Below are 50,650 nucleotides of genomic sequence, written 5' to 3'. Positions count from 1 at the left end.
TAACGCGACGATACGAAAAAAAAATTCTTGCTTTTTATATTGCCGATTTGACTTTTTTTAAGTTATCTTTTTCCTCTTTAAAACGAAGATGTACGCCTTTATGTTTAAAATGGATTTTTAAAACCTAAAGGATGACAAGAAAGTATAACTTTATCCAGGAGAGGATTGAAGTCATAATTTTTTTTGTAAAATAGTTTATAATTAGAAAGATATCATCTTTATTATAAACCTAAAACTGTCTTGTACGTAAGAGTATCACCCTTCAGAGTGACATGGAGATTCCAGATTTAGATCTTGATCCCGACAATACTTTGAATACTTAAAAAGAAAGTCGAAAAATAAAAAAATAGTTACTTTTCCTTAAACGACTTAAATTTTTATTTCTATGTATTTTTATATTTTTTTTAATCAACAAAGAAATTTCTGTGACAAACGTAAAATGTTTTATTGTCAAGATTTGTTCAACGCCGTAACAAAGAAATTGTGATATTTTGATATTTTTCACACCCAGAATAAGGATATAATTAATTGTTTGTTAAAGTTGAGTGGTTTGCATACTTTGCGTTCCCAGCGGTGTGAGGGAGTGGGGAGCTCTGTGATTGTGATGGAATTCATTAACTTCCTGGGGATGCACGGCTTGTAAACAATCCTCTGCGTCAAACAAATGAGGAAGAAAAAACATAGAATCAGGGCGACCACTTGATCCACCATTATTGCTTTTTGAGATTAAATGTGAGTTCCATTCCTCAACAATTAAATTTAAATCACTTCGAATCAATGGCATAAAACAATATCGAATACAGTTCAATATAACTGGATCGGAAGTCACAACCCAATACGATCCCGTTGTAACTTGACCCAAAACAATTCAATTCTCTGGTCCTGTGGCGATGTCCTGAAAGATTCTTTAGCGTCTGCGCCTGAGAGTGATCTCAAATGCACGTGAACAGGTTCAATGTGTGCATGTTCAGTTTCATCATCTGCTTTAATTGTCAAAGGAAGTCCTTTCAAATTTAAAACGGCATCTAAATAGTATTCAGCGATAACTTCAGGCAGTTCATTAGTGGTCTCTACTTTAAGCCAAATTATTTTGCGTGAGAAGCCTGTCTCTTTCTCCTGTTTACTCCCTCTGGATCAAAATACCTTATTGCTAGCCTAACATCATCTCGTGACGTTAAACATCTAGGAAAGCGACAATAGCCCAGCTCAGCTCCGCTACCATCCAGTTGCTCCTTCACAGCCTGCATCATATCTGGGTGTTGATTTCTAATACTTGCCAAGGGCCTTTTTCTCAATGTCGATAAACTAGTTTTATAGTTATGATGTATACGAAGGAATTCTAGAATCTCCAGGTATGTCAGTCCTAGATTGAAATAAACCTTAATAACATCCTTCACGCTTTCCATGACGATGACGTTAATAAGAAGATACTACACAACTGATTAACAACGCCAAAAGTGAGTTAGAAAATTTAAAAAAAAATGTAAAAGTGAAAAAAAAAATTGTAGAAGTTCGAAAAAAAATTGCAGAAGTGAGAAAAGAAAATTGCAGAAGTGAAAAGAAATTTTTAGAAGTGAAAAAAGAAAATTGCAGAAGTGAAAAAAAATTTTAGAAGTGAAAAAAGAAAATTGCAGAAGTGAAAAAAAATTTTTAGAAGTGAAAAAAGAAAATTGCAGAACTAAAAAAAAAATGCAGAAGTGAAAAGAAAATTACATTTCCTGTAATAGAATCAATACGTAACATGTTTACGTCACATGAACAGAAAATTTTCTTGTCTATTCTGTTCTGAGCAAAGTAAAATCGAGTTCAACTTCTTCTTTGCATTGTGTGCAAAAAAGACAGGTAGAGAATGGTTTAGCCAATCAGGTTATTTCATTTTGTAAGAGTTGCGCAAAGTGTGTTTACTTTCTGTATAAAAATGCGTAATATTATGAAATGGAAAATACGGGTGGAAAATTTTCTGTTGTGTCCATTTCGTTAAGGCCGGTTTCCATACAACTGCATTTTGCGCCCAGTCGTAAAAAGCGCCGTGACTTTTGATCTACGCATGTGCATTATCAGAATAATGCGTGTTGTTGTAGTTTGCTCTGGTTATCTACCAATATATAAGTGTTGATATTGGCAATTTGTGTTTCGTTCTTTTTAAAAAAACTAACTGAATAATAAGATCATCGGTTGTGTTGTGTGTGTGGAAATCAGTCTGTTATGTGTGAAAATCAGTGTGTGATTCCCTCTCGCTTTCCCCATCGTACATTGAACGATCAAATTGGTTTAGTTTCAGTTTGTTCGAGCGAACATGTTGTTGTAGTTTGCTCTGGTTATCTACCAATATATAAGTGTTGATATTGGCAATTTGTGTTTCGTTCTTTTTAAAAAACTAACTGAATAATGAGATCATCAGTTGATTTCTACCGTCATTGGAGTTTTCGTCCCCGTCCGTCTTAAAGTGGAAAATAGCTTTTGAGGTGCTCAGTGAAGTGGGCTATAAAAAATACTTCTTGTTTGAAACCATACTTTTTGCTAAAAATAAAATTAAAATAAAGACTTGACTCTTGCTATAAGATGTTTTTAGGTTGGTTTGATAAATTTGAGTCAAAAAATATTTCAACTATTATCATAGTTCCTGAGTTTCTGAACTGAGTCGTTTTCGGGGACACCGATAAACGATTTTTTACAGTAGATGGTTTTTTACAAAGATAACATGTGCGAAAAACATTATGACTAATTCTCATAATTGAACTTGTCAGATGAGTTCTAAATAAAAATTTGTGCCATGCTTGATTGGTCAGGGTTCCCACTCTTTCTTAATAAAATTGTTAACAAAATTGAGGAGATTCGAGGAGAAAAACTTGCACTTACAGACTTGCATCTTACAAAAGATAACTAAGAAACTTTGCTTCAAATACAAACACAACAAAAAAAGTAATATTTGCAGGCCATAGCAACCACAAATTGTGATGATTCAAAATAAATAATATAAACTATGAAGCATACATAAAATATAACCAAATGTCAAAAAAATTTTGAGGAGATTTCAGAAGAAAACCTAATTTTTTTTTTTAACAAAATTGAGGAGATTTGAGGAGTGATGAGCAGGCGTGGGAATCTTGTTGTAGCCCAGTCGTTAAAGTTTACCTCCCACTTCTAAAAAAGTTCATCTTATTCTGTTTATATTATGTTGAGAATTTGTAATTTAACATTTATTAAGTAAAATTTGAAATAATAAAGCTAATATAAAGCCACATTTTCTTGTGTTTACAGCATGCTTCCTTCTCGAAAGCCGCCATTTTTTGATAATTTTTTTTTGGATTAAACCCAGTTTGACGTCATCTCCCGGATGGCAAAAAAGGCCCCCTGAACATGTTGCCGCAAAACGATAACTCAGAGAAAAAGAAGAAGAGTAAATTATTGCAACTAAGATTAATTTTGTTAATAATTATAAAATGTGTTTTTGTGCTATGGCTTTTTGTAATAAGAATAATAGAAGTAGCGCTGGAAAGCATTCCTTTGCCAGTCTTCCAACAGGCAAGAAAAAACAAGCTGCGTGTACTCATTAACAGAGTCGGTACCCTTTCAAAGTCGAGTTTTGATCACTAGAATATTTTGATCAACGTTGACAAAAAAGGCTTTGGCAATTCTAAATCTCTGTCTACTTGTCTTTGCATTAGGCCATATGAAAATTCTGGTATAGGTGCTTGCTCTTCTACGTTGCGTCTAAGACTTTTCTATTATATTTTGGTACACTAGGCAGGGGATTTACGGGATTTTATTTTGTTCTGCGCGCGTTGTTGATTCTTCTTTCTTTTTTTCTTTTCTCCTTTCTTATATTAATCTATTTTAATTTATTTTTTGTGTCGCGTTTCATTCTCATATCAAAGAACGCTATAGGCCCTGGGATCGAGGTTACTTGAATTGTTACTATAATAAGCCGGGGGTTGTGTTTTTGCACCCGTTCTTTCTACGTTTACTTCCGCTTGGTCGTGATTATTAACGCTGCCAATAGTCTAGTCATAAATGAAGTTTCTGCAAATCTTCTAAATTAAAAACGCTTTCCGAGTCTAACTCTTCTAACCAACAAAAACTCTTAGGGATCACAGCGCGGCATGTTTCGAAAGAGTAAAATAAAATGTCGCCCGCCATCTAACAAATTAAAATAAGTACAAAAGAAATTTTTTTTCGCAGTTAGTACAATATTTTGAGTTGATTTTCGATTACTTTTTTTAAAGTGGGAGGTAAACTTTAAGTGTTTTGACCCGGAAAAAAATGATATGGAGCTGAAATTTGGCACACTTACTCCTTTTTTAGATTGCCAGAAAAAAAGCCCCATTGATAGCATTTGTAGAAAATTAAATATGTGCCATTTTTAAAAAAGGCGAACTTTCCATTTTTCAGAAAACAAAAGTTGGTAAAATTTAAAAACTAATTAAACTATTGAAAGGAACTTTCGATTTGAAACAAAAAATAAACCGGGGAGGTAATTTTCTGAAGGAAAAAAAAATGAAAAGCCCTTGCAGGCTAAAAGATTTAAGATTCTTGTTCGCGTGTAAGTTTGTTCCCCATACCTTTTGAGTTCGCCAGTAGCCCGTTTTGTACAGAACTTCTATAATGTTGTTTTGTCATTTCAAATAAATAGGTATTATCCCATGGTATTATATGAACTTGCAAAGTATTTCATGTAGTGCGTCAGATATAGGATAGAACAAACCAACGCGTTACTTTTAGGACTTTTAGGGCAAAGCGAGGGTTTAAGTAGCCCAAAGCGGTAAAAAAAAACAATAATAAAAAAGACTATCCAAAATTTGCGGGAAAAATAATACGCGCGAAGGTGCTCGTGAGCAAAGAGAACGGGTCAACACACTTATAAGCAGGTGGTCGTAATATCTAACCATGACAATGCACAAACGATAAAAAGCATTTATTGATTACAGTTGTTTTATTAACGATTAGAAAATAGAGTTTTCGTAAAGATTTCATTGTGGCGGTTTAGTTTATGCAGTTGTATGCATCAACAATGGCGTACAATCAATGTTCTTGAGAATGTGCGTTTTGTTCTTCGAAGTTGGTGAAATATGTTGCAAGTTGGGAGTCAATACTGTCCAGTTAGGCGGCAGAAAACTAATGTAGATTATTCCAGACTGTGAAACAATCATTCGTAATACATTTTAATAGGCTTCACGCTACACCGCTGTGGTGTTATCGGTCTTGGAGTAACGAGAAAGCACTGGATGTTTTTTTTATAATACGGTGGTCTTCAAATTATACCGGTCGAAGTTATATGCGGATTTAACAGTTGTAGAATACTAATGGTACGTAAAGCGAGCAGGGATATATGCTCCATGTTTTTTTTCTTCGAATGATGAACGGAATACAATATGGAAGAATTCTGCTTGTTTAGCATCGTGTTAAACTTAACAAGATGAATAAATAATTATGTCATGGTGCTTTTTGTTACCGTAAAGTTAGCGTACTTCTTCCCAAATGTGATCTAAAATACGAAGAAAATTGTTCAGTGAATGGTACTAATTTGATATTGTATTATGGAAATGAAACCGTAAACATGAAATCATTTTATTGTTTATCACATCTTGTGGTATGCACATTCCTTTTAGCCATCATATTAATCACCATCTCCGGTTAAGCATGCAGTTCCTCGCTGTTTTCAACAGAAGTCTTTTCACCACCCAACGTACATCTACAAATTTTACAACATTGCACTATATCACAAAATACAAAAAACTGTAAAGAAATAAATATAATATGTTCAATAAATTCAAAAAATGCATATATTTCCAAAATATTTACAATAACTAAGCATAGAGAACGAGAGACATTGTAGCTACGTGGAAGAATAACAAAAATAACTAAAAGTTGACATTATGACTCAGAAAACATCACACATCAGTCTTAGTCGAAAACCTTGCCGCATCAATTATATAAACACAAATTAAATGCGAAAGTACATGATTCAACTTTAAGATAGACTGGGTAGTTTTGAAAATGTGTGTGCATGTTAAATGAAGTAAAAATTATTCTCACATAAAAATGCGTAGAGTTGAGAAAACAACAAATATTCTCCGCAATAGCTGGTCCAGGTTTCTTTTGATATAGCACTTTGATTTCACAGAGGATATTTGTTGTTGAGGGGAGAAAATTATATATCCGGAACAAATAGTTTATGTACCCAATAGTGTCTGTACACGGTTCATTCATTATTAATAACATTGCACTTGCGCCACACAGCAGCATAGGGTTTGAAGGACCATATTACAAAATCAATTTCTCAGTTGATTCTTCATTCTGTTACATGGTATAACCTGCAATTCAACTCTACTTTCAATCCATGATCCATAACGACTGCTCTTAAAATAGACTTAAAATAAATGAAATAACAAGCAAAAAGTGCATTAAATTAATTTAGAAGGAAAGAAAAGAGTCGCAATAATACTGCCTCTTAGAGTTAAAAGATTTAGAAGTGCACAAAAAATGGAAGCTCATAAAATGCAAGATGTATTTGTACATCCAATAATTTATTTAAAAAAAATTGTAAAATCATATTAATGAAAAAATATTCCTTCTATATATTATATAAATATATACAAAAATAAAAAAGATACAGATAAAATACAAAAAAATAAATAATTCAAAATATTGAGCAAGTACATGTTTTGCATAAGAAATTCAAACTCTCTTTTGCTCTTTTGTAAACAATTAATAAACTTATTATAGATTTCCGCCAGCGAAGGCGGAATCTTTAAAATCGCCTGAGGAGATAGAGAGATAGGGAGATAGATAGAGACAGCGCAGCTAGGCTGGACGCCCGAAACTTATCCAGGCTAAAGATTTTTTTCTGAGAACGAGGCTAAAATGAGTTTTAAGCCAATAAGAATCCTAACAGTGCAACAGATTGTTTTATTATCCAATGAACAATACTTTATTTTAAGGTTTATATGCTATCAAAAGTTAAAGCTCGTGCAGTGTAGCATAAGGAAGATCGTCTTATAATGCGCCATCTTTGATGTTACGTCATTTCTTTCTTTCTGTACAATTTTAACATTGCAGGTTAGTTACAATAAGAGTTGAGAATACTCAATGATTTGTTTACCCCATATTTCTCCGTTTTCAAGATCAAACTTCAAATTTTAAAATCTTCAAGCCCCTGGGCTTCTTGTTTTATTTTATTACTGTAAACAACACACTCTGAGTCTGAAAGTTCCTATGAAAACATACACATGCAAACAAGAAAAGAACCCCCTCCCCCCTCCCGCTCTTACCATTGTGGCTATCCACAAACATATATATTGCAGTTACTTTTAAATTATTCCATTTTCTTCGCTAATTGCTAATTTCTTTCTTTGCTGATAAATACACATGGTCATTTTTATAATTTGCTTCTCTTTGTCATATTTATCAACAGGTCAGCCTGATCTTTACGGCCTGATCTTCACATTTTATTACAGTTTCAATTTCTGCATGGTCAAATACATTATTATTAATATAAAGATGATCAAGAAGAGAACCGTCAATATGAGTTGGCACTTGCACAACCATAGTATAGTTACTTAATACTTCTGCAAGTCGATATGAGCCTGGATTGAAATAATCAACATTAAAATCTCCTAACAAAATATGAAAATCCTGTGCATTCAAACGCTCACACAGGTCATCACAAAAAGATGATAAAGATGAAAAATTTGACCGGTAAAAAATCCTATAGAAATAAGTTCCTCTGCAAACGAACGTTTCCTAACTTGTACTAAAGAGAAACCAGGATTATCGGTAAATAAAAGGAAAACAATCTCTGTAGCACACTGCAATACTTTTAAATTTGTCTACATCAGAATTAGGAGTAACATCAAACATAGGAAGTTGACCTGATATTTCTGTCATGTCATGGTCAGGTAACAATTGGATTTCAGTTAGACATAATATGTCCGATTCTCTCAATTCCTCATCGTGCTGAATGTCAATAGCATGTCTCGATAAAGATCTGACATTCAACAGAGTGATTACCAAGGAGCTTTTTTCTAAAGGCTAAAATACTAATGGTGGTAATATACTTTTCAACCTCGACCTTTCATATTCATCAGATGCATGTTTATCTGCCTTGATTGTGCTGTGAAATCGGTGTCCACTATTTTATGTGTCTAAAAACTATAGACACGGGAATGTGTCTTATATGCATCCGTTGAGATGATATCTGGCATGCTTGAGTATGGTGTTTACAAGTATAAATTTTAAAGCCGTTAAGGTAATCATTATAAAGCATTATTCCGTAAAATAAATTTACATAATGCGTGCATATAATTTTTTTTATTTATATATATTTCTGCCATACGTCTCGGTCCATAGCCAATGTGCATGCCCTCTTTTCAAGAGAGGCCATGCTCTTCCCTGAGTTGTTTCTTCATCATGAAAAGCCATGTCGAAATAGGTCTTCCACGTGGTCTTTCATACTGTTCTTCAGCATAGTCAAGGACTATTTCGACAGGTGTGTTATCCGGTAGCCTTATAACATGTCCAAACTATCTCATTCTTCTGTTTTTAAATACTTAACTCTACTGTCTGTTTTATTCCTGTTTCTCGATACAATTTATCGTTTGTAATTGTTTCCGGACATTTTACATTCAACACATTCGTTCGTACAAGTTTGCGTTGAAATACATCAATCTCAAGCTCTTTTTTCTTATTGAGTGTCCATATTTCTGCATTGTAGAGGAATATTGGCGTGACGTAGGTATCAAATGTTTTCATTTTCATTTTTATCGTTACTTTCTTATTTGTTAGGATATCCTTAATTTTGTTTATTGAATAAATTGCTAGACCTTTACGTCTGGTTATATCTTCGTTCGTGTCTAAAAAACTGCCTAATAATTTGCATTTTTTCCAGTTATAGCTCGATCTACTGACGTAATATTCTTCTGTTTTTTCGGCATTCATAATTAGATTTCTGCTTTTAGGTTTAGCTGGTAGTTCTTGTTTCATCTTCTCAGTTTCGAGTGGATTAGATGTTATCATACTTATGTCCTCAGCATATTCAAGATTTATATAAATGTGACGTTTGTCTGGTCTTACGGTAGTGTAGTTCTTGAAGGTGGTATCGTACTGCATTACTTGATTTACAATAGTAATGATCTTCCTGTCTGTTTTCCAAGGTTTTGGCTAAGTAGAAAGTAAACTCATTCGTTGACATACAATCACCTTGAGGGGCTCCGGTGTCTGTTAAAGAATGTAGTGGTATGTTTTCCGATTTTTGCTGCTAATTCCACTTGGATAAGTTTATAGACAAGATGAAGTTCGTCTGGTTGAAGTATCATTTGTAAATCAGTGATCAAAGATTTTCTGTCGATTGAATCAAAAGCTTTGCTCATATCATGCATGACTATGTGCTCGCTTTCGGATTTCGATGTAATTGTTCGATCTACCACTAGTTTAGCTGCAAAGACATGTTCAGTTGTACTTCTGCCTTTACGGTATGCTGCTTGGCTAGGTAGGATGTATCATCTAGTTTCATACCAATTCTTTCGGTTAAACATATGGCAATTATTTTTCGTATAACTGAAAGAAGGATGATTGGTCTCAAATTTTGAGGTGGACCTTTCGGTTTACCAGGTTTTTGTAATGCACATAATATATTTTACTTGTAGCTTTCCTTATTTCTTCTGTTGTGAAAGGAATATCATTTTCGCTGGCCTAATAATTGGAAGCGGTTCTGCATTTTTATAGAACTGATTTTTGAAATACTTTGATATAATTTCTGCTTGTTGCTTTTCATTGGAAGTTAGCCCTTATTCAGTTTGTATGAGTAAGGATTGTTTTGGTGTTGGTCTTTTAAGTCCTTTAACTGCTTTATAATTTTTCTTGAGTCAATGGGTGTATTCTCTAGATCTTTCAGTGTGCTGGCTAACTTTTCCTTTTGTACATATTTTATGATGTTACGCTTTCTCGTCAGTATTACATTTCTTTCTTTTCGTAATGCCTTTCTTTTAGTTGTTATCGTTTGTGGAGTTTCGATCTATGTGCAATTTCTTTTGTCTAACTGATAATCTTTGCATTTCGGGATTGTATTATCTTTTTTATTTTTCTACTTCTCCTATCACCTCTGTTGCTGTTTCTTTGATCGTTTCTACAATGATACTCCATCTTTCCTGATTTGTGTTTTGTTCAGGTATGGCATTTATATGTTGTTTAAGTTTGTTTTCATATTGTGTTCTAAGTTCTTAGTTATTGATGTTTTTTATGTTGATTCTGCTTTTTGGTACAAATTTCTTGTTAAGTCTTAATTTTACTCTTATGTCGGTTATTACAATTTTGTGATCTGATTTCGTTTTCATTTCGTTGTAGGATCTGGAGTTATAAGTTGTAATGCTTAGATTTTCTTTCACTAATATAAAGTCAATTTGATTCCTGTATGGATTTGTCCTATCGTGTTGGTTTTCGCGTCGATGTGATCTTTTGTTCTTTCTGGACTTTCCCAGGTTGTAAGGTGAGAAGGTTTATGTTTATAAAAAGTCTTAGATAGTTTTTACCTGGTTCATTTTTGCGAATTCAAGGAGTAATTGACCGTTTTCATTTATCGATCCGATTGAGTATTTGCCAACTGTTTTGTTGTATACGTTTTGTAAATGATTGTCTGACAGTTTTGTTTTGGCATTAAAGTCACCTCCGATTATCACTATATCTTTGGGTTGTGGTAATTTTAATACAGATGCGAGACTGTTATAGAATTTATTTGTTTCTTCTGGGTTTTGTTTAGTTGTTTTCATTGTAGGAGCATAAGCGCTGATGATATGTAGCTTGTAGTCATTTTTGACGGCAATTGTTAGGAAACATACTCAATCTGATATTGGTTTAAAGTCGGCTTTATGTCCATCCTCCACGATTACAGCTACACTTCTGCTGGATTTATCTTTGCTACCAGAATAAAAAAGATGTAGTTTCTTTTTAACTGATTTAAGCGCTATCATACCGGATCCTTTTATATAAGTTTCTTGTACTGCGAGAGTGGTTAGTTTGTATCTGATAAAATCTTCACATGTCGTTTCTGTTTTTGTTAAATCAAGAAGACCTTGACAGTTAAAACTTTCAAAACGACTGGTTTTGTTGAATTTCATGTTTTGTTGTTTTATGCACTATGGAGCGAATGTAGAAACGCCAATTTCGTTAAAAATTCAATTAGCGCCACCACACTTGTCGACCGTTTTTCGGTTTCAGGAGTAGCCATTACTTAAGGTAAACAGTGGCAAATTCTCGAAGAAATCACAGCAACTTTTTTATCATTCAATCATTTATAAGGGTAAAGCCTAATTCTTATTGATAAATATGACTTCTTGATAATTTTTTATAACCTTTTAATAATTTTCTGTCCAGAAAGCTAAGCTAAAATTAATTTGTTCGAAGCATAGCTAAGGATATAAGCTTTTTTAACTGGGTTATATTATAGCTAGCTAGAAAAAAGGGCCAGGGTGAAGATAACGTGTCAGAGATATGAAAAATTTCGAAAGCCTACAAAACTTAGTTAGCTAGTTAGCTATAGATAGTGTTTTTCTGCCAAAGATTCCATATTCAAAATTGTTAGCGATATTATATACCTTAAGGAATTAATATTCGCGGGAACTAATTTTCGCGGACACGGCCCTTCCTTGAATTTCGCGGAAAAAAAGGGAATTAATTTTCGTGGATCTCTCAGCAAAGGAAATTTCGCGGGAATTAATTTTCGCGGTTGAAAGAGTTTGAAAAATTTCGCGGGAATTAATTTTCGCGGTTGAACCTTTAAAAGAATTTCGCGGATATGTAAAATCAGGAAATATGTGTTTTTCACTTTAAAACTTCTGTATAATCGAACACTGGGAATGCGAAGTTTAGGTATACATTTCTAAAGAAGGAATCGAAGAAAATTTATGAATTTTAAAAGGTTTTTTATCTTGGAAAAACGTTTTTAACAATTTCTTAATTACAATTATTCATCATTGTCGAAGTCATCTTGTAGAATGCTAAAAATATTTCCGTCATCATCTTCGTATTCCAACTCGCTATCTATATTAAAAAATTAGGAATTCGATTTTTTTTGAAAAATTTCGCAGGAATTTATTTTCGCGGTTGGAAGTTCTCTACGTAGTTCGCGGGAACTTATTTTCGCGGATCAGGCCTTCCCAGACTTTTCGCGGGATTTTATTTTCGCGGAAATGGTAAAAAATCCGCGAAAACCGCGAAAATTACTTCCCTTAAGGTAGCTAACTCTCTTCAAGAGTAACTACATAACAATGATTGAGTCTGTTATTAGCTTGTTGGTTGATTATTCCATGCTAGTTGTTGACTGTGTTGAAAATCACTATCTCTCCATCATCACTTGTTCTGTTTTCTGTTTGTGTTGACAGATTTCTTTGTTTAAAGTTTTGGTAGTAATTTCTTTCAGTTACTGGTATGCTGGCCAAAATCAGATATTATGTGACCTATCCTACATAGTGCTCCATTTACCATGCCATCTTTCACAGTGATCTCACATACGTATGTATATACAGCTGTCACATTTGGGGTTTTATCATCCTTGAAAAAAAAAACAGAATTCAATCTCTTTAAAACAAGGCATTAAGGATTATTCACTTCAAAAAATGTTGGGAATCTACTAGTCCATTTTACCTTGAGTCTAATATTCTACCACTGAGCTGATGAGACTGAAAAAATGTTTTTTAGCTTTTGACTATTATAAAAACAATATTCCATCTGTGTTTCAAAGTTTATGCTCTCCTGTTAAATATAGACATAAACACTGTACAAAATCATCGCATTTTAAATTATTATTCATTCCTCGTATCAACACCATAACTTTAGGATCATATAGTGCTAAAACTAGGATTGCCAAATCATTACCAGGGTTACATTACCTATTGTAAATTGTTCGAAAAAACACTAACAAAGCATGTTTCAAATTTACGTCTAGGATTAACGCTGCATCTGAAGAATCCATAAAATCAACATCACAAATTAAATTTTCATCAACAGTCGGGATAATCATATGTCAAGTAGTAAATCATCAAGGCTAGTCTTTGTGTTTGTGAAGTGTGTGTATTGTATATTGTTTATTGACATGTTTTTAGTGCTGTCTCTGTGCTTTATTTTCTCCCCTGTCCTCTTGATGCTTCCAGTACATTTCAGTATGTATTTGACAATGCTGACCTGACAACACTTTTCTCGAGTGACAGTGGTTTTCTTTACTAGCTTTTGTTATTTTTCCTATTGTCTTCCTTCTTGGTACCTAATGATAATAATATGAAACTTTTCATACTGTTACAATGCAAAATTTGATAGTGTATGGTAAAAGTACAATGATAGATGAATGTATTTATAACATGTTATCATTAGATATAAAATTACTTACTTACTTACTGGTAGGCTAGAGCTTGTTGAAGAGAGGTATCTTCAACTGAGTCATCAAACTAATTGAATGTTACCTAGATTGATTACCTGCTGATTAATAGGGTTGTTGCTGTTAGGTACTCAATAAAATAAAACTAAATTATACATATAATTTTCGATATCTAGCTACTAATCTTAGTAGCTAGCTAGCTTAACTCTGGGTAAACTCGATATTTTTTAAAACTATAATAATTCTAGCATTTCACTTCTACGAAACTTCTAGCTGGAATAACCTCAATTACATAGATCTGATTATTGTTAGCTGGTTTCTGGATATATATCTGTGCGGCCTGTTGATTTGATTATTGTTCATCTTTAGAAAATACATGGCCCGCTGGCAAGATAAATTTCACTGGATGTAATTAAGATTTAGACACGAAAAATTTTAGACACCAATTTCACGGTACACCTGTTAACTACAATCCAGCTAAAAATGTGACTCGACTCATAGCAACATACATTTGGCATGGATTGAATTGAGTTTGTCTGAATAAATCAAAACTAATGACAGCCTTGGGTAAACTTAAACCTTGAACTTTATGGACAGTGCAAGCCCAAGAAAGCCACAGTGGTAACTGAGTTCTTTTGATAACCAGTACACGTTTTTTTTTATAAGAAACCTGGCGAAGGGCCTAGTTTCTTATTTGTAGGCTGAAATTCTATATTTTTAGTTCAAAAAGTTTCTTATTTAGTTTCTTAATTTTCCTAGTAAAATAAGGGTTTCTTTATATCAAATAAATAGCTTGTTCTTAAAGTTTCTTTAATCTTTGAACTAGTTGGTTTTAAAACAAAAAATAAAGCATTTTTTTAAAAGTCTCTCCCTAGTGTTGATTGTAACATCTTCTTCAATTAATTGTAAGAATTAGTTAGAAACAAGTTTCTTATTTCAGAAATAGACATAGAATGTAGTAGTAAAAGTTTCTCAATTTTTGAAGATTCTACATATAGGTTTCTTAAAAACATGTTTCTTCTAAAAAATAAAAAAACGTGTAATGAGAGGTTTCTTTTTACCACATGAATATCAGTATCAGTCCTTCCAATTGGTACAACTTGGTGCAACGTTGCATAGTGTTCTTTTGATATTCTGAAAACACCAGTTTGAGCTATCAAATTTCACATACATTTCTTGAACATAATTATCATGATACAATATGTGAAAAACAGTCCCTAAACACACGTTGATTAATCCATTATCAATACCTATATTTGTAGTTAGCATGACCCGGGCACCAATTTTAAGAACCAACTGTCTCGCAAGACCACCAGTATCAGTTTGTTTCCTATTAAAGGCTTCATCAATAATATGAGATGGTACATCATTTGGTATTTCATCAATAGCGTTTATTTTACACAAAGTACCATTTACACGTTGTAGCATATCTTCATTATGTTTCAGAACAAGCGCATTTTTTGCAAATGAATAATGGGCATTAGCGGGATAATTGTGATCATTCTTACTGATAAACCTTGATTTCAAAAGGTTTTCATCCTCTAGTGTGAGATTTGCAGTTCTTATATTGTTTAACAGATCAATAAAAACATCATCGCCTTTCTGTCGCATGACTTTTGTAAGTTCAGCTAATTTGAAGTTATGCCATAACTTTAATATGCTTACAAGAAATCCATCATTTGAGTAAACAGGCTTTCCCATGACAGGGGGAAGTTGATAAAGAATACCACATACTATCATGCTTTTTCCAGCAAAAGGAATCCGACTTGGTCCTCCAAATATTTCTATTAGTCTTTGGTGGATATTGACAAGAAGTGTATTTGAACCATCGAAATTTTATCAATTATGATAATACACACCTCTGCTAATTTGTTTCATAAATTAGTTCGTATTTTTTCACTAAGGGGCACATAATTATTCCCATGAGTTCCAAAACTTGAATGTACTGTTGTACCTCCAATGTTTACAGCAGCTACACCTGTTGGAGCTACAAGACAGACTCTTTGCTGTTCTACATTTTTTCCTTTGTATATTATTAATTTTGTGACAGATTTGTAAATAGTTTTGATCAAATATGACTTTCCACATCCACCTTCACCAGTTAAAAATATAGACAGAGGTTTAACATCAGTAGGTGAAATGCAGTTACGATTTTTATAAATTTTCTTGCCCAAGTGAACACTGTTTCAAATACTTCACGTTGCTTAGCATTAAGAGATCTAATATCTATATTAATCTCCTGGTCTGATGTCACAACAGTACTGTTTCTAGGTAGAGACGATAAGTTGGAACAAGTTAGTTCAGTTTCATTTTCTGTTTCATCTTGCTTCCTTGATACTAAGAAGTCAACTTCTTTATTTTCCTGTTGTGCAAATGAACCTTGATTAGTGTCCATGTCAGCTCTAGGTTGCAAAAGCTTCGTTAACAATTTCACAATATATATATGGCTCTAATTTTTGTTTGTTCGCATTGACAATACTTAAACACCTGGATGGTTAAGCTTCTCCATGTAAGTACTATCAAGTAAATCAGATTCAAAACAAAAAGGGTAGTATAAAAACAACAAGTGATGAGCATACTTTTCTGGCTGAGTTTGTCGGTTGGGTGTATATGAGAGGTAACGGTGATGGATACGTAGAAGGAATGTGATTAATTTCCATGGACTCATCATTCAAAATTATAGGTTGGTTATCGTCGTCACCTATTTCTGATTTTGTGGTGTCTAAATAGCTAAAAATTCTGCATAGCACATTTTATACAAAGCAGCATATTTACCACTTTTGAAAGTAGCATCAGGTCTGATTAAATAACGATCAAGCGTGTTTGTTTTAAATATGTGTCCTTATCTTAGTCCTTCAACTATGGTTTTACCTTGATTTAACATCATTTGGAGCTTAAAACATATTGATTGCATCAATTATCAGGGACGGATTTAGCTATAGTGTACTTGTGTAAGTACCCAGCAAAAATTCAGCTCAAAGAATTGAGGTGTATCTCTGTGAGCCTTTGCTCTTTGATTTTTACGCCTATTATTAAAATGAACTAGAATAACGGCCGCCCAGCGTCATCGCGTATAGAACTGATTTTTGGGGCCCCGCCTACCGCCGTTTGGGTTTTGTGGTCCTGTTCTTGTGTCAATCATCCGAATGCGGTTGTTTCATCCTGCGAAATTTTTGATATCCTAATCGGCACCAGGTTCACCAGGCGCAGCTTACACCAGTTCAACTGGTGTAAGCTGCGCATTCTTCTGGGCAATAAATATCCTGGTGTATTTCTCTGGTGTAGCCAACTGGTGTAAAATGAAAATTATACGGCATGACGATCCAGGACACATATTCAGGTGAGTTATCTGCAAACCTTCTCCATTACGGCTGCTGTGAAACATGTCAGTGTTTTTTTACTTGATTTATGTCTTGAAGAGTGTTGAAGTGGCGGATTCAATATCAGATAAACAACTGAAGTTAATTGAAGATTTGGGGACGAGATGTAAAGCACCATATTTCGACATGTATTGGGGAAGTATCAGATTTGGATGCAAGAGTTCGGAAGAATAAGTTAGACTGAATCTCACGAACACTAGTTACTGAATGCTCACTTGGCAAAATTTCCTAATACTAAAAAGGGCAGCAACCTAGAACAAGCTAGAACAACCTAAGAACAACCTGGAACAAGCTAGAACAACCTAAGAACAACCTGGAACAAACTGGAATAAACTAAGGACAAGCGAGACCTATCTGAAAACATGCTAAAAGATCATGCTGATAAAGTTAATTTCGGGTAATCCCCTTTGCGTGTTTAGTGAGCGATTGAGGTTATAAGCGTGTACAAAAAAACATTCAATCCTAAGAAGCGCCGTGGTTGTAACATCTGCTGAATGAATTCAAAAAGATACGTCAGTTGGATCGTCGAGGTAGACAACAAAGTTAATTACCTACCTTTAAAGTTTGGCTCCTGTACATTATTATTATTATTATTATTATTAACATTTATTTGGGTTCAATTTTGTACAAAATTGTTCTTCTCCCTAAAATGAAATATAAAAATGAAAAAAATTATAGATTAAGAATAAATAAGTGTTCAAAAAATAATTTTTTTTTATATACATTAAATAAAAAAGAAAACCGCGATCAGAAAAACTGAAAAGGCTTGAAAGAAATTGAAACGCTCGAATCGAGGAGAAATTAAGAAACGATATATGGAATCAACCTAAATTGTAACTAGACAAAAAGCAGAGAAAACGATAAATGGCCTTGAAAGTAAGGAAAATATAAATAAACTATAAATAAAGAATAAATAATTGTTCAAAAAAATATTATCTTTTTATATATATACATTATAAAAACCGCGATGAAAAGCAAAATTAAAAATAAACTATAGCTCTTCGACAAAAAATTTAAACGGTCTCCTAAGTTTCGAGGAGCCAGAACGCAGCGATTAATAGCCTGAAATGACAGGGTCACTAATGACGAGGAATAGTCGCAATAGCAACGTGGCCAGAGATTTGCTTTTGGTTGATGATACGTGCCAACAATTGCACCTACTGTATTGATGTAGTCCTTATTAATGGATGTGCATAGACACGTCTCCACCCACCCCGTTTGTTTAATGCTACAAAAATGCGATTTTTCGAAGAACTATTTTAAGGCAGGTGAGGCTATGTGGCACCAGATGTAAAAGACAACGACTGAAGTTTTTTAGGTAAAGCCTGAAAAATTAATACAGTGACATTCATCATTCTCGACTTAACGTCCGTTTTCCATGCTAGCATGGGTTGGACGGGGTATATTAATGACCCTCTTCCAATCTGATCTAGACTGTGTTAGATCTAAACTCAACTTCCTCTGTATCAAGTCTGTCCTTATAACCTCCTGCCAAGTCTTTCTCGGTCTGCCTCTGAGCTTTGCCCCAGGAACTATCAAGTCTCTACACTTTCTTACCCAATTATCCTCCTCCATTCTTTCCAAGTGCCCCAGCCAAATTCAATCTTCTTATCCGGATAACATCTTTAATTCTACGGATACTTAGCCTGGTTCTTAGCTCATCTGAACTCTTTCTGTCTCTCAGACTGGCGTTACACATCCACCTAACCATTCTCATATCATTCCTTTCTAAACGGTCAAGATCTTCCTGCTTCACTGCCCATGTCTCACTACCGTACAACATAACACTTCTTACACAGGCCTCATACAACCAACCTTTTACCTCAATTGACAAGACTCTGCTAGTCAACAAAGGAGGTAACTCTCTGAACTATAGTTTATAAGAACGTCGAGGCTGCGATTCTGCAAAAAGTTACAATCATATTAAGAACGTACTCAACCTGAATTTCCTTTAAAATTATAAGAACAATTTTATAAGAACAATGAGACTGAGAATTGCTGAAAAATAAGATTATAGCAAGGCTGAATAACTGAAAAAAATAAAAACACTTCAGGCTGAAGCCAAATTTCCTGGTTCTTATAAAAAAAGAAAGTGTAATGCGAGTATAGAATTTCTATAACTACTACTATTTTTGGAACAGTTATTTTTTCTTTTTAGCTACTACACTTTTTTGAGTAGTAAAAGTTTCGCATAGTCACAATAATAAATTTTGTGAAAATTTCTGCTTTTTGACAGATTTACCCATGTTTTCTGATTTTCAGGGAAAAATAGAATATCAGTATAATTTCAGCCTTGTCATTGTTCTTATTTTGTTCTTATTTTTCAGCAAATCTCGGCCTCATTGTTCTTATAAAAAAAGTGTACCAGACATAATTTTTTACAATTAAATAACTTCGACATACTTCTGCCAATCCTGTATTCATCATTATCCATAAATCTGACCATAAATTCGCCTTTTTTGTGGAAAAAACAAATTAGAACATTTGAGGTTGAAAAAAATTCTGCCGAAAGTTTTTCCGAGTTAAAGTCACGAATGAAAGAATAAGACAGAAAGAAAATGAAACTTTGATAAAAGAAGCGGTAAAAATTAAAACAAACCTTTGAAATGGCCTCAAATCTTCATCATCAGAAGACGCCATTTAACTAAAACTGTTTTAAAAAACCTTCTTGGATGCTTGTTAATGAAATGGGTATCGAATGTGTGTTTCCGACATCTCGCTACAAAATGGGTGACCTGGTTTCCATTCATTGTTGTTATTTTTAAACCACAGGCTTTTTTACTCAGTAAACGAAGAGAACAACCGGCTAACCGGCAGCGAATGAAATGGGAATTCTGTGCTGAATAGCGTAGACGCTCTGTGTTTTGAAAACTGATTTGAATGAAGACAAAAATATAATATTTTTCCTTCTTTCAATTCATTTCAAACATTTCGAATGTGGCGAAACAGAAAGAAGTCGATTTCCTTGACGGAGCGAACTGTATCGTCGTAAGACCGGGGGTTCACACTAAATGGTGAAATTTAATACAATAAAGAAATGCAATAACTAGCTATTGTTCTAGCTAAATGTTGATATTGGACTTTAGGGGTAGAAATACCGGGACGGTTAATAGAGAGCTTACGATACAAAGACGGGAACGCAAACGGCGACGTAAACACCAGAAAATTTCGTAGTGCGCATGCTTATGTCAAGGGGTATGACCAAACTTTTTCAAAGAAGTTCGGCGAAGACGTGAAAAGGTAAGATTTCACGTTCTCTGGAAACGTAAGATTGTGTACACTCAATTAGTTCCAGTTTTGTTTATTTTTGTGTTGAATTTCCAAGAATTCTATTTGAAAATGATTTCTTTACATACTCATAAAGTTTTTTCCCAGAATTTACTGTTTTATTCTATGTTTTAGCTTAAAAAAAATTCTTCGACATACTGTACAACAAAAAACAAAAATGGCTAAATATCTGGAGTAAGTACTGATTATTTTCCTGTCTCTTTTTGCACAGTGTTTTTTGTACGTGCTCTAAACAATTATGGTGTTCATTCTCAAAGTTTAGAGCAGAGTTTCAGTTTATTTTTGTCATGATGGTATATCTGTTTGCTAGCTAGCTAGCTGGGGCTGCAGGGGCGTAGCAAGAAAAAAATATATCTTACTCAAACCATTGACCCGCAGGGTCAACATCACACCGGAGGTGCGATATTAACCAACTGGGGGTTTGGGGGGCGTTGTGAGCCCCCAACAGGTCCAGGGTGGAGCCCTGCTGGAAGCCAACGCCTTTTTACGCCCTTTAAGCATTGAAACGCCATAAAACCGACTCTGTGACATACAGGATAGACGTTAAGTATTGATCGCATTGATCGAAAAAGGGGAATAAATGACAACATAAAATACATTAAAATCTTTATCATCAAGGGTGTAATCAAACCAGCAATAAGACAACACAACACCATCATAATGTTTTTTATAGATTGAAACTTATTAAAGCAATAATTAGAATGTTCATTATTCTTTCTTCATATTTAGCACCAAAATAAAGTTTTTGCAGAATGGAGGTCATTAAAAATAACCAAATCAAAATCTTCTTTCTTCATAAATATAATAAAAAATTCAAAAATGTAATGAAATACCATGGACAAAATGCCTTCATACAAATCATTGAAAACCCTTGTGTTAATAATACATTCCACACATCGTGTTCCAAATATTAAAATTATGGGCATAGTTTGGATTATTAGTTAAGTAAGGAACATTCTTGCATAAAAATTTACTTTTGGAAAATTTGTAAAAATATGTTACGTTTGATTCAATTTATCATGTTTCAGAAATAATGTACAAAGCATGAATTACAGACAACTAAATTTAAGCAATAAGAAGAACAAGGATATGTATAAAGCTAATCTGTTTTGCTTTAAAATGTTAGCATGACAATATTAATTTTAACAGATACATTGCCAGCATCGTCATAACTTATCATAATTGACCTTATCAATTCTGTATATATATCAAGAGAAAGTTCATAAGGTTTTTAAAATGACCTTTGAAAAAGACAAACATGAGAGCCTTCACTACAATGAATAAACCTTAAGACGTTCTCTCGCAAGTTACAATGGGAAGGATAATCATGATCACCGAGGTGTGGAGCTTGTCGTAGTGAGTGCCTACATTATATTTCCCAATACTGTTAATAAAACCTGAAGGGAATGAATCTACCAAGGCTCTGCAGATAAAACTTGTTTAAGTTTAATAGGTTTCGATTTGGAAATCCCTTTGAAGAAAAAGATTTGAAGTTAAAAGTTTACTTTTTACAAATGGAAGAAGTCTCGTCATTAGTGCTAGAAGTACCACATTAATTAACTAACAGTTGGGTTAATGCAAAAGGAACAACTTCGAGATGATACACACGTTTCCTTTTTCTTTTCTTTTGCTTTATTGTCATAACATATGACAACCTAGCTTAAAATATTGACCAGAACGCTTTAACGTAGCTTTACTCAAACTTAAAGAAACTGAAAGGATTAGGTTTAAATTGCCCAGAATGTTTGTCATTATCGCAAAATAAAATAGATACTGGTTGTAAATTTTTATTTGAAGGCAGATGAGGAAAAATCTTCTGATTTAAAACGGTCTTGAATCACAGCTGACCTAAAAAGTTAAAATGTTTCTCTTAAATAAACTGTTATAAAGGCTTATAAGAATAGCTTTATTCTGTATACCTACAAGATCTGCTGTCTACACAGAGTTACAGAAGAGGATGAATAGCTAGCTAACTGAAAACTTGAAAGTGCTTTCTACACAGGAAAACAAATCTGAAGATTTACATACAGATACAAAAATTGGATGGTTCGAGTATAGAGAATTTTCATGAAGCTCTATACAAGTTATAAAGATCCAAGTTTGACAGGAACATCATGCTTTCTTCACCTTCACAACTTCGCTAGCCTTGTTTTTTTTTTGGTTTTGTTTTTTACTTTCTTGCGTATGTTCTATAACCATATATGGAGCGAATTTTTAACCTCACTGCGAAATTTACTAGCCAATAGAATGCGTCGAGAATGACCATAAATGGAAGACACAAGACCATGCATAGGCATAATTTTCGCAGGTAATCCTGCGAAAAAGACTATCTGCGAAACAAAGTAGAGATTCAACACCTCAGCCTGCAAAACAAAGTGGATACTGTTATATCCTGCGAGAACGATGTGCGAAGCCGCCTGGGAAAAGACTTGTGCCGGATGCACAATTGGTGCGCCCATTCATGTGTTGGCGGTGGCGGTGGAAAAAACGACGTGTTGAAATGAAAAAAATAGGTCAGTCGATTGCAGAGCCTGCCTGACGCTGGCTACACCCCTGGGCTGTACAGAACAGCTAGCTAATTTTTTTCTAGTTGGTAAAAAAACAAGCTTGACATTCAAGGAGACTGACCTTAGTTTTATTTTATTTTTAGAGCAAGATCTTTACGAGACAGACTTTAACTTCTTATTGAAAAAAACGTGAACAAGAGGAGGAACGAGCAAGTGGGATATCTCCTGAAGAAACAGAGATAGATGCAGCTCTCCGTGAAATTGTTGAACATTTTGATCAAGCTGAAGAAACACATAAAAAAGAATCACAGGAGAAAAAACTCAAAATTCAAAATGATATGAACAAGGCTACAGAAATTCGAAAACGTTCCATGGAAACACTCGCAGAGAGCAGTGATAGAATTGATGAAACACGAAAAAAAAGGAGAACTAGTGGAAATGAAACACTACAGTATCTGGAGGAAAAATCAAAAATGGACTTGGAGATTCAAAACAAGAGTTAAACGTTAAAAAGGAGCAGAATTCTTTAACACAACAACTGATTACTCAATAGCAACAAATGATGAATGAGTTTATTCAAAATCAGCAACAACAGCAACAACAAATGTCAGCTTTGTTAGGAAAAATTGCTTGATAAACAGTAACACAATCGTAATACTTTAAATGTAGACTTTCATAAGTTTTCAAGACAGTTCAAATGTTTACATTACAAAAAATTTTGTTTGTCAGCTTATAACATGTACAAGACTGTATAATACAGCCATAGATATGATGTTAATGTAATGTTTGTTTTTTCTTTCATACAAAATAATCTTCTATTAAGGGAGGACTGCAGTCAAAGTAATTTGATGTTTCTGTGTCATACAAACAACCCCGTGCATTATGTGAAAGCCCACATATTAAATACATTTTTCCAACTGGACTGAGTCCTATCTTCAGGTCTTTTTTGAAGTCAATAAATTTGTAATATGTGACCAGCTCTCCAAAAATCCACTCAATAGCAACTCGAACTTGGCTCATTCTGCTATTCCATATTTGTTGTTGTGCATTTATGTGAGCCCCTCTGAAACCACATTGGGTCCCCATAAATGCACAATGGATTTCTAAAACGGTCAAAGGAAAATAGATTCAATTGTGTTAAAAGCCCAGAGTCTGTAAGCTTCCCACTGTTATGGCGCCTTCCCTCGACTGGGCCAAAAAGATTTGCAATCATGCCACTTGGTGTTACCACAGACTGGAACTTTAAGGAGTGGACTCTTTTATGTCCATTATACACAATACGTTGATGTTGACTTGGTCTGGAAATAGGTCGAACTGTTCCATCCACAAATCTCCAGCAATTATTGAGAGGTGCTCCATTTCTATGGATTGCATCACAAAATTTCTCTAGCTCTATAGGAGACAACCAATTCTGCTGTAAATTTTGTAATAAGTGTTCCCATTGATCATACATAAATCCCAATACATGATTATTTATTATACTGGGCTGTGGAACAGGTCTGCCAAATAAGTGAATCATGTCTGAATATCGACAAGGATAAGCCAAGCGTTTTAGAAAAATACACAGTGCTTCAACAGAATTATATACAGTGCCATTATAACAAGTAAAGTCTTCAGGAAACTGAAATACGTCCACTAGTTTGTAAACATCTCCCCTTTGAAATCGAAATTCTGCCTTACATTCATCTTCTTCCAATGTGTCCAGGTTAAATCTTCCATAGCAGGTATATGGAAATTCTGGATTTTTAGATTTGTTTAAATCATATAAGAGACAGAATTCTTCAGCATTAATCATATTTGATGCGTGAGCAAGTAAAATAGTATTTCTGACATCTTTTAGCTTTGGCATGATTTCACTTTCGCTTTCTTGTTGTTGTTCCATTTCTTTTTTTTCGCTTTCGCGCCAACTTTCGTAAAAGGGGATTTTCACGAAGCGAAATGAACGGCGAATTCGACAGCGAATTTGCTTTTTAATTTTCACGACAAAATAAATAAGGCGCCAAATTCATTGTTTACATTAGTTAACCGCGTTCTGATTGGTCAAAAACTAGCAGCGAAACCTTTAGCCGCTAAAAAGTAGGAACTGTTTCTACTTTTCAGCGAAGCGAATATTTCGATGCAAAATCAAAACAAACAAAACTGCACATGCTCAGATACAATTCACCGTCGAATTCGCTTCGTTAAAATCCCCCTTAAGTCAACTTCCACGGAGAACGAGAACGAAGACGCGAATGGCAAAAAATGACGTCATTACGTTCCCGTTCCCGTCTTAGCTCTCTATTGCTGTTGTTGTACTAAACTAAGGGAACCCCCCATAACTTGGCCAGCGGAAACATGGCGGAAATATTCTTGTAAGAAACCCGGATTTATTTACAGAATCGATACACAGATAGTCTTATATTTTCGGTTGGTATATTTCTTAGATTGTTCTAGGTTGTTCTAGCTTGTTCTCGGGTTCTTCTAGCTTGTTCTAGATCGTTCCAGGTTGTTCTAGCTTGTTCTAGGGTGTTACCCTTTTTAGTATGTACGCTATTCGTTGATGTTTAAGCAGGTAAGAAATTTTATTTGTTTACTTGTGTATTTTTTAATTTAAATTTTAAATACAGAAATAGTTACTAGCTGCCTAGCTACCCACATGATAAGTTCAAATACCAGCAAGTAAAATTTTCAGCAGAATTTTTATAAACAATGTGTTTTTTGTTTATATTTAAACTTTTATCTTCAATAAGTACATCTAATCAATAATATATATAAACTTAGTTATTGAATTTCCGCGCCCGAAGGCGTAGGAAATTCTTTAAAACAGTCGTTTTTTCTTTCGGAGCATTTTTTGAGAAAAAATCGACCCTGGGATTTCACGTTGGTCCGTCACAGATGTAAACTTTGTACCCAAGCTCCTTAACTACTGGGAAGTCTAGTATTGACGCTTCAGGCCAAAATTGGTATTTGTTTTCGACAAAATTTGGCACAGTTAACAAAAAAAGTATGCTGAACATAATGGTGACATAGTAATTTTGATTTTTTTCACCTAAATGTCATTTTAGGCCAAAATTGGTCCAAAAATTAGAACTACTTTATTTTCAACAAAATTTGGAACAGTTAACAAATAAAGTATGCTGAACATGATAGTGACATCAAAATTTTGATTTCTTTTTACCTAAATGTCATTTCAGGCCAAAATTTATCCAAAAATTAAAACTGCTTTATTTTCGACAAAAATTGACACAGTTAATAAAAAAAGTATGCTGAAAATGATGGTCACATCAAAATTTTGATTTTTTGTCAACTAATGCCGTTTAAGACCATAAACATTTCAATCGCAAGACTTTCAACCATGAATGATAGGCTGTATTTTTTGTTAGCAATTTCTTTTAAAATGTGAGTTTATTATGACACGTTTCGTTTTGTTTGCGTTTGTTGTAAGATATAATGTCACTGATGGGCTCTATCTTCAGAGGTTCATGCACCAAACCCCTTCGAATGTTTGGTACAATAACACAACGAATTAGCAGGTTTTCATCAAATATTTTGGTAGCGCGCGGAAATTCTTAGAGCCCCCGGAAATTCTTAGAGCCCCCAGGGCTTCTTGTTATAGTTTATTTGTTTGCTTTATATTTTTATTTTAACATTTTGTTTTTGCAGAAACTTTGTAGCTAACTATAGACCATTTTGGAGATTATGCGCCATTATGGATTTTCGAAGCCCGGTGGTGCAAGTTGATCTTTGAACCTGTATATGCCGTAGTAGAAAACTCTCTTAAAACACACAAAAAGAAACGAGTTTTGTATACACTCTTAGCGTGTTTAGGTCTTCGCAATGTTTTTACCTAAGTAACAGGGGATAACACCGGACAACATTTATTTAAGCGTATTACTTTGATCTATTAATGAATTATAAATAGCAATTAAATACACATGTAGGACGTAGGGATACTGAGTGTGTTTTATTATTTTTGATATAATACATTTAAAATTAAACGCTGAAGTGGATATTTAATCAACTTTAAACATACTTTTATGATCGAATTATGCCTCTTACAACGTATGAGGATTTTTTAGAACTTCGTGTCAGGCAGATGACTGACTTCTTGTCAGCTCTTGCAACGTATGAGGATTAAAACTTATTGTGAGGCAGCTGACTCACTTATTGTGGACTGAGTAATAGTTGAGTTAATCACCAGAGCTTTCTTCTGCAATGGAAATTATGCCAATAATTTAAACAAGCTTCACAGAGTAATTTATTTATCACAAATATTTACACTTTAGTAATAAATTACTGCCATAATTGCATGTCGTGATAAAGAAACCGATAAAGACATACGTATATATAACAAAACACCATGTAAAATATACATTGTGACTGAAACAAATAACATAGAAAAACAAAAAATGGAATACCACTTTAGTATAGTAAACTAAACTCATCATTTTTCCCTTTTTGATATTTTTCAATAAGGGAAGCGTACAAAAAAATTATAGGGCAATAGCGAAAGCAGGGAAGAAAGACAGGTATTCTTTCTAATACCACTCTTGAAAGACTCAAAGATAGGAGTGTTTAGGTAGACGGATCAAGGGTCAAACATACACCGAGAAACAAAATTATAAAAATATCAAAATAATAAAAATTATTTGCAATTAAAATGACTCATGACTCTATTCCTAAAATCTGCGACTGAACCTGTCACCATATCTCTGTGGGCAGTGTATTGAAAATTTTTACATCCATTTTAGAGAAGAAGCCAGATTATTTTGCGAGCTTAAGTTTCACTTTAGGAATAAATAACATTATAGAGTTTTGACAAGTACTTTGACAATGGATTATAACTCTCTAGATCTTTACAAATATTACAACCTAAACATTTCTTTACAAATCCAAAAACAAAGTTCAAGTCCAAATCCAGTAAGTTATTTCCAATATCAAAAATTTCTCTGTAAAGTGAAGTATAATCCAAGTTTAAAATCCAATGCCAATATCTTTATAATGCACAAAGTAGCTACACAATTTTAAATATCTAAATATAAAATGAAAGTACCTTTAACCAAGCATAAATTACTAATTACAGCCTTATAGCTAGCTACAGTACAGTGTCCTAAAAGCATTTTTGGGAGACCTCTAGCTAGCTAGCTAGCTAGTTTAAAGGCTTTTAGGATATATTAAGTTGCCTTTATTGTACAAAAAGAAATTAAAAGTACAAATAAGTGCCTAATAAGAGTTTTTTTCAAAATATATATCATAAAATTAGTATCACAAAGATAAAAACAGATATCAAAAATCAAAACTGTCCTGCCGCCAGCAGTTTCGCAAGGCAAAAGACTGAATAAACGTGAATTCCAAAGTTCAACTTGCACCACCTTGTTCCACAAATTCATAATGGCGCATAATCTCCGGGGAATGGTCTATTGTCTATAAATAATATTTTTTTTTATTATTTAGATCTACCGGAAACGGCAATTGTTTATAAAATTCTGTCTCCATATTAATTGTTGGAAATGAGAGCCTTTGCTATATACTTCAAGCTGCTGTTCTGATTGAGCTGCGTTTACATTTAAACTTCTATGCTTCACAAAATGTTAACAAAAAGATTATGGAGAACTTTCCTTGTAATGAAAGAGAACTTTTTGCGTCAATATTTCCTCATAATGTTGCTGATGAATTTACAGGAAATAAAAACGTAGATAGGAAGTCATGTGTCATCAAGGAAGCCATTTATAATCCTAAAAATACAAGATTCTGATCTTTAATGAATATGCTTGCTCTTGCAACAGTTATTGGGAAAAATATGAAAACCGGATATATACCCTCATGATGTAGGTGACATCCATGGAAGTTTTAATAATGGGTTAATTACCTCAAGAACAAGTACAGAATATACGAGCGAATGTATAACCATTATGGGTGAGGTGAGAAAAATGTCATTTGGCTTATTTGAGCCAAATCACTTTGCATATACCTCCAACCACCATGAAAAAATACAAAACGTTTAGAGGTAATAAGTAATTTATTGTTTGTGTTTTTAAAAGAGAAAGTTCTATACATTGCAAGTAAACATTCAGCTTTATTTCTTGGAAATAATTAATAATGCATTAGCTGCATATATTTTTATGTTGTACCCAAATATCTTCAAGATTTTACATATTCTTGCCTTGCCGTAGTGCCAGTAACGACCAGTTTCCTGTGAGAGATCTATATCAACGCTATGACGAGTAAAGACATATTCAAGAAACTCGATGACCCAGGTATGTTTCTACAATATTACGTTGCGTATTAAGGAGAATGTGACATTTTTAATCTTGCCAATGTATATATCTTGCCAATGTATATATCTTGCCAATAAATTTATTAGGTTATCTGTTTTGATTGTGAAACACCACATTAAGTACATTTAATTATAATTTTGAAACTTTTCTTCAGAGTCAATTTAATGGCTTGGTGTTGCTAAATATCCACAACGAGATGAAAATAAATTTAGATGACATAATCGATATGCTGGCAAAAAAATATCCAAAAAGACCTAAAATGTTAAATATCCTGAACGACGATTAAAAGTGTGGCAGTCTTATAAAAAAGGAATAAATCTTGTATATTATTATCTGTTGTTTAAATATCCCCATATATAAAAGTCTTGACATCAATCAAATATAATTGTAAACACAAGGTTTCACTTTATTATAGACAACAACATCATTGCTTACATCACAAATTTATCGCCAATGAAGTCCAGAATTTTGCATTTGTTATGTTGTTGAGATTTTTCAAATAGAAGAGAAATAAGCTGCGTAGGAGCTTTTATATTATTTAGTATGTATATGTAGAACCTAGCGTATCTCACATTGGAAAAAAACACATCACAGAATTAAGACGTAAATCACGAAATTAGGGTGCCGATAAGCCGCATACACCGTGAAAAGTGCGGGCGTTTTCTTGCGAATGGTTGCCTAATATATTTTATGTATATATATTAATTATTTACATAATATTGTTATAGAGATTTATGAGAATAACTGTCAGCTCCATTTTCTCAGTTTTAACGTTTATTGTTGTATTAAATAACACAATTTTTGAAGATTGAAGTCCCAAATACCTGTACTTTTTTTTCCTGATGTTACTTCTATTCCGATATGTTTGTGAAGATTTTTGAGAATCACATCCAAGCTGCTACTTTTTTTAAATTCCTTGTCTTTCATAAGTGATATTTTTTTCTCATTTGCAAATTTGTTACTTAAAATTGCAGTAATATTATGTGCTGATAGTACAAACAGGACTTGTCTATTGGATTTTACAGGAATCAATTTTTGCATACCCAGTGTTGTATCTTTGTTTTTATTATATATATACTTATATATAGTTAATTGTGTATTCTTTTGTTATTCATGGTTTTTGAAAACAATTTATTAATAAAAAACTAGCCGAATTCCCGTGGAAGAATCCACCGAATGTCTCTATGAAATGCATGTAAGTGATACCAAACAAAAACATACATACAGCATAGTAATTTGGTAATTTTATATTTATACCCGTTGAAACCAAAACGTTGAAATATAAGCAGGTGCAACAACAACAACAACAAAAAAAATGCAAAATGCATTATGTCTAACAAAATCAAAAGGCGTCTAACAACCCTTACTTAAGAAGCGAAATCTGCTAAAATTTATACTTGCTTTGCCATGCCAGAAGTACAACAGGGAAAAAAGTATATCAGACATTTAAAAAATCCAACATATTTTACCCAGTTATACAAATAAAGTTATTACAAAATTTCCACACTGTAGAGTTTGTAACACGTCAAACCAAAATTAGATAATCAGTCTATTGCATACAAAGTTTTACACAAAATATAAGAAATTAACAGTTATCTGAATTCTCGTGGAAGAATCTATTGAATCTCTCATTCCACCGATGAAAGGGATACCAAACAAAAACATACAACACAGCTATTTGAATTTCCAAAACTCACATTTCAACCTCGACCCAGGGCTCTTTGTCTCTTTTATAACGGGATGGCAGAAAGATAAAAAAATGCATATGGATCGAGGTTGCTCACAAACTACATTATTCTATGTGTATAACCGCTGAATCAAAACGTCCAAAATATACACATGTGCAACAAAAAAATAAGTAAATATATAAAATTGTAAAATAAAAATGGAAAATATCCAGCAAAATCAAAGGTGTCTAACAACAGATTATAAAAAACGAAAAACGCTAAAACTATATACTTGCTTTGCCATTCCAGAACTCAAAATATAAGAAATTAATAGTTAAAACACAAAAAAGAGAAGTATAAAAACTTGAATCATTTGGCATATTGTATATCTACCGAAAAATTCAAAGAACAGACCCAAACTTATAATCTAGAAAATCACGCATAAAATCAAAGAAAATAACAATGCAGCGTTTTCGAATTTAAGAATCGAATATATTTCAAACGATTGTAACGTAACAAATGTAAACATTGATTTAAGTTTAGGTTTTAGGTTTAGGTTTATTACAACGAAATCAACACTGAATCACACAGTCTGCAGTGTTAAAAACAGTAACAACGGAAAAAATACATTTACAGTTTATGTAAATTCTTCTCTAAGATATGCATCGTGTATTTTATAAGAATTATTCCGTTTCAGCCTTAATGTTTTTAACTTTTTGACAAATACTATCCTCATTATTCTGAATATATTCTTAGCATGTCCATGTCCTGAAAATATAATGCCCTAATAAAATAAAGCATGCTATAGCCATTGGAATATTGTTTTTATATTTATAACAAACAATCGAGGTAGGACATATTCTTAAGATATTCTTAACTGACCCTGGGTATATTCTTACAAAAAAGAATATGTTCAGGCGCAAGACATATTTTACTTCATATTTAAGGGAAAGTTTAGCTTTGAAAATATTAGCGGCTTAAATATCGTTATTCAACTAAATTCATTTCTCTACCAGATAATCTAAACAACACACCTGGTTTCTTTCGCTTTCTCAGTAGGCTGCTAGCTGGCGTTCTCTGGATAAAAGTCCAATACGTTTTTTACTTCGATTACTAAGCTTCGCTTCATCCCAAAAGAAAACAAATTGAAAATGTATAGCCACCTACAATTTTCTGATACATTTCCAATCAGTTCTCTTTTTGACGGTATATCATCGTACGTTTTTCTTCTTTATAACAAATATTTCTGACCACATGACCACAACATAAACTTTTTTTATTCTCGCTCGACAACAACAAATTGAAAATATAGAAGAAACAAATAACCTTTAACCTAACCTCATGATGAGTAAACATTGTTTGAAATAACTTTTTTCAGGATTACTTTGAAAAAGAGACAACCTTCTTCGCTTCGGTTTTCTTTCTTCAGTTGATAAACTTTGTCTCCGTGAGATACGGCGCGCACATGGTAAGCCGGGGGTAAAATTAAATTATTCTATCTATAACGACTAACGGGGCTTTTAAAACAAAGAAACAAATAAAAACATTTGAGAATAAAATAAAAATTAGCCTTAATAAAATAAAGAAAAAGAGTTTTATTTTTTAAGGTAATAAGAAAAGAGAATTAAACATTTAAAGAGTAACACCCTGATTTGCGTTTCTTTTTACTTGGTAAATTTTAGCGTAACGCCGCGTCATAAAAAAGTGAACCGTACATTGCGTGTCGTGGACTCACATGGTTACTCACACAAGCGTATTATTATATAGACTAGTCGAAAAAGCCCGTGGAAAAATCCACTGAGACTGGATAAAAATGAAAAAGAAGCGTTATTTGAATTTTAATGACGCCAGCAACCCATCCAGAAAAAAAATAATTCAGAAGGTTGTTTTCACGTTACCTCCATAGTGTAGAGGTTAAATCGCTGATCAAGAAAATGTATATGATCATGTGCTTTTGATGAGCGGCTAATGAGATATAAGGGTTTAAAAATTTTGTTGACGTTAGCAATGGCCCGTCAGAACATAAAAATTTTTTTTTTGAAATTCGTATACATGTTGCCTTCATCGCATAGATCTTGAAACGCTGATCAAGAAAATGTATAGGAATATACTTTTGATAAATGGTTGCAGAGATTAGGGTTAAAAGGTTTTTTTGATGACGTCATCAACCCGTCCATTCCGAAACAGATTCGAGACCCAGGTTTGGGAAACTTACCCAGATTGGTATCAAGTGGTCCCTATGTACCCACACGGTGAAAAATCATTGACGTCACTACCTCGTTTCCAAGTTGTTTGGCCTCAAAGTTTTAGGTGCACTATATGGTTTCATTAATTTAGTATAAGATATTGACTTTAAAGTAGTGTTATTGACGTCGCGCCGTAACGTCAGAAATTTTAACATTTGAGACATAACTTTTTCGGCTACATTAAAGGAAAATAAGCATATCCACTTTGCCTGTTACAAACAGACACAGTCTAGCTAGAGTAGTACACCCTTATAACCAGGTTTTTGGTTTTCGACGGTCAAACCCCTATTAAAAAATGCTGCTTTTTAGACCCCGTAAAATCTATGACGTCACAGATTTTATCATGCCTCAAGTGAGTAAACACGTGACATCACGGCACTCGACAAAACTGCTGAAAAACGCGCATGCGCAAATCTATTTGAATAGAAAGGGAAATTCCCTACTCAAATTTTGTCCACTTCAAAAAAAACTCTGAAAGTCAAAAATCTGTATATAATAAAGAGAAATGAATTACTTCAGAAATGCAATCAGTAAATTATATAGTGCTGTCTCAGCGCCAGTAGCAGCAACACGTGATGCTCTTGCAGAGAGACTGCAGAGTGTGCGAGACACTGTTACTTTTTATTATAACAGGGCGAGGGAGCAAATTGCTGGAAGGACGACGCTGCACGATGAAATCGAGATTGTTAAGCTGTGCAAAGAATCTGGTACGACAGATAATACAGCTAAAAATGACTTTGAGAAAGACATTTTTAAGCTAATGAATAATAGCTTCTTTGGCAAGACCATGGAAAACGTTCGCAAGCACCGTGACATCAAACTGGTGACAACGGAATTTAATTTACCTCTACGAAATGCAGCTAAAAATGGTCACATAGAGATGGTTAAGATTTTTAAAGAGTGGGGTGCGACAGAATTTGATTGGCCGATGGCACTTGCAGCTAAATATGGTCACATAGAGATTGTTAAAATGTGCAAAGAGTGGGGTGCGACAGACTTTAAATGGGCCATGAAACGTGCAGCTGAAAATGGTCACATCGAGATTGTTAAACTGTGCAAAGAGTGGGGTGCGACATACTTTAATGGGGCCATGAGACTTGCAGCTGAAAATGGTCACATCAAGATTGTTAAACTGTGCAAAGAGTGGGGTGCGACATACTTTAATGAGGCCATGAGACTTGCAGCTGTCAATGGTCACATTGAGATTGTTAAACTGTGCAAAGAGTGGGGTGTGACAGACCTTAATTGGGCCATTCTTAATGCAGCTGAAAATGGTCACATCGAGATTGTTAAACTGTGCAAAGAGTGGGGTGCGACAGACTTTAATTGGGCCATGGCACTTGCAGCTGAATATGGTCACATCGAGATTGTTAAACTGTGTAAAGAATGGGGTGCGACAGAGTTTAATTGGGCCATGAGATTTGCAGCTGAATATGGTCACATCGAGATTGTTAAACTGTTCAAAGAGTGGGGTGTGACGAACTTTGATGGGGTCATGAAATTTGCAGCTCTCAATGGTAACATAGAGATTGTTAAACTGTGCAAAGAATGGGGTGTGACGAACTTTGATGGGGTCATGAAAATTGCAGCTGAAAATGGTCACATCGAGATTGTTGTATTGCTGCGTGGTTTTGATGTCATTCATGATGAATTGCTGCGACATAATCACAAGCGTAATTTTTATGCAAAACTATGGAATGAGATAATGCCAGTGGCGTGTCATCCGGATCGATATTGGAATTGGTGTGTAGATGAGGAAGAAAAGCGCGAGATATCTAAATTATGGAAGTAATGTCCAGTATTTTGATCCTGGTTGAGGTTTAAAAAATCTATAATAAAGAGATGCCTTTCCTATCTGCAGAACAATTTGATGCCTTGAAATCAAAACACGAGAGCATTATGAAGTGGCGTGATGTTCCCACTGGAATCATATTCAAAATTGAGTATGTTGAAGAGATCAAGACCAAAAAGGTGATGCAACTGTCATCACATTGATCGATTGTGATGGTGAACGATTTCGAGCATGGGCAACGAGTGTACTGAGAGAAGCTTTGATAGGTCGAACGGGTCAGATGTTCATCAAATCACTGGGAAAGAAACAATCTACGAAGAATCCTGGTCAATTTTACTATGATTACGACCTTGTGGAAGTGGAAGACTAAAAAGACAAAAAAGTAATCTTTTGTGACTGGAGACAGTCACAAAAACAACGAAAGCCTGGTTGTGCTCAGCTACATAAACAAATGGACAAACTGCGACAAGAAGCTAAAGCCTTAGGTCTCAAAGGGTACTCTACGTTGAAGCGAATAGACCTTGTTGAAGCCATATGCAAAGTCAAGTATAAGGATGCGTCGACACAAACGGACGGACCGTACTGCGAGCCTTGTGCTAAAATTGTATGGGAGAAAAATCTAGCTCAATATTTGAGGGATCTCGCTAAAAAACAGCGACGTGTCGTACATGATGGCGACTTGCTCATAGATCAAGATACGGGAGAAGTAATCGTCTAGTATGTTGACCAACATATTAGACTTTGTAAGCAGGTGGAGACTCTAAGTAGCGCTGACATACTGCGCAGATTGCAGTTTTTTAAAAATTTCATCTTTAGCTTCTTGCCTGCCTTGTGCTAGCAACTCTGCGCGTTCATTATCGTTGATGGATTTCACAGCTTTTTTTCGTTCGTTGTCGGATCTGCTCCTTGAGTACCATGTAGCGCTGTTTTTCCTGCATGATCCATGTAAACTCATCGTCTGAAATTATACCATCTTGGATCGCTCTGGAAATCTTATCGTATACAGTGTCTAGTTTTGATTCAGCTAGGAGTTTGATGGATTCGTGCTTGTGCACCTTATACTGTATCCTTTTGGAAGAATTCTTCAAACCTACTTGGCCTATGCCAACTGCAAGAGCCGCGGCTTCAAGACCAATTGCTATAGGGGTATTGCTATAGAGGTAAATTAAATTTGATTTCTTCCCATCCAGTAGGCATTCATCCTCATCCAGCTGGGGGCAAACGAGTCTTAATCTTTGGTATACGTCAGTTTTGTAGTAGCTGTCATAGTCGCCTTTGGTAAAATACTTTTTTGCAGGGTCGTAGGGTAGCCCCATAAGCTCCTGCAGTTTTCGATGAATTACCACAGTATACCCGTCACTAACCCTAAGCCTACAGAGTCCATTTTTCAGGACAAACAGCTTAATCTTGTCCTGTGCTCGACTGTTGACGATGGCCGCGATATCCTCAATCTTGTACAGGCCGTTCATTATTTCAATTCGGGTAACAGTCTGATCAGGTCCTACTTTGCGTATTGTAAAATCGTTGTTACTATAAAGGTTCAGCCATACGGGCCTGATACTTATTGATTTCAGGGCAATTCTCGTGTCCTTCCCTAGGTAATCGTCAAAAATCGTAGGCTTCTCTATATCCGTGACATACAGCTGTCTCATGTTTCTTTAAAGAAACATGAACATTTATAGCTATAACCACAAGGCAAAATACAAGTCCAATAGAGGCGAATGGCCTCTCGATGTAATTAATCTAGAACATCAAGACCTCTACGTTTCTACAGAATCGCACATTCCCGTGACCTTCTCGATGTTCACGAAATACCCAATAAAAGTCCCCACTAACCTGTTGAACGACCCCGTAAGTGTAAATTGAACCGGTCAAGCCCTTGGCTACTGGAATATACAAGTTAATTTCGCTTGTCATTGCGCTAGCACCGCCCTGGGTATATCCACCAAACACTTGAATGGCTCCGTGCCTCTCATCAACAGTATCTTTAAATTCCACGTCTATTACCACATGCGGCGTATCCTAGCAAGAATGAAGGTACTCATGCCATACGATGACGGCTTTTCTCAATACGAGAACCCCTACTCTACATCTGGATATGCCCATATTTGTCGTGAATATGGTGCCGACCCCAATGCCCAATACAAGTTTAAGGCTCTCATGTCCTCGCTCACAAATGGTAGATGGTGGCCGCAAGTAGATGGTGATTGGGCCAAGTTTATAATGCCTACGAGCCAAGGCCTGACATCGGAAGGTCTGTCAAAGCTTAGCGAGAGTATTCGTGTTTACGTGATTATACTACTAGGGTCCCAAGCTGATGCCAAGGCATCCCTTATAGGTTCGGATGCTGACAATTTTACAGCGAGACAGATACTACTACAGAAATTCGAAGCCATGGTACAACGTGAGGAGAACGTAGGCCACGATATCACCGAGTTTCAAAAGGTGCTTCAATATGCCAGGACCCCAGTGAATTTTGCCGTGATGCACCACGTGTACATGCTACCATCCGATATGAACCTGCGTATTGGTAAAATTGTGGGGTATAACAACAACATCTTGATCGCGCCGGCGAGTGCGATGATTGGCATAAGGCTAGACCTAAACAACAAGCCCACACAGCCTCGGGGTTTAAAACGAGGTGCTACGTGGCAAGTATTATCGATCCTAATGTACATTTGGTTGAAGAAATATTAATGCTCCGCGGGAGCACTAATATTTACGATAGTTTGCCTCTCTTCCCAACGTAGGCCACAACAAAAGCGACGACAGCAGCGATCGCCATGTAGAGGTGTTTGGCTACTGAAAAAGAACGAGACAACCGTACCAATAATCCCTGGTAGCGCCGCACCTGCCTTACCTGCCAAGTATTTCAAAAATTTTCCAAACCTTTCCAGCTGTTTTTGTATGAAAACCTTTCCTGCGGCACTTCCTCCTGCGCCTGTTGCGGAACCTCCACCTGTAACTGCGAGTACGATGGTGGAAATCAGTAGACCAACAGCCGAGACGATGCTCGCTATAGTAATCCCTTGCTCCTTGAACAAGATTCTAAGCTTTTCAGTCAGAGATTTATCGTCTTCTGTGATTTTCATCAGCGTCTCTTTAATAGCTTTCAGTTGGCTCTGAGTGTCAGATGTTAGTAAACCGTGTGCTTCTCGTACTGCTTCCTTTTGATCCTGGAGCCGTTCTAGCTCTTCCCTAGCCTTTCCAAGGTCTTCGTTCCATATAGCTAGCTGCTCCTCGGATGCCTCAGGTGTAGCCTTCTTTGTCTCAAGCCTTTTCACCTTGGCTTCTGCTTTAGCGATCTCGCTGTCGTAGAAGATCATCTTGCTTTTCAAGTGCTTCAGGTTACCCTTTAGCGTTTGAAGCTCGAGGTTGAGCCCTCTTCTTTCACGCTCTGTGAAGCTGGCGCCAAAAGGAGTCTCTTGCTCCTGCGGAGCCGGAAGGCGATCTATCAGGCTCTCCGTTTCATCAAGGACGTTCTCGAGCAGCGGCATCATTTCAATATCATCGGCCTTCTCTTGCTGAGCCGCTAGGCGATCAACGTGAACAATCTCGTTAAGGAGTTTCTGAGCCATTGCTTTACTGCCTTTGTTTGGTGTAGTATAGTCGGTAAACCCCAATTCTCGCAAGCGATTTGTACCTAACCTCCTCTTTATCTCGGCAACGCTCCTCAATTCACCATTCCTTTTAGTGATCTCTATACCATCTAAAAGAAGCTGGTTTCCTTGTGCCTCAAACTCGTTATAAAATCTCGCGATTGGCTGCCCCAGCTCCTCACCAAGGTGTTCGTAAAGATCGTCGACCTTTGATTTTAGTAGCTCTTCCCTCTGTCTTGTCGTGGTGTCTCGTGCTGAGCCGGATTGACCCTGATGCTCTTGCAGAGCCGCCAGGCGATCTGGCGTTAAATTGGCATCAGGCCTACTGAAATCCTCGTCTGAAATTTTTTACTCTGGCGTAAAGTCGTCTCCTTCGTATATTGGATTAATCGGCATTTATTTGAAACGAAAATCAGCTAATAATAAAGCATGAGTAACATATTCGGAACTAAGCTCGATCCCTACGCGGAGATTAAAACAATGATGGCTATAAAGGGTAAGAAGCAGCGTGTAAAAGTAAGTCATGTGCCTAGTACGATTAATCAGAACGAGGACTTGTATGTTGACATCCCCAACATGGGGCAGAACGATGTAATTTTTCCAGGCAGTATCAAACTACTTTTCGATCTGGAACTTACGGGAACAAACACGAAGCGCACTATCGTCAGCAATATCGGCAAAGCCCTGGTGCAAAATCTTCGTATCACTTTGAATGGCAACGAGGTGCAAAATATTAGCGACTACAGCACCCTGGCGGTCTACCGGGATCTTTGGCTACCAAAAGTTGATCGGGAAAACAACTTGATCCTAGAGGGGATCAATCCGAACGACGGTACAATACGCGCCCTACAGGTAAAAGCGACTGATCATGTAGGCACAGATGAGGAAAGAGCGATCGTCGCAGCTTATGGCAGCACGTTTTGTATTCCTCTAGGAAAAATGTTTGAATTGACACGAGACTTGCCGTTCTACCAGCCAGGGCTACACGATAGGCTGCAATTCGTTATACATTTTGCATCATATGGTGACGTTATAAAGGATGCCGGTACCCCAGCTGTTGGAAGCACGGCAGCTAAACCCGCAGACAGTGCGTATAAGATCACTAATATCGCACTAGAGTTTGACAAGGTTAATAACGAGGGTCTCGCGAGCGCTATGATATCACGGTATAGTCGTCTTGCGCTACCCTATGAAAGGGTTCTCCGTAGCAAGGTTGTCACGATAAAAAAGGCTGATACCAGCTACAATTTGCAAATTGATACTCCATCAAAAAGTTTAAAAGGCGTCTTATTATTGTTCGTAGATCCGGGGAAAGTGAAGGCTTACTCGGGTGCTAACGAGGTCTTCTACAACCCAAAGATCGAAAAAATCTCGATCACTGTCGAGGGTGAGCCTAATGAGCTCTACACGCACGCGATGCTCCCGAAAGATCACCTCGAGCAGATCGTAAACTTATTCGGTAGCCACGATTCAAAGGTGACAATTGGGCAGTTCATGACTGAGCGTTATGCCCTGTTTGTTGATTTCCGAGCATCACCTGATCATAGTCTCCATGGTTCCGGAAGACCGTTACAGCAATTGTCAGACGGTGTAACCTTGCATATGACAAAGAAAGCAGACGGAACAACGGGGGATATTAAATGCTACGTTTTCCTACTTCAAGATGCTCAGCTGAATATCTTAGATGGGCGTTTTCACAGTGTCGAATATTAAAATAAAGATGGCAAGCATATTAGTACTCACGGGTGGGGCTATAATCAATGCCCTCGCGTTTAGCGGATCGAATTACTTAATCAGTAAGCTGTCAGGCCATGGCGAGGCCGAGCGTAAAAGGCGTGATAAAGCAATTGAACAACTTCAAGCTGCTCAAGCACAGTGGGTAAGAAGAGATCGGCAGGTAAAAGATTGGTATAACCATCAACGAGAGCTGAAAAGGCAAGCTGGAGAGAGCTTGAAGGAGCTCGATGAAGGTATGAGAGACTATTACATCGCAACGATCGAAAAAGCTCCAAAAGTATCCGACTTTTACACGCCCAGCAAGCAGCAACAAGACGGCGAACTGACGTTCATAGTTGGATCCTTAGCCCTCCTTGGTTTTGCAGCGTACAAATGGGCGTAAAATGTTTTCGACATGTAATAAACATGTCGAAACATATCATTACTCCAGAAGAAGCGAAAAAATTAAGCAGTATTTACTATACCCCTGAAAATCTCTGGACTGGTCGGAAGGCCGTTAAATTGCTCGCTGAGCACAGTGGACTATCTAAAAAGAAAGTCGTACACTGGCTATCTCGTCAGTTGCTCTGGCTTAGACATATTTGAGGACCTAAAAGGATTGATTACCCACATTTTACAATCACAAGGCCTATTGAAATGCACCAATTTGACTTACTCTACATGCATCATGATCGCCTGTATGGCTCGAAATACAAATATAACCTCACAGGGATCGATGTAGCCTCGCGCTACAAGGTAGCTAGACCATTGAGAACGAAGAAAGCCAGCAAAGTCGCCGATATGATCAAGGACATTTACGCGAAGCCCGGAGGCAAAGCAGGACCTTTACGCTATCCGAAGATCTTCCAGTGCGACAACGGTAGTGAGTTCAAGTCAGATGTGACAAAACTGCTAGAGGGCAAGGGCGTCGAGATTAAGCGCGCAACCACCAAATATCATCATACGTTCACAGCCTTTGTCGAGTCCTATAACAAGGTGCTTGCGGAGAGACTGTTCAAGTCCCAGGATGCGCAAGAGTTGGTCACTGATGAGACTAGTACCACATGGGTGAAACATCTGTACACCATCGTGAAAAGCATGAACAATACCAAGACTGCCATGATCGGTATGAAACCTTCAAAAGCGATCAAGATGGATGAGGTATCGCTTGCGAAAGGCGAAGAATATCCCGATCGCCTGGAGCAGGACCGAAAGGAAACAAAGCCGTTACCTGAGGACGGTCTTTACTTGTACCTGCTACAACCCGGTGAAGAGCATGGAGATCAGAGAAGACGTGCAACGGACGCTTTTTGGAGCAAAAAGACGTATAGACTCGATCGTATTGTGACTGGTACACGTCTCCTGTACTATTTAAAAGAGGGGCCTGATCGAAGCTTTGTCTCTGAAGAACTCATGCTAATACCAGAGGATGTTGAAGTACCTCCGGAGTATGTAAAGGAATGGTAAATTGCACGAGCCATTAGTCCTCCACTGCGGGGGACTTGCTCAGTTGCCACTTGTGGGTGTAATTTTTTGTGGCAGTTAACGTGAACCACTGGTTCACGTTAATACCTACCCGAGCCCTTTAATCATCGTCGGAGTCATCGCTGGAGTCAATCGGATGAAGGCGGGTATAATCATCAGGATGTAGGGTATAGAATGGATAGCCATAGACGATTCCCTTGATAACATTTGGCTCGCTATCAAGATCTTTGATATCAACTAGGCGCCTATCCTCGATTTTAATGTTGAGTATGTCGCCAATTTTCTTTAGGTCTGCTAGATCCGAGAGCCTTAAGTCCTTATCCCTGATAATCTCGTAGCAGAGCATGCCCCACTTGTTCACCTCAGTGGAAACAATATGCAAATCCCGATCCTCAATATCAACCTGGAGATCCTCATCTATATATTCCGTCGGGATTGTCGCCCATGGTTTTTCGCCCGAGGCTACTCTGTCTAACAGCTCGTCATCATCCGGATATACAAACCCCTCGTAGTATGGTCCATTTCTAAATCTAAAATTCTCCAAACACTGTGAACAATAACCGGTAGTGGAACCTGCATTGATACAGCATCGCAGAACCGGTACCGTCACATCGTAAGACTTTGTAAATTGCTGACTCTGTACGTACTTTTGCATTTTTCTTTGACATTTATCTTTTAACATACAGCCGAAGTGGTCAAGCAGCGTCTATCAGGTTTTTTGTGGTTTTTGTAATCTATCGCCTGGCGGCTCCGCAGGAGCATCAAGGTTACAAAAAAGTTGAGTCTCGCTAGTCTTCGAGCGCAGGCACTCCCAGGTCATACAAATCGTCGCGAGTAAGATCGATGAGTCGAAAGTGGCATTGATACAGTTCTACGTGTCCTTCCTCTTCGAATCGATTGAACGCGTGCATCCCGTTGGGATTATCGATGACCACAATCTCTTCACAGTTTGGATAGTTGTCCCTAAGCCATCTCCTTTTGGTGGAGATTTTCCGTCTTTGAACACGTGCACAGTAGTAGGGAAGACGATGGCACTGATCATCGTCTGGTGCAGTATGCTTGCGGTAAATCATGATCGCGTTGTCTTTTCGAGGATCTTGCGCACGTGGAACATGTCGCTGTCGTAGCCCCGTGATTTCTTGCGCTTGTACCATAAGTTGTCTATCTTTTTCTTCAAGATCATCCTCTAGCACCATAAGTTGTCTATCCCTGTCTTCGAGGTCATCTTCAAGCAACGCCAGGGCTTGACGCTGCTCTTCGAAGGTCTTGAGCTGTAGTTGCTCACGGATTTTTGGGAACATTGTGTTGCAGCAATATTTCCTGAACCTTCTCGCTTTGGGCTGCTGGCTTCCAAACACCAGCTCATACATACCCTCCTCATTGATGTAAAGGTCGTATTTTTGAGAGTCGGATGGCCATTTCACAGGTTCACCCGTACCGGGTGAACCGCTTAGTTGCCACTTGTGAGTGTAATTTTCCTGACTACAGTGGTTGCGAATGGTATTAGATGTGTCTTTTTTGTACTCCAGTGCGCCTTCTACTACTTCTTTAGCACGAGTCCAAGGGCGACCGTTGATGGTTACGGTATGTAACTTGGTATTGTTAAATTCAACTGCTACAAGACAAGACATCTTTCTTATACACGCCAAGGCTCAACCACAGTTTTTTTTGTGATTCGAAAAAAGTCACATAATTACGAGGTCCAATAACCAACACCAAGCTGAGGAAGCCATGGATATTTTTTGCATAACTCTTCAATATCCCAAATAGTGTTTACCAGTTTGCTGTCATCGTCATCATGCACTGCATCTATCAGTCTGTCGTGGGCTCTCAAAAGAGCTTGATACACAGCTTTTATTACGCTCTCATTATCCATCTTTTCTTATATGTAAAACTGTATCTTGCTGGGGGTGGAAAGATCTGTCCACCCTCTGGAACTCAACAACAGCGTCACCTTTTCCGTATTTTGTACCTGCTCCTGCGAAGCCCGTCTAGGCGATATCGTGGGGATTGCCGTTGTTATTTCTGAGCTGCTTGCGGGCTGGAAGGGATCTGAAAAGACGATTTATCTTGGTCTCCATATTTTTCATCTTGTAGTTTTGGGACAGAACTCGTCACGAGGACCAATAACGAAAAAAACAGAGGAAGCCATGGATATTTTTCGCATAACTCTTCAATATCCCGAGTCGTGTTGGCTCTCAAAATAGCTTGATACACAGCTTTAATTACGCTCTCATTATCCATCTTTTCTTATATGTCAAGAGTCTAACCAACAATCTTGTAACTTCTAGGATGCTCCAGTCTTATGTACAAGCAAGCATGCTTGGACTTCTTGAGCTGTGCCTTAATAATGGAAATTTCTTCCCTACTTGAAATTACATCATTCTCTTCATGAATGAGCTCAAACTCCTTCCGATTCTTCGGATACCAGACAAAAAGCTGTTTGATTTGATCCCTTATTGTTATTGGGATCTTTTTATATCTTTGTGTTAGTAGCTAGAAGCTATGTGTTCTGTGTCTACCCGAAACAGCTAGTTCTAGCAACGCACCACGAGTTTTGTCGAGACTCTCGTCGGCTATCATATCGTCAACGATGAACAGCGTCTCTTCTTTCGCCAGCTTCGACGACAGTTCTTTGATCCACTCGAACAGCTGCTCCTTGGGGTCTATCAGAGCCACGTAGTCATCCCTCCATAGCGAGGATCTCTCGAGATAGGTCTTGTTCCAGCGGATTGTAGGGCAGAGAATGACAATATTGTCAAAATGCTGCCTATACTCGTTCTCAAGCAAATCCAGGACACGCTGCGTCTTGCCACAACTTGTCGGTCCAGTAAAGATTGCCGTATGCGGGTCTTTGACAATGTCCATTTTATTCTATATCGCTTTGTGTCTGCCTAGCGGCAGACACAAACCTTAAAAAACTATTTCGGAGGCATCATGGAACGCTTATACCACCCTTGTTTTATCGCGTAATCGTCGAATAATATCGCTCCTGTCATATAGCCAGCGAGCTTCAAGCCGTCCTCCATGTCCATCTTTGCCCCCGGTCTAAAAACTCCCAGAGCCTTTTTCGCGCCTAGCGCCAAGACAATAGTATAGGATACTAGTCTGACAGATTCCCGCAAGGAATCGACTATTTCTTTCTGATACTCTTTGCTGCTCATTTATTATAGGTTTATCGCATCTTAAAAATGTCAATATGACGCTCGGGCTCTTGCTTTCGCGTGGGTTGAGACGGCGCTGGCGCTGACACGGGCGCACGTACTCCTGTGGAGACACCAGGCTTCTTACGTATGTAATAGACTGCCACGCAAACGGCAAGTACGGCAGCTAGACCTCCAGCGCCATAGAGATATGCACTGTCTGGGAACCTGTGAGGACTTGCGATAGGTTCCTGACCCTCTTGCGAAGTACTTTTGCCCAAGTTCTTCTGTAAGTCAACCTTGTTCTTGCGATTCCATTCAGCAAGTTTTTTTCCAGCAGCAAAACGACCCTCATTCTTCTTGGTTATGACTTGGTTAGATTCACTCATTTATTTGTAAGGTGAGACCTTGGAAAAAGATGAAGACAAAAAGCCTTTATCTGAGGTTCTTCGATTGGGGGTAGAGGTGACTGTCGATTCAACAGGGACCTAGGAAAAGCCGTCTACTGTTTTAAACGACCAAAGGCACGCTTGGGTTTAAAATTTTGTAAAGAGCTTTACAAAATTTCCTTGTAGTGACGAATCAGTGAATTTTCGACTTTTCTAGTAGAGCCAAGTTTTGCTCAAAATTATCCCATACCTTCACCAAAGACCCACAGACCATCGTGTAAAATAACGATGGTCTCTCTTCAAACCTTATAACAGCCTGAAGGTAATGGCGCCTGCCGCGTTTGTGGAACGAGCTAAGCAAAACTGGAAAGAGACTCATTCCACTCTCCACAAGTACGTGTGAGATAACGAGCCTACACAACCTCCCGTTCCCGTCTTCGAATGGGTGTATATTAATCAAGTCCATAAACAACCTCACCGCGTTCCATATTGGATTGTCAGTCTCTGTAGAGTAGTATTGATCCAGGGCGTCTATCACTAACCTTGGGATTGCAGAAACAGGGGCAAATTCGTGAAAACCAGCGAATGCCTTAGTCGTCCTGTATTTCCCTGTCAGCACGGGTTTGCCGCCCTTGTGTTTTTCCCCGCGCATCATGATTTCATGGATATGTTGGATTTTGTCAGGCGTGAGACGTCCGCAACCCTGCATCCATTTTAGCGCGCGCATAAAGTTTATCATCTGCCTTTTGAAACTTTTCGTCTTTTCGTCAAGGTGTGCGTCTTCAGGATCCTGCATCAGCTTCCAGCCATCAGATGCTGAAAAGTTGGAGTCTACCTCCCCTTCGAATGTGTAGGCTCCGTACGCGAACAGGGCTTCCCACCCTTTTAGAAATTCCTCTACGTATGCGTGGTTTTTTCGCTTTCGCGAGAGTTCGGCTAGCTTTGCAGTTTTATTTAGAATATTTCGGTACTCGTCTTTGTCTACCATGCTGCATTTTCAATTTTTCCATTTTGTTAAATATCTGACTGGTCCCCATTTTCTTCTTGCTGTTCGTCATCTCGCTCTTTATCTGTCTTAGACTTCACGGAGAGCTGAGTGTGATTATTAGTATGAGCAGCAACCAAGAGTGGCGCTAGAAATTTTCCAAAGGCAGAGTACACAAGGATCCCCAAATCTGCCATGGAGTCCTTGATAATAGGATCTTCCTCGATGTCTTTTTTCAGACCCTCCGCACCATCGAGTTGAACAACATTACCTACAGCCTTCGCGTACATGCTAATCGCGTGGAAAGATAGTGCCTTGGCGGTCTTTTCTCCCTTCTCGTGAATTTCACGTTGAACGAATTCCGCATACGCTTTTTTGATCGCCTCATCTGATGCCTTGTCAGCAAAGCTTTCAGTACATTTCTTCGGCAAGAGATGCTGTTTGCCTTTGTGTATAGCTTCTTTCAAAGCTTGACGTTTGTCGATAGGTCTTTCACGATGTTCAAAAGCTTCTGCTGGTGTGTCTACAACATCAAATATAGCTGTAATCTCGCTCATCTTTATTAGAAGTCTTCTATAACGCAAAAAGCAGAGCACGATCAAGACGTACGGAAGAATTATTGCTATAGTGAGGCCTATGTCGTTCATCATTTTTATTTTTCAAAACAAAACCCTCGCAAGGGAACCCTTTTTTTGTTGCTTTTGTGAAGTGGTACTTCACAAAACTCTAAACGGGGAAACCTCACTATTCACAACATAAGAGGGGAGGTATGTACGCCGTCAGCGTGCACCTTTCGCTTATCATAAAACGCCGAGAGGCCCAGCTTGTTTTGTTCGTACGTAACCATCCCCTGGTTGCGCACCCGGAAACCTACGTTTTTCGCAGTGTCAATATAGCCATTCAACGCGTTCTTATACCTCTCCCATGTCATAGCGTTATGCTTCTTCGACATCCCCTTACATGAGAACTTTGTGCCCTCTTTCCCTTTGACGAAATAGCACTTGGTTGTGTCAGCGATCATTCTAAAACCGATAAATTCCGGTTTGAATATCCCTCCTGTTCGACTCGAGTACTTATCGGTGACGAGCCAGTTTTTCACGTCTTTGTCGTACTCGTCAAGCAGTTCAGGGCGAACGACATCACGTAACTCTTCTCCAGAGATGGCAAAATACGCGCTGTCCGTATCCATGTAAATATATTCAAAGTCTCGACGATCCACGTACTTGTCGATGAAGTCATAATAGAACTCAAGCATGCGCAATTTGGCCAGCTGGTACACTGCAATGCCGCACTGGTATGCTCTGTCGATATGCACCTTTTTCTTTCCTTCTTTGATCTCGTAAGCATCACCTATCTCTTCAAGATCTTCAAGGTATGGCGATCTCATCGCTGCATCCACCTTCTTTTCATCTCTCGTAAAGATGGTGTTCGCGTGCCTCGTTTGATCTTCGATCATTTTCCCGTAGAACGAGTTCCCTTTCAGCTTGGCTGTATCTCCAGCAATACGCTTGTCAGGGTCTTTATCGGCTTGTCGTCGTGCATCCGCAATTTCTTCCGGAAACCACGCAAACGGTTTACCTCGTTTGTACTTGATGAACTGGTGAAACGCTGTCACCTTCAGGCCATGGTCGAGGTACCACTCGAGCAAGGTTGTGAACAGCAAGATCTTTTTAGCTTTCATCAACCCTAGAAGCTTACGTGTACCTGGAACACGTTTGCGCCCTGTTGCTTTTAGGTACTCGTGCATGTGCTTGGGGATTTGATCGTCGGGTATCTCCTTGACAACAAATAGCGGAGCCATCTCGCTGAATTTGTCATGCAGCTCCAGAGGGACCTCGATGTCGACCTGCGCATAACCAAAGAGGGATCCATTTTGCATACCTTCTATCAACAGTCTGATGTTGTGCTCAGCCGTGGGTGGGTTGATCTTGATCAGCTTCTCCTTTCCACAAGGAAAGTAGTTCAACAACGTACTCGGGTACAGCATGTTCGCGTCGTACCCTAGAATGGTCTTGCACATTTTACTGTTTCGACCATAGATATGGGATCTGATACCCGTCACGTCTCTCTCGTGGTACCTACAGAACACGATGGCAGGCCCTCCCACCATGCCCGTCTGCAAGAGCTCGTAGGTCTCATTCTTCGTGCACTCAGTGCAAGCCTTTTGCACCTTTTTGCACGCCTCGCAACTCATTCCTTTGCATCCCCCTGCACATTTTCCCTTGCATGTCTTGTACTTTTTCCCCTTGCATGTCTTGCACTTTTTCCCCTTGCACGTCTCGCATTTCTCACCTTTCTTTCTCTTTCCACTACAAACCTCGCATGGCCTGCCGTTACACACCTCGCAAACGTTACCCTCACACTTTTTCCCCTTGCATGTCTTGCACTTTTTCCCCTTGCACGTCTCGCATTTCTCACCTTTCTTTCTCTTTCCACTACAAACCTCGCACGGTCTGCCGTTACACACCTCGCAAACGTTACCCTTACACTCTTTACACTGTTCTCTAGCTTTCTTGCACGCCTCGCAGCCCTCCCCTTCGCACGGTTTGTTTTCACACTTGTGTTTTCATGGTTCTCCTGGCGCGTATAGCTCTAGCTTTGGATTCAGTCGTAGAGACTTGTTCAAGACGTAGCGCATCGACACGCCTGGAATGCTTACCGCGTCTTTCAAAATGTCTATCTCGTCGTCGTAGTACTGCAGCCTCGTCTTGTCCACGGCTTCGATGAAAGGTTCCACGTCGGCTAAATTGTACTCACGCAACCAGTCCATCATGGTGACGCAGCCTCGCTTGTAAAACTCTGCACGGAATGTTTCGTACTCTTCAGTAGAGAGGGTGTTTTTCCCACTAAGACTTAGCTTGTCATAGCTCGTCAGCCACTCTTATGGGAACACCAGCTTTTCGAGCTTGCAATCCAGAGACTTGCACCATAGGTCGTAGCTCATGCCAGAAGCTATAAATTTTTGATATCGAGAAATTTGAACCTCGAGGTCGTAAAGAACATGTAGTTGTTGTCTTTCTTCCAAAACTCATGATCTCCTAGATCTAATCGCTGCATTTCGCATTTTTCGATAAAGGCTTCGATGTCAGCTAGGCTCGTAAGCGACCCTTCGCTTCCCTTGCTCTTGTGATACGGAGCCGTACCACCTCCTGCTTCGTAGATGGTGCAAGCAAAACTGTAGACTACCTTGACTCTCATGTCTATGTAGGGCGTAATTTTTCGCATGATGGCCTCCACCAGTGGGTGATTAAGGTTCTTGTTGAACCGCCATGTCTTGACACGATTTCCGTCTTCCAACATCTCTGTGTCATTTTCATCAAAAATATGCTGAATGTCTTCGACGCCTTCGGATCGGTTTTTCTCTTGTGGGAACATGTGCTTGATGTCTTCGACTCCTCTGTATTCGTCTTGTATGTCTCCAGCATCGTAAAAGTCCTCTCGCGCTTCTCTCTCGATTTCATCGTGCAGCGTCGTCCTTCCAGTAATTTGCTCCCTCGCCCTGTTATAATAAAAAGTAACAGTGTCTCGCACACTCTGCAGTCTCTCTGCAAGAGCATCACGTGTTGCTGCTACTGGCGCTGAGACAGCACTATATAATTTACTGATTGCATTTCTGAAGTAATTCATTTCTCTTTATTATATACAGATTTTTGACTTTCAGAGTTTTTTTTGAAGTGGACAAAATTTGAGTAGGGAATTTCCCTTTCTATTCAAATAGATTTGCGCATGCGCGTTTTTCAGCAGTTTTGTCGAGTGCCGTGATGTCACGTGTTTACTCACTTGAGGCATGATAAAATCTGTGACGTCATAGATTTTACGGGGTCTAAAAAGCAGCATTTTTTATTAGGGGTTTGACCGTCGAAAACCAAAAACCTGGTTATAAGGGTGTACTACTCTAGCTAGTCTCTGTATTATTATAAGAGATACTAGTCGATAAAACCCGTGGAAAAATCCACTAAGGCAGAAAAACAATGGAAAAGTAGATTGCTTTAGATTTTTTGCTGACGTCAGCAGTGCATGCACAAAAAGAAAATTGGTGATATTTAGTCATTCGTTGTCTGTAATATGTAGAGGTCTAAACGCTGATCAACATAATGTATTCTATCGTATGTTTTTGACAAACGCCTAAGGAGATATAAGGGCTTAAAAATATTGCATACGTCAGCAAAGTCCCTACCAAAAGTTCCAAAAAATTGTTTTCACTAATTCGTACACCCGTTGCATTCATCGTATAGATCTTAAAATGCTGATCAAGAAAATGTATAGAAACATGAACTTATGACAAACGGTTGCAGAGATATTGGGGTTTAAAGTTTTTGTGATGACGTCATCAACCCGTCCATTCCGAAACGAATTCGGGACCCAAGTTTGAGAAACTTACTCAAATTGGTCCCATGTGGTCCCTAGTTACCCACACGGTGAAAAATCATTGACGTCACCACCTCGTTTCCAAGTTATTTGGCCTCAAAGTTTTAAGTGCACTGTAACGGCTTCATTAATTTAATATAGGATATTGACGTTAAAGTAGTGTTCTTGACGTTGCGCCGTAACGTCAGAAAAATTAACATATTAGACATAAGTTTTTCGGCAACATCAAAGGAAAATGAAAACATCCACTTTGCCTGTTACAAACAGACACAGTCTCTGTATTATAAGAGACTAGTCGATAAGGCCCGTGGAAAAATCCACTCAGGCAGAAGGACAATGGAAAAGTAGGTTGTTTTAGATTTTTTGCTGACGTCAGCAGTGCAATTACAAAAATATTTGGCGAAATTTAGTTTATTCGTTGCCTGTACTATGCAGATGTTAAAATGCTGACCAAGAAAGTGTATA

At 37.3% G+C, this 50,650-nt stretch overlaps 2 protein-coding genes and 2 long non-coding RNA genes across 4 annotated transcripts; 2 read left to right on the top strand and 2 right to left on the bottom strand.

Moving 5' to 3' along the window:
* Positions 1-4,914: 4,914 nt before the first annotated feature.
* On the bottom strand, positions 4,915-22,377 carry LOC130636169 (uncharacterized). Its single transcript, XR_008982234.1, has 3 exons — positions 21,955-22,377; positions 17,299-21,879; positions 4,915-13,448 (listed from the first exon to the last, which is right to left on the bottom strand). It is a non-coding gene; the product is annotated as an uncharacterized LOC130636169 (long non-coding RNA).
* On the top strand, positions 19,894-29,055 carry LOC130636168 (uncharacterized). Its single transcript, XR_008982233.1, has 5 exons — positions 19,894-19,983; positions 20,146-20,205; positions 27,972-28,524; positions 28,691-28,774; positions 28,950-29,055. It is a non-coding gene; the product is annotated as an uncharacterized LOC130636168 (long non-coding RNA).
* LOC130636166 (uncharacterized) lies at positions 23,205-24,504 on the bottom strand. Its single transcript, XM_057445794.1, has one exon. It carries the CDS (start codon positions 24,418-24,420, stop codon positions 23,563-23,565), a length of 858 nt encoding a protein of 285 aa, XP_057301777.1. The 5' UTR covers positions 24,421-24,504; the 3' UTR covers positions 23,205-23,562.
* An 11,417-nt stretch (positions 29,056-40,472) lies between the features above and the next one.
* LOC130636926 (uncharacterized) lies at positions 40,473-41,282 on the top strand. The gene has a single exon (XM_057446777.1). The coding sequence runs from the start codon at positions 40,473-40,475 to the stop codon at positions 41,280-41,282; it is 810 nt and encodes a 269-aa protein (XP_057302760.1).
* Positions 41,283-50,650: the final 9,368 nt, after the last annotated feature.

The sequence above is a fragment of the Hydractinia symbiolongicarpus genome, chromosome 3, assembly GCF_029227915.1.
Source record: "Hydractinia symbiolongicarpus strain clone_291-10 chromosome 3, HSymV2.1, whole genome shotgun sequence".
Taxonomy (NCBI): domain Eukaryota; kingdom Metazoa; phylum Cnidaria; class Hydrozoa; order Anthoathecata; family Hydractiniidae; genus Hydractinia; species Hydractinia symbiolongicarpus.
The sequence above is the reverse complement of the archived record's forward strand: the minus strand, read 5'-3'. Positions and strand labels throughout refer to the sequence as shown.

Excerpts from the sequence above, each read along its gene's own strand:
- LOC130636166 (XM_057445794.1), bottom strand. The coding sequence starts at position 24,420 with ATGGAACAACAACAAGAAAGCGAAAGTGAAATCATGCCAAAGCTAAAA.
- LOC130636926 (XM_057446777.1), top strand. The coding sequence starts at position 40,473 with ATGCACCAATTTGACTTACTCTACATGCATCATGATCGCCTGTATGGC.